At 34.1% G+C, this 72,089-nt stretch overlaps 1 protein-coding gene across 6 annotated transcripts; it reads left to right on the top strand.

The window, feature by feature from the left end:
• Window positions 1-215: 215 nt before the first annotated feature.
• On the top strand, window positions 216-36,530 carry LOC126748735 (uncharacterized). Of its 6 annotated transcripts, none has more exons than XM_050458139.1 (22): window positions 216-369; window positions 6,088-6,251; window positions 25,976-26,062; window positions 26,121-26,213; window positions 26,274-26,336; window positions 26,384-26,443; window positions 26,492-26,569; window positions 27,321-27,365; window positions 27,425-27,475; window positions 27,530-27,580; window positions 27,639-27,683; window positions 27,815-27,847; window positions 27,891-28,049; window positions 28,101-28,166; window positions 28,223-28,312; window positions 29,202-29,270; window positions 29,328-29,399; window positions 29,453-29,956; window positions 30,013-30,072; window positions 31,462-31,584; window positions 32,905-32,964; window positions 33,248-36,530. In XM_050458139.1, the coding sequence occupies exons 2-22, from the start codon at window positions 6,131-6,133 to the stop codon at window positions 33,295-33,297; spliced, it is 1,980 nt and encodes a 659-aa protein (XP_050314096.1). In that variant the 5' UTR covers window positions 216-369; window positions 6,088-6,130; the 3' UTR covers window positions 33,298-36,530. The 6 variants fall into 6 exon arrangements, with proteins under 6 accessions (XP_050314096.1, XP_050314098.1, XP_050314099.1 ...); XM_050458141.1 differs by having other exon boundaries at window positions 28,113-28,166; XM_050458142.1 differs by having other exon boundaries at window positions 25,991-26,062.
• Window positions 36,531-72,089: the final 35,559 nt, after the last annotated feature.

Genomic DNA, 72,089 nt, shown 5'->3' on the forward strand with positions numbered 1-72,089 from the left:
ACCGATAATGGGAGAATGCGGCCTTGAAATTGTATTATGGGAACGAATTTAATTCACCAACAACTTCGGTTGATAAGAGAATAATTTCCCAGGAATTATTTAGAAAAAAGAGTGTCAGCAAAAATGCATTGAGCAGAATGTTTAATCGGCAATATCAATATCGCTAATTTTATTGCTTCTTTGTTATCGACGAATCACGTAGACCAATCCTCGGTGGGGGTTTTTGGTTCAGGTTTAGTCTTGACTAAGCTCCAAAGTGGACCGGTTGGGCTTCAAGACTTAACTTTTTTTTTTTTTTTGAACATTTTTGGTTAGTGAGGGTGGACTAAAAGAGTGTTGTGGTGAAGATCAACAGAGATTTTTGTCAAGGTAGGGGTGTTTTTGATTTTTTTTTTGAGGTTCACTGTTGGTGTTTTTTTTTTAACTTATTAGTGCATGAATTTGAAAACAAAGCCAAAATTATTATTATTTTTAGATTTTTTTTATTGCAGAAGTAAAAAAATTAAAATATTTTTTTTAAATATTTTTGGTATAAAATGTGTAATGTAAATTAAGGGATGCCATGCAATAAAAAAATATTTAGTATGGTATGTGGCAATACAAAATTAAGCTTTTCTTTACAATAAGAACATGATATTCTATCAGTTTGAGAATACGTAATTGATTAAATTTATCAAATCTCGAGTAAAGTTGATTGAGTTTTTCCCTTTTTATACTTCACTTTATATGAATGAAGTAACACTAGTGCTAAGTTTTTTCGAAATAAGTTTTAGTTTTATATTATTCCAGTTTGAGCAACATTTATTTTAGATTTAGTTTCCCTACAGTAGTATTGTGTATAGGTTTATTAGCATTAAGCGACTACAAGATTTTCAGATGAAACAAGGTGTCATGAGATCCTGATTTTTCTGCTCGATTCCCTTTCAGTGTTTCTTATGTCATTTTGGAAATAAATTTGAAAGTACCGTACCGGGGCTACTTTGTGCAGGTTTTGAGGCATTTTTGATTCTAGGCGCTGCATTTATAATCGAATCAATTTGAAAAAAATCAAGAGTAACAATACGGGTCATACTTATAACCTGCCTTAAAATAGAGTTTTTACAATAAACCATTTTCGAAAAAAAAATTAAAAAGATGGGTGCCAAAGCAGCCCTATGTTTGGGGTTACATTGGCACCCAAACGGAAATCTGAATAAACATAATGTAGGCCCATCCTGAGGTTACTTTGGCACCAAATTAGGCTTTTTTTTAGTTTTTAAATAAAACATTCAATATTTTAAATGAAATTTCTATATTCTTAAACTAACAAATAATATTTTTCTAATATTTGGCACAGTAAAAGAAAGGAACTAAATCAAAATAACATAAATACTTCATATGCCTCACAGGTAAAATATTTTTCTTTGGATCCCTCGTTACAAATACCACAGTTCCATTTAAAGCAACCATTGCATAGAATCCAGTCTGGTCCAGTATAACCAGACCAATAAGCAGCACAAATTCCGCATTCGTCTTTATTGTGGGTACTTGAGGATGATGGTAAATTGACATCTTTTAATGTCGATTTTTAAAAAAAATTTGCCTTTCCCTTTTCCCGCAATCTTCTTTTTGTCATTATTTTCATTTTCGATTAGTTTTTCCTTGTCTTGCTCCTCTTTAGTTTCTTCACAATCGACTTCTTTGCCGGGAATAATTTTTCGTCCCCGCTTTCGTTTAGGGTTAGTGTTTGATTGTCCACGTATCTCCTGAAGAAACTCTAATAAACGATCATTCAAAATATCACTCGTAGATGCATCAATTGGAGTTTGAAGGCTGCTGCGTATCATATGGACAAATTCCGGTGGCACGAAATCCGGATTTTAAATTGTCTTCTACTCTTTCCTGTAGAGATCTCCACAAGCGATCCAGAAGATTCGGAAAGTGTTCTTTAGGCAGAGTGCCTTTTACGCGACTGGTCTTTCTTCAATCGTCTAAAATAGCCCTCCATTTCTTTTTCATGGGAGCAAAGAAAGCCACGTCCAAAGGCTGCATAAAGTGAGAGACAGCCAAATAAATATTATTTTCTTTAGCAGCTTTTACCACGGTTGGAGAAAAATGTGAGGCTAGGTTATCACCTAAAAGAACAGCTGATTCACCATTACAATTTTCTTTGACGTGGGGCAGCAACAGTTTAAAAAACCATACCTCAAAGAGATTCATATCGAACCATCCACTGCTGCTGTTATTATAAACTGCCCCTAGAGGGCCACCAACAGTCCAATTTTTGTAAATGTTGTTGGCTTTATAGACTACCATTGCTGGTAGTAGGATTCCAGACCATTACACTTATTGCTGAACGCGAAAGTTCTTGAACCATTTTAAATCTTTTAGTACCCCTAATCTGTAGTCTGTGAAATTAGTCTCATCATAGTTAAACACTTGTTTCGCAGAACTGGACTCCAGAAGAGGTTTAATGTTATCGAAAAACTCCATTATATCAGCGTGCCCAACCGAAGCACGTGCACGCTTAACATTAGATGCCAATCGAATGCTAATATTATTTCTGGTAATAAATTTTTTAATAAAGTCGGGTCCTGGTCTATTGTTGGGCCATCCAGGAATATTTCTGCCTTGTTTTGTAACATATTTTTGCACGATTTCTCTGATGGTGTCAGTAACAGTAACGGGAAAACCCCAATCTGCTACCTGGTTGATGGTCTCTGAAATTAGCCTCTCCTCCTGTTGGGTAAGGATGGTGGGGTGACCTACACGACCCTCATGTTTCGCAAACAGCTTATTCTGAAGAGTGCCTCTAGATATTTTCCATGTTTTAGAAGCTCGTACTTGTGACATCCTCTCTTCCCTAACAGCTTGCAATGCATTCGCTAAATTTTGTTCCGTGTAGTTTTTATAGGGCCTCGATCCAGGCAACCTACTATAATTTCGCGCCGCGGAACATACCGACCTGTCTGAAGAACTCTCGGACATTGAATATTAAAAAATTAAAACTAGACAAGGCTTTTGATCGGCTGGATCACGGTTTGCTGGTACGGAAGCTGGTTTTGGCTGGATTTCATCCTTGTCTGGTGGAGTTCTTCATCTCATATTTGACTGGCAGGGTTCAGTATGTTGAATTTAATGGTTTTGGGTCTGAGTATTACATGGCTTCGAGTGGTGCGCCCCAAGGCAGTAACCTCGCCCCAATGCTGTTTGATCTATTTATTAATGATTTAGTTGATTGTATGGAGAGTTTCTGTCTTTTATTCGCTGATGATCTGAAGTTATTTCGTATCATTCGTACTATGCTGGACTGCCTGAAGCTGCAAGAGGACATGAATAGGGTCTTTGAATGGTGTGAAAGAAATAAACTACCCCTAAACTGTGACAAATGTCAAAAATTCTTCATGAAGAGATTTTATACCCATATATATTGAGTGGTTCTCAGTTGCTAGACTGTTCTTCAGTGAAGTAGATAAGAGGCTCACATTCAACCAGCATGTAGCACAGGTCACTGGTTCAGCCTTAAAATCCCTCGGGTTTATAGTCCACTTCTCAATTTAAGAATATATTATCCAGCTTGACTGTATTGTACAATTCATTAGTAAAGTCTAAATTAATGTATGGCTCTATGTTGTGGTTCCCCATCTATGATGTTCATGTTAACAGACTGGAGTATGTACAGCGCAGATTCTTAAAGTTACTTTCTGTTAAGTTGGATGGAGTATATCCAGTAAGAGGTGTGGAACAGGAGCACCTGCTGAATAGATTCAACTATTTGTCACTAAAGCAAAATACTATTCTCTCTAGTCAGAAATTTTTATATAAACTTTGCAATAATAAAATTGATTGTTCTGAGCTCTTAGAGAGGCTACCTCTATTTGTTCCTCCTGCCAATACAAGGAGGCACCATATATTTTATTCCTCTCTTAACTTAACAAATCTGTCCAGCAAAGCTCCACTGTGCCGTGCTTGTACATGGTATAATCAGATGAATGCTATAGATATCGACATCTTTAGCAGCACTGAATATGTTTTTAAAAAAAGGATGTGTTCCTCTCCTAATTTGAATGATACCTGATTATTTTTCTGTGATTGTTATCATTTGGTTAGTGTGTCTTATATTCTTACAATTATGCTATTGTTTTAAATTTTAGATTTTGTTATCACTCTATATTGGATCTTATATTATTTTTTTTGTACTACTTATTTAAGGTGCTTATAACTTGTACTGTTTTAATTTTAATTATTTCGATTGTCTTGATCGTAATTGGGAATTTTCCTGTTGGACAATAAACTATTTGAATTTGAATTTGAATTAGACAAACAAGCCTAATATAACAGAGGCGCGCACGCTCTGCCAAAGTTACCCCGTGTGCCAAAGTAGCCCCGTTTTACGGTAATTTCAATTATCAAAGTAAGTTTGATATCCTCTTTGTTTGGCATAGTGTTTTCCATAATAAAATTATATATTCATCAATTCTCATCAACTCCATCAAACTTTCTTGACGTTCAATTTTTCAATAATAACTCGAAGTTTATAAAGTCGATATTTGATTGTTATTCAAATGTAATTTTCGAATTACTTGCTCCGATTTAGTCGATTACCTTCAGCAGAAAATGATATGGGTTCATGTTCTTATCCGATTTATCCTATCAGGTTTATGCTCTTCAAGCTCTGAAAGATTATGAAGAGACAATTTGAAATAATACCATAACTTTTTAAAAATTTGCAAATGGTTCTGAAGATAATCGAAAAAAAAACACTATTAATTTTTGTCTGAGCTTATTTCTGATCCGATTTTAAAATAATTTGCACTTTTGTATTGCCGCTTTTTTCGGGCTACATGATGGTGTTTTTGAATTTTTAATACGACCTTTTGCCTTTTGCCTACCATCATCAACTTTGTTTTTTCTTATGGGCGTCATATTGGATTTTTGCATTTTTAAAATCTCTGCAAAATTACCTTTTTTGCGATGTACCACAAGTAATTTTAATTATTTTTAGAGAACCCTAAATTTGTCGCAATAGGTTTATGTAGCGCTAGTACAGAAACCGTTAATCCATATCTCATTAAATAACTCAAGTTTTCACACCAATATTATTTTCGTATTAAATTTTAAACTCAGCATACTTTAGTGATTTATTTATAAATATCAAAAATATCAGAAAATAGCGTTTTTTTAACTTTTTCAGTCATTGTTATTAGAATTAAAAGTTCTATTAAAAAAAAATTAAAGAAAAATGAGGGTGCAATTTGAAAAAAAAAAGTTAGGGGTTCTCACATAAAAAACACATTTGGAAATTTTTTATCTTTAAAAATGGCGAAGTTCTATGCTGTGAAAAGCATTTTGGAACACCCGGTTTATAAATTGTAACAAATACTAAAATATTCACAAAACACCATAAAAATTCACCCGCCACACTTGTTGAATATATAAAATCGGATCCATGCTTTGTACCAGTTCAAACATTCTACAGTAGGTAAAAATTCTACGGCCCCCATATAGTCCCTATATGCACTAATGGGTTAATGTTAGATTGTGTAGTAGACCTATAGTTATTCATATCGTCTTTCGAAGTTTAGGATTCGTCAACTAATTGTTTTTTTTTTTCATCATAAAATTGATTTTTAAAAATGCCTAAAAAAAACAACTATCTAGTTGGATTGAGAAAGTCAAGAGTATACAATAACAAAAAATTTATCATAGTTTTTCCACAATCTGCCCTCCTAAATTTTACTTTTTGAGAAATGCTTGATCCTCTACCACTGAGTCCTTAAAACCCCATAGAACATATTCTGAACATGCAGGACTTAAGTAAACTAAATTCCATAATAAATCCAAATTACATTGAACAAAGGGGCTGGAAAAGAAGGGGTTGAGGGGGGCGACACATAGAATTAGCACAGAGACTACATGCGTTTAATCGGGAACTGAAATTCTCGTAATTGAATACCACTCTGGCCAACGAATTTGCATGAAAGGTTTAGGCTTTGAATTTAATCTCCTCTGCTATGAATAGGTGCGTCAGCGAAATACACGCGGTAATATCATCTTATACGTGGTCGAATAAATAAACACATTTTATAGGGAGACATATTTTTAAAGGTTTGTTGTCACTTTCGCTCGTTTTTGGTAAGAATTTCTCAAAATGCCCGGGAGAAGGAGGAAAAGTAAGGATTTTACGCAATGCTACTTCACTCCGCCCGATGATGAGGAAGGCGATGCCTCCTCGGGCGCAGAAGAGCAAGAAGAAACAGAAAAAAATGAACGTAAGTATTATTTATATAAAAATAATGATTTGCAACCCATTTACATTTAAACTGGTTTTATATACTTTTTTTTTATTTTACCGCACTTAAGGGTAGCGATTAATTCGAGGGATAAAAAACCTCAAGCTCAAGATTACACGGTTATTATGAAACGGCAGAAGTTTGCCGGAGAAAAAAAAAAGAGAGAATCCAGCGAGAGGGCGCTTTTGTGTTCCGCGAGTGCGATTTTTCAGTTCGATAGCCCTTGAACGGTAAATTAAATTCAAAATCTCCTGTGCGCCCTGAATTCGTCGTCGTCGTCGTCTTCTTCATCTTTCGAGTGTAATGAAACTCGAGGCGATCATTTTAAACAATCGCAGGGGTTGCCGCGGGCGTCCTTTTTCAACCACTCCCCCTAACCCCACACCCCCGTCAATCAAAACGCACATTTTCGTCGTCAATGTCATTTGCAGTGCCGTTTAATTTTTGCATCCCATATTGCCAAGGCACTTTTCCACAGTCCATAAAGTGGAATGGCTCCGGTTTCCCATATACACCCGCGCAACACCCTCACACTGATATTTTATTTATCCTGTTTTTACTGTGCGTGAACCAATGACCCGAAAATATGAGTTCAGGAAACTCTGCACAGGCTCTGTCTACGACTTTACTCAGATTATTATTGGGCACTTTATGCTGTGTACAGGGTCGTTTTTTTGCAGAGTGCATGTAAGGCATTAGAGGACAACTAAAGTTTTAATTGAAGTAGAAGTGAACTTCGTTAATTTAAATGGAGTCATGAACTTATACCTGCACTGCCAATCCATTGAAAAATAAATGACCCCCATTATGGCTGTCATTTTGAATGATTGGGTCCTCTGACATATTTCAGTTGTGCCAATTGTAGGGAAACAAAACAGTTAAAGTTTTTGGGAGGTTATATTTACAAAAACAAAATAGAAAGTCACATTTAGTTGAGAATTTAAGATAGCTGCGTTAGATCTGAGATTTCTCTGGTATTTATTTAAGAATTTCATTAAAATTTATGAAAGAAAGTAATCATCACTTAAAATGAAACAACGTTTTAATGAAGCACTCTTTAAAATATGTATTTTATTATTCATAAACTTGAATCTTATAAATCCTAAACTAAATTTTTGCTTGTGTTTATTTAGGAAATTTAGTTAAAAACAAAGGTTAATGAAACTCTATAATTTGGTTTTAATTATACCCATTTCAAAAATTCTAATCTCTGACACATATGTTTTAATTTAAAATAATGGCTTACAAACAATGTCAATGAAAAAAATTAATTTAGTTCGTGACAGATCATGCGTCAAACGTCAGCGCCATCAACTTCATCACCTTTATTTAATATATTGGTAACACTGAAAATGTTCGGAGTGACCAACATGAAAAGGACACAATCACGCAAAATGGCGGCCACCTAGTAGTGGTCATGTATTTTTCAACGTTTTCTCGTTTGTTAGGTATGAATTAAAACAATTAAAAATTTAGTAAACTAATTTATTTACACACTTCACTTCGATATTAATTTTTTTACTGTACTTATTTACGTGTCAATATTCCGAACTTAACTTCATTGAACTGACAACTGTCGACGATGCGGCTCCTTATATACTCGGTAGAACGCTGTTCCAGAAGTTTCCTATTAATTACACTATAAGAAAAAAACAGGAATAATAAGCGTTACGAATATTTATGAGTTAAACCTAATTTACACTAAAAGTACGAACTAATTTTAAACCTGGTGTAATCACTAATAAAAAACAAAACAACACATATAAGTTAAAGGTGGAAATTAAAAGTTTAAATTGATAAAATAGGATGGAGATTAGTTATTAATAATTTAAAATATAAACAAAATAAATTGAGGTTAGGTTTAACAGCAAAAAATAAAATAAGGATCATAATGGAATCTGTGTTATAAGTAGGTAGCGTTAAATTGACTTGATGTAGTGCATAACCATGTGATGTTCAAAATTTAAAATGTAATTTTGGCTTTTTACCTTTATGATGATCATGAAATACTTTCACATTCTCACGTATAGTAGTAAAATGTTCTACAAATAGACAGAACCCCATAAACAACCCGTGAATGTACACGTATCTCCTAACAGAATATTTTAGTTGTATGTCCTCCAATGCCAGTTTCCACTAGTAAATCACCCTGTATTCAATGGCATTTATTTCACAAAAACTGACTCAAAAAAAAACCTTACGATTTAATATGGTTGAGCTCAAAATGGATACCCTGTAAATAATTAAGCGAAAAAACTTCTCAGGACAATGTCCTATTCATTGATGCAAATAAGGTTTTTTCCTCTTTAAAAGGCTATAGGGATTTATGAAAATAGTTGGCCCTATAAGTTTTAATAAAGGAGGAATAGTAGTAAATGTCACCGTTTCGGCGTAAGAGAAACAAAGAGAAAAGCAGCTTATTAAAATATTTGAAAATAAAGCGGGAGCGAGGGTACAAAGGCGCTTATTTGCCTGTCGCGTTGGCACATAAAATTGCGTTTAGCGCGAAATTTAAAAGCTCGCGATAAAAATATTTTTATTGTATGCGGGGCACAAATTACCTTTAATAATAATAAAATTCGGATTTGTATTTGGCCACCCCTTGCCGTAATAATCCTGTAGGAATCGATATTTATCCCTATGCCCCACCTTCTCTTAAGGGTGGTTCAGTAGATCAAGTTTTTTTTTTGAGGGTTTATTTTAATTTTAAAGGGCAAAATGCTCATATTATTGAAATTAAAAAAAATTGAGAATATAGATTTATTCAATAAAATTTTACAATATTTTTTTTCAAAAAATATTAAAAGTAAAGAATTAGTTTTATAACTGTTATAGAACAATTATATAGCATATTATAAAAACGTGAAAATTTTAGGATGAGGCTATAAACCACTATACACCATTAGACTTACAACTAAGTCTATACAACAGTTAAGTCGTTTTAGGAGCTTTAGTAAACAACCGGTATATGACTACCAATGTCACAATTATAAAACAGTCCTATAAGTATATTTTTTTTGAATTCCTTATACAATATATTCGGGACTGCTATAAAGCTATTTTATAGTAGTGCTTATTATGCGGTTCAAGTATAACTATTTAGAAAATATTTTATAGGTCTCTTATAACACAATCAAAATCGCTAAAACAATAATTTTATTTTTGAAATTTAAAATAGAATTACCGCAAGAATATTTTATAAAATCACAAACATAAAATAATTGAAAAATAAAAAAAATACTTACGCAACGAGCTTGTCTGACAAAATATGTATATATAATTTGTATAAAGTTCTTTCAAAATAATTTTATATCTATATCCTTACAGTTGTACGAACATCTACAACAGTTTTACAGAAACCCCTTTATTTTATGAAAAAATTGTCGTAGGCTTTATAATTTAAAATTGTTCTTCAAGGTACCCTATACGATAATTATAAAATAATTAAGTTCTTTTAGGGATCTATTTTCCTAGTTGGATTAATACAACATACCTGAATTAATAGAGTAGCCGTGCACGTGGTTAATCAGCAAGAGCGAAACCCTCGGTAATTGAATATTACTTTGACTAACCGATTTGCATGAAGGCAAGAGGGTTTATGCTTCGCATTTAATCTCCAGTGAGGTCAGCAAAATGTGTGTAATCTGGCTTAATATAACACATCCATATACATCTAATTTATTAAAACCTAAGAGAGAATTAATAATAATATTATCATGAAAGGCATCAAAACTAGATAAGAATCAGTAGCTAAAAGATGATCTTATTCAATTATTATCTGACAAGTGGAAATAAAAAGGTAAGGGAACGATACCGATCAACAAGCTACTGTCTCTGCAGGTAACTTTATAATTGCAGCCTGAGGTACACGATAAATTATATGCCTATCGAAATGTTTGACGTAAGTCATTCTGTAACGTCAAATATTGATTGGCTACCTAACTTTATTAAGTGTTCTGCCTTTACTGGTTTTAGACTACTAGTTTTTTTTTTGTTTAAGGTTATAAAACCCGACAACCATAAAAAACTAAAACGCATTATACTATTTGTCCGATTATAATTTTATGTCCCTACAGGGAAGTCGGAAGTAGTTAACTCGCCCCACCGGACTACCTAAAAAAGCATTTGATCATATATGACAATCACATTTCCACCGCTTGCCATAAACCCGAACCGGGGCAAAAATGATTTTTGTTTCGGGTCGTTTTAATCATTTCCGCCCTGTTTTATCGACACACCAATGTCAACAAGTTTTTAGTTGACTTCGAGGGCCCTCTCTATCAACCCTATTGCTGACATTTACGAACTAGGAAAATGGGCTCTGCATATAAATTCACCTTGAAAGGTGTTATTAAGAATTTATTGACGTTTACGGTATTACGGTGGCTCCTCCGTATCTATTTATAATCCGGTTTATAGAGGAGTTATTTTAGTTTCCACACATTATTACCAAAAGAATGAACCAAAACGTCCCTGAAAGGATTTTGCAAATACCACTGAACATCAAACGCATTGCCTAATCCATCAACAATATGGGCTTATGTTGCGGTATGATTAGATATGTGCACGTATGTATTTACTATTTGAGAGCTAATAAACTGCCGTATAATCCTCAGATAATTGTTTAGTATATGCAGTTTCCGCTAATCTGCCTTCCGCCATAAGCAGCAGGATTTACTTTATCGATCTCATATAACATAATATCCATCAACAGTTTAAACTCTTAGAGGCAAAATGATTAAATATATTTTCAATAATTGGGATACAACTTTTTGTAATGAAATTATTAAATATTTTATTTATTTGCTAATTTATGGATCTAAGAAAGGCGTAAGAATACACAAAAAAATAAACATTTTCACAGGTCATAATTAATGTACCGTTTTTTTGCTCTTTAGGTGTGAATTAAAATAATCGAAAATAATCAACTAATTTATTTACAACTATTCAAATCTCGCGCCAATATTTCGTCACTGGCTCCGTTTGGCGACGCGGCTCCTTATATACTCGGCTGACCATAATTCCCGAAGGTTCTCGCTATAGGTAGAGAGATTAATTTTTACAGCTCATACAAATAAAGGTATTTGTTCTATTTTTTTTTTCTTGAGGGTTTTATATTTAGCTAACTGATAACTAGATAACTGTTATATATATATATATATATATATATATATATATATATATATATATATATAATAAAATTTATAGCTCCTAGATTTGAAGAAATTCCTGCTATATGAAGGCTAAAAATACGAGGCTTTTTCGTGAGCTAAATTTGAACAAAGTGGAGGATAAACTGTTCATCCTGTTCAAACTGTTCATCCTGATCGTGCGATGTGCCACTTGTGTCATTCCGTAATCAGCTGTTTTCTCTTTGTTTACACAAATTTTTCAAAGTTAACATAAAAAAGGTCAAAAGTTTCTTCATAGGAGTTTGCCATTGGTAACACCCTTGGAATAAATGAATTAAACCCTGCATTGGTCCTTTTAAAGGGTTGATGAAACTTACAGACCTTGTCTTTCTTGTGGAAATCAAGTTTCTAAGTGGTTTATACGAACTGAAAATACGTTTTGCAAATGAAGGAAATTATTTACTAGAGGAATATTGGATTATTAGGCTAAATATCTAAGAAATTATCTTTGCACCTGCTCCAGTTTATGTATATGACAGGCATATATGACTGGTGAATAATATTGAAGCAATGGTCTTACTAAACTGTAGGGTGCCTCAGGTTGATGCCATATATACCAACTTCTCCAAGGCATTTGACAGAGTAAATCACTTGTTATTGCTTAATAACTTAATAAAAATAAGTTTTTCTGATGGGGTTGTAGGGTGAGTGCTTAGTTTATAATAAACCATTAATAAAGTTTTTGAACGAGCGTGAAATGGAGAGAAAATTCAGAAGAAATGTCTTTTGTCTTATTCAATAGATGGTCAATTTCTACAAAATAAAGAACAAGTCAAGGATTTGAGCATACTCTTTGGTTTTCAATTAAATTTTAATGAACATGTCAATCAATTAACAGTTAAGTCACAGCGAATGCTAGGATTTACTTTGAGGAATCGCATAGTTAAGTCAATGTATGTCGGGTTGGTCAGATCACAATTTGCATACGGTTTAAACAGTATAATGTTTATAAGTCATTATTTGAGATAATACGATGGATGGGATGGCCATTACAGATTTGAAAATTGATGCATATTTTTGTCGATATTCTAGCATTTGTTTAGAATTGGGTCAAATTACTCAATTTTTTTATTAAATTTTAAAAATCCAGCCTTGAAACGTGAAAAAAAATTACCACAATTTTTGCATGCACCTAAAATTACTTTAAACTACCATTCCATTTCTATATGATCAAAAATGTAACACTAAGGACAAGAGGGTGCCATTATTACTGGTCAAGAGCTACCACCATAACCACCACCACCACTATAGCAGGGTTGAATTGAATAAGCGAAAGGGGATGATTTCGGATCGGCCCTTGTGCCCTCAACGCGTCCGTTTCGCATCAATCTAAATTCGACGCAACAATGTGCGGACGGACAGGACACTCTGGACACTACACCATCATGGTTACACGCGTTTCGCGATATTTAACACCATCCAGGGTAACCGCAGGACTCCCTCCGTCCATTTTCGCGGTAATGCATCAGGATATTCGACTTTGAGGTATTGCCGCTTTATCATCTTCGACGCCTTGAAATTTAATTACCCTCAATGGCTTTTAGAGTCCGAATTTAAGTAATAATTTAACAACTGAAAATATATTACTTGAATAAGGTGGATTATTGTTAAGGGTGAGGGGTGATTCGGATTGATACGTTGTGGCAATGGGTTTCCGTCCATTTTAGGTTTTTATATCGCACGTTATGGGCCCCGTCGTACTTACGATTGCAATTTCACTTCCGCATGTCGTAAATCAGTCGATTTTATTATTCCGCACGTCGTTGATGACTGACATCTCTCCCACGACCGAACTTTATTTTTGATAATGAAAAATTATTGTTACTGGTCGTCATATCCGCTCGTAAACTTACTTACCCTTATAATATCATAAATGTGATTTTTTTATTTACATAGAAATATGCCTGAAAGTGCGAGAATAGAAACATACATTCATTCCAGCAACCATGTCACCCTTTATAACCAATTAAACTTTTTCTTTTTCTTCTTTTTCATGGACGTCAAATGCCTGAAAGAAATTATTGATTTCTTATAGGCAGTTGATCCAAACGTTTTTTCTTTTCTTGTTCCTCTTCTTTTTCTTCTTTTTTTAAGACGTCAAATGCTTGGAAGGAATTTTTGATTTCTTACAGGAGTCAAACATTTCTTCTCTTCTTCTCATTTTTCTTCTTAATATTAAAGACGTCAAACTCCTAGAAGAAAATATTAGTTTCTGATAGACAGTTAAATCAAACGTTTGTTCTCTTCTTCTTCTTCTCCCTTTTCTTCCTTGTTTTAAATAATCCAAATGCCTGGAAGAAATTATTGATTTCTTACAACCTACACTTTCTAAAATTTAAGAAAGTTGCACCTGCTAATAGGTATAATTAAAAAAAAATATTATCTATTAGATTAAATGAAATCAAATTTTAATAATTTAATTAATAATAACTTGACTGAGACGGGGTAAAAAGTTAAGCAGCTGAAATCCTGTTAACATTATTTAACTGCCGTTATTCTTTAACACCTTGGCATCTTAATTTGACCTTTATATCTATATCTTTTTCCTCTTGCGAATTCAACTACCTACAAAACCAAATTTCTTTAATTTAAAATATACTTGTTTCCTTATTTGAAGTAGCTTTATAAACAGAAAAACACCTTGCAAAGTTGCAATGAGTTTTGACTGTTGACAGTGTTGACACTTGTCAGTGCTCCAACTGCAGCCAACTTAAATTTTGGGTGTGTAACTATACCAGCGTTTTCTTTAGACCACCTACATTACGAAAACACCGGGTTATAACGAGATTCGAGCATAAATAACTGAATGACAGCACTTTGAAAATTCGGAAAAAGTCATTTTTCGACCTCGTTTTTGAGGCCAAAAATGAGCTCCAAAAATGCGATATCTCAGCTTCTATCAGAGCTACGACCTTGCGGATGGTCTCGTTGGATTCAGAAAGACGAAACTAAGAGAAAACCGTTGGAATTTTTTAGATTGGACCAGTAGAAGCCGAGATATCGACCTCCAAAATTTGGGTTTTTTCGTTTTTCGGGTATACCCCCCCGTATCGATTTTTTTCACGAAAAATTTTTTTTTTCGAAATCGAACTAACTATACCAGCGTCTTCTTTAGACCACCTACATTACGAAAACACCGGGTTATAACGAGATTCGAGCAAAACTAACTGAATGACAGCACTTTGAAAATTCGGAAAAAGTCATTTTTCGACCTCGTTTTTGAGGCCAAAAATGGGCTCCAAAAATGCGATATCTCAGCTTCTATCAGAGCTACGACCTTGCGGATGGTCTCGTTGAATTCAGAAAGACGAAACTAAGACAAAACCGTTGGAATTTTCCAAATCGGACCAGTAGAAGCCGAGATATCGACCTCCAAAGTTTGGGTTTTTTCGTTTTTCGGGTATACCCCCCCGTATCGATTTTTTTCACCAAAAATTTTTTTTTTCGATATCGAACTAACTATACCAGCGTCTTCTTTAGACCACCTACATTACGAAAACACCGGGTTATAACGAGATTCGAGCAAAACTAACTGAATGACAGCACTTTGAAAATTCGGAAAAAGTCATTTTTCGACCTCGTTTTTGAGGCCAAATATGGGCTCCACAAATGCCATATCTCAGCTTCTATCAGAGCTACGACCTTGCGGATGGTCTCGTTGGATTCAGAAAGACGAAACTAAGAGAAAACCGTTGGAATTTTTCAGATCGGTTTAGTAGAAGCCGAGATATCGACCTCCAAAGTTTGGGTTTTTTCGTTTTTCGGGTATACCCCCCCGTATCGATTTTTTTCACCAAAAATTTTTTTTTTCGAAATCGAACTAACTATACCAGCGTCTTCTTTAGACCACCTACATTACGAAAGTACTGGTTTGTAACTAATTAAAAAGTAACTACAAATTATGTCCTTCTTGGTCAATAATATAAAATATATTTAGAATTTATAGCAAATAATTAAAAATCCGATTGCTTGTACTTTTTATTTTACGTTTATTTCTTTTATGAAATAAACGTTGTTGTTTTAAGTGGTGGCAATTTTGTATTTAATTTTTTTTATTAATTGTAAAATGTTGTGAAAATTGAAAATAATTCTGTTAAATGATAGGATAATTAGGTATTTTTGAATAATATATTGAATTATTATGAATATTTAAAAAAACACATACAAATATTTCTGAAACATGAAGAAATCATGATATTAGTAATAATTCTTAAAAAACATCGCTGCAATGTGCCATTACGACATAAGTGGTACCAAAATGGTATGTTTGGTGTTATCTGGAGGAGCTTTGCAGTTTAGTATGGGATTCTTGTATCTAAGATGCCGAAAATCGGTCAATTTTTTGAGTTCTATCGCACTCAGGTCTAGAGTCTGAGACCTTTTTAAATTAATTTCTGCTCTAAAACCTCACATCAAGAAACGCAAATAATCATCAAAACTACTCTATTCGACTAAACTGAAAACGTGTCAAATCCACCGTTCTTAAAGACCCATAAATCAAGCAAACCTCCATTGTATCCATACAATATTAAATCTCTGGATCTATCCATTGTGAATTCACGCATGTTGGGAACACATGCCCGTGGAAGGTCATAAGACAATAAAAGGTTATGATGCCGCCACATAGGTAAAACGAGCCCTGATTAAGCGCGACAAAGGTTACAAATAGAGGCGACATTTTCAAAGGTCACTCCAGACGATCCAGGGATACTCTTGGGGATCGGGGTGCGATATATCTCATTATCTCTTTAAAACCAATTAGCGTGTTCCCTTTTCGGAGGGGTTGTTGATTATTTTCGTTTTTAACATAATTGAGTTGATAATTAAGGTACAAAGTCGAACGCTCTAGATAAATCATAAGACACTCCCTCTCGTTAATAAATTTATGGCTATGAAAATGAGCCTAAGGATCCCTTAATAAAAACAAAACCTAAAACAACAAAATTTTATATTGCAAGGAAAAAGTTAACATGTTTGTATAATATATAAAAGCGAGAGGCATTAGCATTCGCTTGTGGCGAGCATAAATCTATGTTTTAAATAAATGCCTTTAGGACATAAGGAGTCCATACATTATGCATTAGGTAATCAGTGCGTATATCAAGATATTTAAGTCCCCCCGTCCGTATGTTTTTATCATTTCATGTTATAATAGATTGTCTATTGGATTAACTTTAAAAAAGTCGCGCAAACGAGCCATTACAACGTCATTAGAAGCTAAAAATAAATGAACAAGAAAAGAAAAAAAAAGAAGAATTTAATCTCTGCTATAATAAATGTTCGGCGAGCATTGCAGGATCGAAATAATTAATAATGGCGAACCCGTGTATACCAACCGACACTTTTTGTTTGCTAAAAAGTAATTAGAAGTTGAATTTTGATTACATGCCCCGCATATGAATGAATAATGCTTCGGTGCCGTTAACCTTTTACCCGATTTAATCTGCAAACACTCACGGAGGACACCCTATATTATGGTTTTGGTGTGGGATTTTTTTTAGAGGTATTATGGATTTGCATACTCTCCTGGCATGGAGAAGCAATATGTAGTAAGGTATTTTCTCCTCAAAACCTTACTAAGGGTAGCAAGGTTTTAAAGAAATTCATTTTTAAGGCAATTAAACTCGTTTTTTCTTTGAAGTATTCCTCAGTCTGTAAGCATGCTTCATTATTTTGTTGGATATGTGTAATAGTCGATGTTTCGATTTCTATGAGATCATCTTCAGGACACTAAAAGATACACAAATAAAATTATTAGTTACAAAAGTTACATTTTCGCAAACAGTAAAACTAAAGTGTGTATATTTTGCATTTTATAAATTTTTTTGATGATTTAATAATTTAATAATTAACTAAAATATTAAAAAAACTTGCATTTAATACAATTGCAACTTTTTAAATTTAAAAACCAATATAACAACCAAGGTTACAACAGATAATATGAAAAACATTTCATCAAAATGTATATACTCTTACATATCGTAGATCGTCTTCGTTAATAATAATAATAAGTACAATTTTGTGTAAGTATATTTTTGTGTACAGTAAGTGTAAAATTATAATAAGTATATTTTTTTTAAATTTTTTAGTTGGAATTTATATCCTAATAATCAACTCGTCAAAAGAATTAATTTTATGCAAAACATTTAAATTAGACCGAAAAAAACTTACCTTTCATTGAGCATTAAAGGTAAATTTGTACTGTTTGCAAAAATATAACCAAAACGTATGATTTTATTTGGGTTTTGTGTATCTTTTGTTGGGTCCTGAAGATGATCTCATAGACATCGAAACGTCGAACAAAATATATGAATCGATAGTCTGAAGTAGTTGTTTTTTGACCTAAATCAAACAAAATAATTAAGCAAGTTCGTTTTTCCTTTTTAACTAATTGATTTCGTTTAACGATTTTCTAGTTAGGGGAAGTAATTTTTTTAAATTTATTTCAGGCAGTTGAAGCAAATATAGAATTCTTAAGAGACTTTAATGTTATAGTAATTTCTTTTTTTCTCTCCTGGAAGAAATTTATGATTTTTTTCCAGGCTGTTGGATCCTTGGAATCCAGTTTCTTCTTAACTCAAAGTTCAAAAAAACGTCTTCAGGAATTATTCTAAATTAATAACTCTAATCAATACAATCCAATTACATGGAATTATGGCTTGCAGTAAAGGGTATGGATCTTTAGTTCTTATAACATGCCTCAGGTATTCTAGTTATCTCTTTTTAATGATGTACATGACTCTATATTCTTTTTTATTCTTCTTAGCACTTCTATGTTTGCAATGTACTGTTCATGCTATTCTGAGCACTCTTTTTTATAGCCACATCTCAAATACCACCAGATATTTTAGTGGCGCCATAAATTAAAACAGGAAAGATTTATACTCTTGAGTGTCTTGCTTTCGTTTCAAAAGATATGTTGTCATTTTTGAAGAAATATCTAAAATCCAATCCAATTCTTTACTTATAATGATTCCAAGGTGATCTCCATTTATATTTCTTTTGCTGATGATCATTTGTTATTAAGACCACATTGACTGTAGTATGGTCTATTAACCTTTGCAATGCTATCACCAGCGTATCGAAATTTATTCAGTCTGGGTTTCAGTTAAGGCCTTCATTGAAATTATTTTTGTAATACAAATTGAATGTCAAAAGCAATAGGACACCGTGTCCTTGTTGTATTTGCACCTGTTCCATTCAATCTTCATGCAGTCTTAAGGGTAGAGATTTGAGATTAATAAATAATAAAGTTGAATGAGATCAAATGCTTCGTCTCTGCATTTCTAGTTCCAACTGCATTCATAATATCTGATTGTTTGCATTTTTTTGTAAACTCTTCTGCAAATGATTTTAAACCAAAAATTCTAGCATAAGATTCATCATTCCTTATAGGGCGATTTAAATGCTATTTCACCTTGTATTTCCAATTAATTGCTTTGGACTTTATTCCCATACAGGCGATTCTCACTCCTTATCTGAAATATTCAAATCGATATATTTTTTTATCACGTTTGAATATTTCGTTTGCGTTGCAACAAGTAGTTTTCCACAATAGGACCATTTTACTAATCGCTTGCAGGAAACCCATAAAAGTTCATTGTTTTGGCGACATGAGTGAAATATATTAACGACATTAAACAATTTTAATCGACACCAGTGGATTCCAGAATGTTTGATAAGGAATCCTCACGTAATCCAAAGATTGAACGGAGAGGTGGAAGAGTACTTATAACCACGCCTTATTAATAATTATATGGTTCTTTTTGTCTAGCATATGTGTTTTTATCTCGCTCAATGCAGTTAATTGGTTGCACCTATACCCCCTCCCTTGCTTGGAGGTATCATCCGCTAAATTATTTTAAGAAGATTTTAATTGGAAGGACTTTATTGGTTGGTGCTTAAGTGCCTGATTAAGTTGTTTTTTTGAATACCTGTAAGTTTTTTTTTGGGAATCCCCCAGAAGAGGTGCATAATTTATGTTTGTTTTTTGTTAATTTAATTTGTGTTTTGATTTTTTTTGTTAATATATGTTTCATATATAAGATGTTTAATTATTTTATAAATTTATAACTGATGCCAGCTTGAAGAATCTTTTGGTTCATTTTTTTTTTAAATCTTCGAGGTAAACGAGGTCGTTTTTTTAATAGCTCATATCTTTGTAATTTTTTCCCAGCAGTTGAAATTTTTAGAAAAAAATGCCGAGAATTTTTTTTTTTAATTAAACTTACATTTGTTCCAGACACTTGGAAGTAATTTTTAAAGGTAAACGTAGTTAGTTTCTGTTATTTTTCATTGTTTTTCAAGCTACTGTAATATTATTTTTTGTTTCGCCCAGGCGGTTATTTAAGTACTTGAACTGCATTGGAAAAATTAAATGTAGTTAATTATTTTAATTATTTTTTTTGGGGGGGGGGGAAGAGAGAGAGACAGAAGGTGTCTATAATTTATGTGTGTCTTTTATTAATTTAATTTGTGGGTTTGATTCTTTTTTTTTGTTCATGTACGTTTCGTATATAGGGCCTTTAAATATTTTTAACTGATGCTAGTCTGAAGAATCGTTTGCTTCGTTTTTTTTTTATTATCGCCAAGGTAAACACAATCATTTTGTTTAATGGTCATATGTTTATAATTTTTTTCCAAGCAGTTAAAATTATTTTTTCATATATTCCAGGCAGTTGAAATATTTTTTTTTACATTTTATTTTAATTTTTTTAGCTACTTTTAAAAACATTTTCATTCATTTCAGAATATTTAATTAAAACATTAGTATCCCAATAATTAAAATTAATACGAAATAAAGGGTCATAATAGAAAATATCCCGAATCCTTTTGCGGTAATCCTGCGGTAAATCCCATCCATATTTCAGTAGTTTTTATGTAAACCATGCCGGTGACAGTAATGTGGCACACGGGGTTCGAAAAGGGTAACCGCCCTGATTGGGGGAATGGGAATTGTCGCTAAACTACACCATTCCCGGACACCCCCTTGTCCTTATACATAATCCCGGAATTACCGCTCCGACAGGATTCACTCACCCAAACCATACTGGCAATATTCCTGTTCGACACCAGTTACCATAAAATCATATTACTAAAGCACTGCATGCAATTTAAAATGATTACGCTTTCTCGGAATGGCCTTAAAGGGCAATCACTGTACATGTAACTTTCTATTTCAGGATAGAATTCAATATTATTTCATTGATAGAAAAAAAAAACGTTTTTTTTTTGTATGTATATGGAAATTCAAGCTCTAAAAGTGCATCGGGAAGCCGTAGCTAAAAGCGGTACATTTTTAATTAAAGCCAATATTTTGGGCAATAACGTTTAGGTAAATATTGGACATGTAAATTGGGCGAATGCTTCGCAAATTAAAATATCGATAGTGGCGCCGATTTTCGTTTTTTTTTTTGTTCGGTAAAGCAAAATGCCTCTTTTATCAATCGTGTTTTTTGTTTTGGCTTTAGTTGTATTTTAATAGATCTGGCAATAAATCAATTGTAAACGTAGTCAATTTTTGTTATTTTTTATTGTTTTCTAGGCAGTTGATTTTTTTTTTTATTTCGTCCAAGCAATTTTTTAGACCATTGCATTTTTTTAAAAATAAATTTTATTGTTTTATTTTATTTTTCATATACGAGCGATCAAATGTAAAGACTTGCTATGTAAATCCTTTGTCAATTTTTTAAATGCCGAAAATTTCAAGGTTATGTTAAAAAAGTATAGATACAAATACTATAGGTTTCTTTATCACCTATAATGTTCTTAAAAGCCATTTTTTTCTTAGGCAATTATTTTTTGCAAAAAAAACGTTTTTCATTAATCCTGTCCTTAGCCCCCCACCCACCCCACACAACTTACCAGTAAAAAATTATTTTCAAAAATCATTGTTTTTTAAAATAATATGCATGGATAATAGCTGGTTTCGTCACCAATATCTAAGCTTATAACACCGTTTGTTTATTTAAATTTGATATAATTATATATATGTATATTAACAAATATTTAATACAAAAACAGTGCTATTAGATTGGATAATATGGACGAAAAAAAGGTGATTTTTCAAAAGAATTTCTGACTGGGTAAATGTTTGGGGTGGGTGGGTGGGGTAAGGATTGTGTTGACGAAAAACAATGTTTTTGCAAGAAATATATATTTAATATTTAATTTAATAACACGGTTTATTTAAATTTAATATAATTCTAGATATAAATATTTAGTATAAAAACAGCGTTATTAGATCGGATAATATGGACGAAAATTAGTGATTTTTCAGAAGAATTTCATCAAATAGTTGTGATGTAGTAGTCGAGTTTAAAAACTAGATATATAAACCCCGTGTCAATTTTTTTAATTGCCAACATCATTTTTTTTTTTAATTAGTAGACGTCTTTCTAACTCTGCCTTAACTCCCTAAACTTGTCTATTCTTTATAGTAATTTGTTTTTTATTTTTTTAATTCTTCAACTGCCTGGAAGAAATTTTCCATTTTATCCATTTAAATGAACGCTTATTTTTCTTAAACCACGGTTTTCATATTTTTAAATAAAGCCTTCAACTGCCTCAACCACATTAGAACAAAAACAAGAAATACTGGACGTCCTTATTATTGTTTTTACAATTAGTTTTGAACTGCTTTAACACCCTTACTTGCAGACAGTAAAAGTAGTTTTTTGAGTAAAGAAATCTGCAATTTAATTTACTTTTACTTATTAAAAAAGGAATATTTGTTCCCCAATAAGTCCCTCCACTCCACCGTGACACGCCTATAAAGATCCTGCCGAATCCAGTATTTTTATCCCCAAAAAAAATCTCTTATTGAAACCCGACGAGGTCTTTGAAGTGACCAGCCACAACTAACTCCGGGGTTGTCAAAAACAATAATAACCGGATCCGCTGAGTTGGCAGTAATAAAGTCCGGAGGACCCGCATGTTTGATCTCAATTACGTGTTACGACGTGGACGGGGATGAACTTCACCCGCACCACGCCAAATCGCCTTTTCTTTATTCCTGTACACGCATAAATATCGGGCGTTACGCAATGACGTACGTGCGTACTTTTAAATAAAAGGGGTAAAAGCGTCGCGATGCGTGAATTCACCATCTATATGGGCTGATGTCGCGCGTGCATGATTGATGTCGCTTCTCACACCCTGTCATTTCATTTGATCGTTCTTCTTTACCGCATCGAATCGCACTGGCATTCGCAACTTGCTTTTCCGATCATAATATCGCCTTAATTAAATTTTTTTATTAACGTGTCAATCATAGCCATTTATGTTATGCATAAATTTATTTAAAAAAATTAGATTTATTTTCACAGAGTTGTCGCTATGGCCTAAAATCATCCTAATAAAATACAAATAGCACAGACTACTAGACTGAACCAAAAAATCGACAATTTTTTTAAATATATTGGAAATAATATTCAAGGTAACAAAAAATTTATCGTGAACGAAATGGCTAAATATTGCAACCAATTTTTTGTTAATGTACCACAACCCAACACTGTTTGTACATATAAATTCAACAAAAATAACCACTCATTTGATTATAAGGTGAAGCTATAAACAACATCATGCAATACTGTGATTAAATTGAATTTTGCCAAAATTTTTGAAAAATGCCCTAAATAACATCGCACCAGTTCTAGTACTTCGAACGCTATACTCCTGACCACAAGAGACATAATGAAACACCTTGATAAAGGTAAAAAGTCCCTGTTCTTTATGTCCTAAACATTTATGGTGTCAGAGGGCTTGTATTAGCAATTTTTTTTAAATTTAATTAACCGCTTTAAACTTCGGGACTACTACTGAGGACCAAAAGATGAAAAAAATAACTCGGTAGTGAAGTTGAAAAAAGAGAACCGCAAAATAAGTATGATTTTGTAAATTTGAAAATTGGCAATTTTTTACTGTATTAAAACAAGACACTTATTGTGATTTTTTAATTAATTAATAATCTTTTATACGAAGAATAATTTAAATAACTGTTCGCCGTTTACTACAATGCAGTAATAAAGGGTGTTTTTTTTTTAGAGGCAAAGAACTTTCATTTGGTAACACTGTTTTTTATGACAACCAACCTGACAGTTCTGGGTTATTCTTAGATTAGTTTGGTTTGGCAATTCATCATGAATAGACTCACGCCTGAGCAACGTTTCCAAATTGTTCAAATTTATTTTGAAAGACATGGTTCTATTCGAGAAACACATCGGGCATTACGTGAGTTTTATGGTGCCCATAATCGTCCTTCAGAGAGTTGATCGTTTTTGCAATACTTTTACTCTAGTCGACAATACGCATCCCGTAAGACGCCCGACAGTGGGCACGCAACAAGCGATAGCTGCTGTGCAGCATAGTGTTGATAATGATCCAAATGTGTCAGTGCGTCGTCGTTTTCAACAAATGACTTTATGGAAAATTTTGCGTAAAGATCTCGGATTGCGAGCATATAAAATTGAGCTTGTCCATCAGGAGTTGAAACCCCAGGATCATCTTTTGCGCCGTTCATTAGCTGAATTGGCGGAAGGAAAGATTGCTGTTGATCCACGCTTTCATATGAAAATTTTATTCAGTGATAAAGCACACTTTTGGTTAAATGACTATGTATAAACAAGCAGAATTGCCGAATTTGGAGGGATGAGAATCCACGAGCTATTGGCGAAAAACCGTTACATCCAAAAAAACTAACCGTTTGGTGCGCTTAATGGGCTGGTGGAATCATTGGTCCTTATGTCTTCAGAAATGCTGATGGTCAAAATGTTACAGTAAACCTTGAGCGATACAGAAATATGATAACCAACTTTTTTGTGCCTCAATTGGAAGCCGTAGCAGAAATGTGGTTTCAGCCAGATGGTGCCATGTGCCATACAGCGCGCCAAACAATTAATTTACTGCAAGAGACATTCGAGCAACGAATAATTTCAAGGAATGGATGGCCAGCTCGTCGCCATTAGATTATTTTCTTTGGGGCTATGTTACGCTAATAAACCCGAAACACTTGAGCACTTGGAAGCCAACATACGACGCATGATTGCCGAAATACAGCTTGCAGTACTGAAAATTGGACCTCTAGATTACGTCACGTACGCGCCAGCCGTGGGGGTCACATGCCCGAAATCATTTTTAAATATTAATGCCAAAAAAAATTCTTTAATATAAAAGCAAATTCGTTCATATCAATAAAATATTTTGTGTTTAATTTCAAAGTTCTCCGCCTCTAAAAAAAACACCCTTTACAATTGAGCTTGGAATTCCTCTCGAACCTTCTGAAAGGTGTTCGTTATCTTAAATCCTCAAGAGATTCTGGCTGTTCCATATAAACCACTGTCCTCAAAGAAAAAAGTCCAACGGGGTTAAATCAGGTAATCGTGCCGACCTCTCCTTCCAATCCATCGACCAAGAAAATTTTTTATTCACAATATTTAATTTAAATTGTGAATAATTTTTGAAAGAAGGGTTTTATGTAAAAACTTAAAGAAACCTTTTTTGTAGAGCTTTAAATTGCCTTAAGAATCTATATGGCTCTTTTCTATATATCTATTTGTTGCGCAGTTACAAAATCTTATCTTATGGTGAAATTTTTAATTTCTTCCAGGCAGTTGAATGCGTTTAAATGCAGTACCATATGATAAAGTGAGAAAAGGGATTTTAACGCAACTGCCTGGAAGAATAATTTGATTTTACCAGGTAGTTGAGTAAGATTGGTGCAGTAATAAATAAACTCGATTACTAGACGTTAAATATTTGAAGAAATTCGTCTGAAAAATCACTGTTTTTCGTCCATATTATCCAATCTAATTTAAGCTATTTTCATGCTAAATATTTTTGTATAAAATTATATCAAATTTAAGTAAACAGTGTTATTAAATTTAATATTAAATATATATTTCCTGCAAAAACATTGTTTTTCATTAAGACAACCCTTGACCCCCCACCCACCTCACATTACCTACCAGTAAGAATTTCTCTTGAAAAATTACCGTTTTTCGTCCATAAAACTCAATCGAACTATTTTTATATAAATATTTATTAATACATATATATTTAATTATCTCAATATTTAAATAAACAAATTGTGTAACTAGATTAGATATTAACGATGAAATTAGTTATTATTCATGCGAATTATTTTGGAAAACAATGATTTTTTAAAACAATTTCTTACTGGTAAACAGTGTGGGGTGGGTGGGGGGGTAAGGGTAGGGTCAATGAAAAACGCTTTTTTTGCAAAAAATTAATCCCTTATGGACGTCATCTAGTGTTTTTTCTTAAAAAAATTCAAGTTCTTTTGTTCTATTTTTTCTAAGGGCCAACTATTACGCATAGCAAGCAATCCCTAGCCTAAAACCTAAGTAGCGAGGAAATTAATATTTTTTAAACGTATTTACTTTAGTGCAGTAATGACGCATCTTGTAGTCAAAATAACGGTGGCACTCATGGTATCCAGTTAATTGGATTTTCTAATGAAAGTGCAAATCATTTATATATTTTTTTCTGAAGCATCAAGTATTGCAGAAACCCTTGAACAAAGTAAAGAACGTCTTCGTGTACTGCAAGCCCCTTGGCAAACAGAAATAGAGGCTATTGGTAAGCATTTTTATGCTAAAAACACTAAATTTCCTCACTGATTTTTTTTGTTATACAGCAAAGCGTAAAAGAGTGATTAAAGAACTTATTAGAAGACACGACAAAGCACGCAAAGACTTTTTAAGCAGATTCAACAGATTATATCCCGAATGTAAGCAACTGTACGAGGATATATGAAAAAGTTTTTTTTTAATTCTCTTTTCTACTTCAGATCGCGTGGATCCGAGGGCGAATCACTCAATAACTCACTTGAAGTATTATAAAAGACAAATTCGTAAGTCCGAGCATATCCGAACAAGTTTATATTACGTTTGAGTTTAGGTTCTCTTTTAGGTGATCAATATTATCGCAACATGCATGAGCCATCGAGTGTATGGATGGGTAAGAAATTCATTATGATTAACACCATTTTAATGGAATTTTCAATAGATCCGCTGGATATGGCCATGGATCTGGAACCAGAGAGAAGACCACGAGTGGATGAACCATTATATATGGATTTTTTTGGTAAAAACTTGCTCAACAACCATTTGAACGCTTTTATATAAAAATTTGAACCTAATATACTAAATATACCTATATACTAATATACAAAATGGCAACCCTTCAAAATCTTATTTTTTGCATTCCTGTTTTCTTCAGATATAATTTGTTTGTAAAGTTTGAACTGGAATTTGACAGGGGACCTTTACTTAAAAGTGTTGGAAAATTTAACTGATCCTTGAGATTATTGCAGACAATCTTCATGAATTTGGTTTGGAAACCAAATGTTTGCCTCACATTATTTGACTAATACTTATCGGTGGATTGGTCATCGAAGTCCTACCGAGTGGCCAGCCAAATCGCCCGATCTTACACCCCTGGACTTTTTTTATTTTATTTGAAACAAAAAATCTACGTCACCCAGCCAGAATCTATTTTCGATCTACGTCAAAGAATAATTGATGCATGTCGCAATATTGATGTTAGCACTTTTCAAAATGTTCGTAAAGAGTTTTCGAATAAATTATTTAACTGTCTTGAAGTTAATGGTGCACATTTTCAACATCTTTTATTAAGTTTAATTAATTTAAATGGAAATAAAAATGCGAAAAAATAAGATTTTGAAAGACGTCCCGCCGCCATTTTGAAATATGAGCTAGGGGCCAAAAAGTGTACCAAATTTTAAATATTTATATAAACCCATGCAAAATATAAGAGGGAGACGGGGGGGACAATTAAGAGCCGCACTCTATATATCATTACTGTTTTTTAATAGGTCGCGACCAGTATGGATTGTATCACCCACACTACAAGGGGGATGGTAAGCATGCATTTTAAAATATCAGTGAACAAGTTAATTAACATCTTCCCGTTTTCCAGTCGGCGTGGGTATCATATATCCTGTCAAACTGAGAGGCAGACCTAGAGCGAGTAAGAGGCATTTGTTTGATTTGCTTTAAGTGACTAAAATATGATATTTTTTAGGCTCTCCTTACGCCTATGACAGCAGTGGATCTCATCAGGGTCCTTTTAGGGGTAAGGGTAACTCATAGTGAAATTTTTATTTGGCTCTCTTGTATTTTATCCTTCTTAGTTCCTCAAGCACCTGCTAGAGGTAGAAAGAGAAAAAAAACGGAAAGTGAGTATGGTAAAAATCTTAAGAATTATTTTTCTAGTATGTATGCTAAAGCAGAATCCTCGTCTGGTAAATATTAATTAATAGAAATGTTTATATATATTTATATCTAACTTACCCTATGTTTATTGCAGAAGAAAAGAACCCCCTGAGAAACAAGCCATATAGTAAGTGTTTTTTATAATAGCAACAGTTTCTATTGCCTTTTAGAAGCATATATTCATTTCCCCATAGAGAGCACAGGTCCTGAGAAAGTTGACGACTTCTGGAACAGACCATCAACATCTGGAACCAGCAATCAGCATAATATCCAACACGTCCACGAAATGTTCTGTGGACATTGCCACACTGTGCCGTCACAATCAAAAGGTAACTTAAACTAAAACAGGAAAGAGAAAGATACTGACATATATTTTAAAGAATCTGTTTCAGCAACTGATAATCGTCAAGATAATGGACAGCCGTCAGCTACTGTTACTAGCCAAGGTATTTTTACAATCACAGGTTCACCCTATTGAGTTAAATCATTCTTTTATTTTCAGAAGCTCTTCAGCAACCTGATGTGAACCAAGTCATCCCTCTGGAACTTCAGGAACCGGTTATCAGTTGGCCTCCAATCCAGCCATTTGAAGGTAACTCAATAAGAACCTTTTAATTAAATTTGATTCTTACTTTGGTCATATATTATAATCATTAAATACATATTTGTTCAATGATTTTTTAGTAAATTTGAATAGTGAATTGAATATATATTTTCTGCAAAAACATTGTTTTTTATCAAAACAACCCTTACCCCCCCACCCACCTCAAACATTTGCTCAGTAAGAAATTCTTTTGAAAAATCATCGGTTTTCGTCCATAATATCCAATCTAATAACGTTGTTTTTATACTAAATATTTACATATAAAATTATAACAAATTTAAATAAACAGTGCTATTAAATTAAATATTTAATATATATTTTCTGCAAAAACATTGTTTTTTTATCAACACAACCCTTACCCCCCCACCCATCCCAAATATTTGCCCAGTAAGAAATTCTTTTGAAAAATCACCGGTTTTCGTCTATAATATTCAATCTAATAACGCTGTTTTTATGATAAATATTTATTATTATATATATTATATATAATAATATAATTATATAATTATATCAACGTTAAACAAACACACTGTGTTATTAGATTAATGACAAAACCAGCTATTATTTATGCGTCTTATTTTGGAAAACAATGATTTTTGAAACAAATTTCTTACTGGTAAGTAGTGTGGGGTGGGTGGGGGGCTAAGGGTATGATTAAAGAAAAACTTTTTTTTTTTACAGAAAATAATTGCCTGAGAAAAAAATGTTTTTTTTTAAGAAAACTATAGGTGATAAAAAATCTATAGTTTTTGTATTTATACTTTTCTCACATAAAAGAGTACACCTTAATAAACCCTTTTAAATTAATTAATTTAATTCTAACTTTGAGAGACAGACTTCCCTTGAGAATAATTTGCCTTTTTCTCGCTTTTTTTAGGGATAACACCTCTTGGCGTCCATAGATCTTCAGGGGTATGGGATTTCGAAAATGATCTAATTAACACTGGTAATTGTAGAGAGTATTATAAACTTCATATAATTTAAATTCGTTTCATATTTTCAGGGTGGCTCACCTCAAACAGTCGTGTTATAGAAAATCCTCAACCTGAAGCGTCTACATCCCAAGGGACTAATGGTAAAAATCAAAAAAACAGTCACGTATCACACCTAATTCTTTTTTAACTTCAGATAATGGGTTGCAAATACTTCGTTATTGTGAAGAGGAGGGAGCTTACATGAACGATGATTTTAAAGTTTTCTTAAAGAGAGAGCCGAATGAAGCTATTGAAGTTGACGATGAGTCAGAGAATAAAGCTGAGTTCGTCGGAGAAGTACATTACGAACCTGGAGAAGAACCGAATAGAGTTTTAGATAACATTAAATATGAGGCAGACGACACTGAGCATCAGTCAGGATATGAAATCAAAAAAGAGCCGGAAGATGACTTCCTAATGGAGTTGGTCAAAATTGAACAAGAGCTAGAGGATCCGGTCCCATTAGACCTTTTCAAAGTTAAAGTCGAGGTCAAGCAAGAGCCTGTTGATGAACCAAAAGTAATTATCAAAAACGAGCCGGAAAATGAAAACGAGCAACCAGAGACACCAGAATTCAAATTTGAGGATTTGGGAATTGATGTTGATAATGAGGAGGATCTTGACGAAGATCAGCAGAAAGAATATCAAGCTTATATAGGTAAGTATCTTGCAAATAATTGTTTTGCAATTGATTTATATATTTTTTTTCCATAGAAATGTATGACCCTTCCAACTTGGATACCCCACGTCAAGCTGAAGAAGAAGAAGAGCAAAGTGAGTATCAATTATTTAATAAATTTTATAAAAAACAATTATAAAACCTTTATTGCTTATAATTAATTTAATTTGTACAACTTTTAACATACCAAGCATTAGACTGGAACATCTATTGTACCTTACATTTCTAAAAGTGGACATAAATAACAATTTTGTCTAAAGCAGAGAATCATTAGATTTTTAATTACAATTTACTTAATTGTATTTAAAAATCATACGTCAAAATTAATGAAACAATAAATACTAGTATTATCTTATACGCGGATGATACTATTTTCTTTTTTTATGGAAAAACTTGGGAAGAAACTTATAAGAGAGGTGGGATAGATTTTACTAGGATGCACAGTTGACAGGAAATTACTTGCTTAGACTTAACGTTTTAAAAAAATTTTTTCTTCTACATTGTCTGATAAACCCCTCAAGGACCATTTGAAGAATGTCAGCAATGTGACTGCAAAAAATACTTTTTCCTAATACCATTAAATATCTCAGCAAGTCTTGCCAAAGCCTAATCTACTTCATACATACTTTATAGGAAATAAACATCTAAAATGGGACAAATACCTTAGTTACTCACACAAGAAAATAAGAAATCTGTTTTATAATTCTTAATTGCATGAAATACTTAAATTAAAAATGTTGCTAATTTTATATGGATCCTTGTTGAATTCAATAAATAAATATTGTATTGTAGCGTTTTAACTGTTTCTTAGGTATGAGTTAAAACAATCGAATATTATAGTCAAATAATTTATTTACACACTTATACTACTAAACACGATCACTTACTACTACTTCAGATATTTATTTTCGCTTTATTTATTTACAACTATTCAAATCTCGCGCCAATATTCCGAACTCAACTGTCAATTGGCCTCCTAGCGGCGACGCGGCTGATTACACATTCGGTTGACCATAATTCCAGAGAATTCGTGCCGCGTTTCTCGATGTTTACAATATCGTTACAGTAATATCTAGCAAATTGTAATCTAAGAAAATTTCTTAGTGTAAGAAATTTATATGTCATATATTTAATATCAAGGAATCATAAACATTTAACCAGGTTCGCTCTTTAAGAAAATCTCGTAGTTCCATTTATCTCGACTCCTTCTTGCCAACTTATCACTTATTTTGGATCGTTACATTTCAATAAACATCCAAATAAGTCCAAACAATAAAAAAATAATCAAAGTGTTTTCCTTTGAAAAACCTCACTGATATTATATTCATTTATACACGTATCTTTTTCATTTAACAAGAAAAATCTAAAAAAATTATATGAAAAATATAAAATAAAAATCAATTGTAGTAGTATCTCCATCTCCACCAAGACGAAAAGATTAGGTCCCTTTCTTTAAATTTTAAAATAAATTTGTTACTTTTTAGAAGTAGTGACTCCTCCTGTTGAAACTCCTGAGGAACCAAAAGTTCAGGAAGAAGTCGTGGGTCAGTCTGAAGAAACCAACTCTGGATTAGGATCACGCAAGCGTAAAAGAGGCAGAAAGCCAAGTAAGTTTATTCGTTAGAGAAGCTGTAGCAGCATCATAAACTGTTAATACAGGGTGTTTAAAAATTATGGGTTGTTCAGTGCAATAGAAGAATATATTTGAGTATAGAAAGCCATGTCCGGAAATGCGTCACTACGCCACTACGGCCCTAAGACGCGTTTAAATTTAGAAAAAATATTAATTACCTAAATAGGATCTGATGCATTTATTTTTACTTTTTGTATATGATACAATAACAACAATTTTTTGGTTGTATCATAAACGTTATCCCGAACGACAGCATCCTGGATACAAAAAGTTTATTGCGGTTCATCGGCGGCTCGCTGAGACAGGCATTTTTAATACCAAGATGCATGATACTGTAAGAACGGTCGAATTTGAAGGAGAGGTGCTTCAACGAGTTGCCGAGGAACCATCAAATAGCACACGTGACGTCGCTAAGAATATGAATACGAGTAACGCTTCTGTCTGGCGGGTACTACACGAGCAACAACTCCATCCTTATCACTTCCAGAAAGTTTAAGGTATGACTGCAGCCGATTATCATCCTAGAGTTCAATTTTGTCGATGGCTTCTGTATCACATCATTGCACAACCAAATTTTTTACGATATGTTTTGTGGACCGATGAAGCCTCTTTCACAAGAGACGCCATGTTTGAGACAAAGAAAATCCTTAGGCATTGTTGATGATTATTTAATTGGGCCATACCTTTTACCGGAACGGTTAACAGGACCTATTTATCTGCGTTTCTTAGAGGAAGTTCTCCCAGAACTCTTTAAAAATGTTCTACTAAACATTAGACAGCAAATGTGGTTTCAGCACGATAAAGCGCCGGCTCACTTTGCTGTACAATTACGCGAGTATTTGGCTCAGCGGTTTGGGCATCGTTGGATTACTTGAGCAGTTTCTTGGCCTCCTAGGTCACCCGATTTAACGTCGCTCGATTTTTTCTTGTGGGGACATGTAAAGTCTTTAGTGTACGAAACTCCTACAATAGAATCAGAGCTAGGCTTAACAGCAGCATTTGAAATCATTCAAAACGAGGTTGGAGGAAGACATTTTGAACAATTGTTGATATGGTATCATATACAAAAGGTAAAAATAAATGCATCAGATCCTATTTAGGTAATTAATATTTTTTCTAAATTTAAACGCGTCTTAGTGCCGTAGTGGCGTAGTGACGTATTTCCGGACATGGGTTCCTACACTCAAATATATTCTACTGTTGCACTGAACAACCCCTAGAAATTTGATCCCATAGTTCTAAAACACCCTGTATAAATGATGAATTAAAATATTTCTAATAATTATTATCTTAGAGAGGGAACCCACCCTGCTGGAGTTGGAATGTCGCCCAAACACTCGAAGCAGAGCAAGGGGTAATTGTAAGGAAAAATTACTCAAGGAAAAGCCTCGCGAAATCGCTGAATTTGCAGATGATTCAGAATTAATGCAGAAATGGAATCGCATCCCAAAGATGTTGGAGAATATGCAATAATGGGCAATGGATTTCAAGGAACTGCCTAATTAAATTCACGTTTATCATTTATATTATTAATTCCTTGCCAATCAGCGCATATTCTCGCAATCTTTTCCTAGTAATTTTTCCCCTAAAATCATTTTAATTTCATTTAAAACCGTTACATTCGAAATCTTTTGTAGAGATTCACGCGCAAGCTCTATCAAACTTATTTGCAAAGGTGCGGCGCTAATTGCGGAATTTACGTTTTAAATTAATTTTAAGGTTAAGTTTGTGGCTTTACGCACAGTATTATTTTAATCATTTTTTTTTATTTATATATTTTATACTTTTAATGGGGTTTTTATTTTTATTATTTTTATAGATTTACTTTTATTTTTTGTTATTATTTAGAGGATTTTATACACAATGCGTGTGTTTTTTGCGATTGTAGTTTAACTCTCCCTGGAATTAAATGAGATTTAATTCCAGGGAGTTTAACTGCCTAAAATTAAAATCCAGATATTTAAACATGCATGCTTGAATTGGTTGTGAGTCTAAATTTCAGACAGAATAATTCATGGCTTAACTTTCTTAATTTATTTTAAAGGACAACACTATCCGTGAAATAAAAATTAGTTTCAGGTTTAACTGCCTGGAAATTAAATTTATAGGCAAAGAATTTCAGTAGTAAGCTCTATGCTAGGTCGCGAAAAAAACATGGCTGTTTAAATTGTTACTAATTCCAGGCATTTATAATTTAACTCTCTGGAATTAAAAAAAAATAATTCTAGAGGGTTAAATTGTCTGAAATTAAAATTTAGATGCATCGAAAACTAAATCAACAACTTGCGTTGCCTGGGAGTTTAATTTCAGACGAAACTCGATTTCCTATTTGTCACCTCTTTTGATTCGTTTAAATCGGAAATAAAAACTAATTTTTCCTAGATAGTTTAACTGCCTGAAAAATGTCTGAAATTAAATTTAAAAAAAGGTCAATAATTACGTTGACAGCTGTCAAAAAAAGTTTTTTTTAATAGTATTATAGTTTTATTGGGGTTTTTAGTTTTAGAGTTTAATTACTTTTTTAGATTTAATTTTATTCATGGTTTTTTATTCAGGATGAGTGTATTTTTTAGTATTCCTATAACAGATACAAGAAGGTTTAATCCTTATGTGACTGGAAAGGTACCCGGGTACCTTTTCAGTTTTCAGATATGAATATCTTTTTAACTCACCTTCGATGAAGCTTGTACTTTTGTGACTTTTCTTAATTTGATTTTTTTAAGTTATTGTTAAAATTCGAAATAATTTTTTTTTTCAAAGTAAACAAGGCGTAAAAAATTTTCACCCATAGTTGACTGGATGGTTACCCGAGTACGTTTATAATACTAATAAAATTTTTAAGAGTTAAATTCATCAAGTCATAGAAAATTACAGTGAAGTACAAATTAACGCAACATAGCAAACAAACACTAAAAAACATTACTTATGAATTACAGTTTTGACAAATAGTTTGAGCCACTGAATGCTCATTACAAACTGGTTTGGAGCACGATTTACAGGCTTTACGAGTTTTTCTCTGTTTATGGGTTCGCTCTCGGCATATTTGGCAACTACCAACCACCTTTACACGTCCAGATGCATCTCGTTCACAAACTGTTTGTTCTCTAACTGGATTATCTAAAGGAACAGGCATTCGTCGGTGAAGTACCATTTCTATAGCCTGACGAGTAAAATGAATACCAACAAATTTTGGAATTTGGGATCTTATTTGGATACTTGACAAACACAGCTCATTACTCACAGCTTAACTCAGAACACAACTTATTCCTCCGTAACTCTATTCCCGTTTTAGAATCAGGGTACACATTTCTGGGGATATAATAGTTTTGAAAATGTCTTTGGGTGTATATAAACGACTTAAGGCTGGTGCACCACTTTTTTCACGCAAAATATTTCGACCTACCGTTTGTCGTTGTGGTGTAAGTGAGTCATTCCACTGACTGCCATCTTTACTAGTCCAATGGAATTGTAACGTCATCATCATCATCAGACTCCGAATCTAACCTCTTATATATATATACTATAACTCCTCTTCATCAGAAGCAATAAATGGCTCTTCTTCTTCATCACTTAGTTGTTCGAAGGCTTCTTCTAATTCCGAATAGGTCAACCTGTTATAATATTCCATCTTCAAATTGTCATCTTCCTCTTGCACTATCGCTTCGACTAGGACCGGCTTCACTATCCGACATTTTAACGTATAAAAAATACTTTAGATTTAACCTAATTCAAACTCTACTCAAGTAGGTACAACGCGTTACTGACGAATATGAACAACTCTTCTTCTTGTGCAAAAACATAAACAGTCCGAGGCGCCAGAGATAGGGAAAAACCCATAAAGATGTGCATGTTTATAGGGTAGAAATTCACAGAAAAAGCCACGGCTCTATATAAAATACATAGTAGGTACCCGGGTAGCCACGCCGTCCTTAGAAGGTGCTTTTTTCCCAGTCACATAAGGGTTAAATAGACAAAGATTTTTTTTAATTCCAGGCGATTATAGTTTAACTCTCTTGAATTAAAAAAAAATTAAATACAGAGAGTTGAACTGCTTGAAATTAAAATCCAGATATTTAAACATTAAATCAATAGCTTTTAAATTGCAAAAAAATTGTGACCTAAATTTCTTAATTTATTTAAAAGAAAAATACGTTACTTAAAATAAAAATTAGTTAACTGCCTGGAAAATGACTGAAATTTAATTTATAGGCAAATAATTGCAGTTCTAAGGCTGTCTGCATGTTTTTAATTCTAGGCAATTATAGTTTAACTCTCTAGAATTAAAAGAAATTATTTAAACGAATAATTAAATTTCATTTAATTCCAAGGAGTTAAACTACCTAAAATTAAAATCCAGATATTTCAACATGCCTGAAAAATTAAATTAATGGATTCAATGAATATGAGAGTCAATCAATTTCCTTAACAAAAATTAATTCATTCTTACCTGAAATGACAATTATAATATATTATAATTTTATATTATATTTTTTATTTTATTTATATTATAATTATAGTTCCTGGCTTAAATTTAAAAAAAAAATATTTATGACTCATTTGCCTGAAATAATTAAGAATTTTACAGCTATAAAAAAGGGGTTTTTTAGCTCTTACATCTGCAAGAATTTTTTTTTAAATATTTGTTTCATACCTGTCATTTTTGACATATGACATGAAAATTATCAATAATAATCTTCTAGAAAAAATGACGGTCGGTCATTTCAGTTGGATAAGCGTTTAGGTATTAAAAAAACACACTCGCCCCCTATAAAAAACGTAGCTATTATCAGTACAATACGTCCAACTATACGTTATTTAGCTAGTAAAGATTTTATTTTATATAAATATAATTTTAGATATTTTTTTTTAATTTTATATAATATAACCTTTTATACTGAATAAAAAATTTTGTAACCGCAATTGTGTGTTTTACTTCAAAAAATTAATACAACAAATTTTATCGCTCCATTAATCGATTCTTTAAAAAAACTCTCCCCATAATGGTCAGTTTTGTAATGTCACACAATATTTAGATTTATCGCTCATAAACATGTTATTTTAATAATTGTTTTATTCCACAAAATTGGATGAGGGACAATGTTGTTTCCCTTCTTTCTTTTTTTTATTTTATTATCAGGATCGAATAATTTATTGCGTGCTGCCAGTGACTTGCTTTATATTTATCACCGTCCTAATAAACACCCATTTGAGGGGTGTCTTTTATATATTTTTTTTGTTTTATGTAAATCTAGATAAGAGTCCGAAATGCTGTGAAAGAAATATTTCCGTGCGGATGGTGCAGTAGCCCAGATAAGCTTTTCACTTTACGACATAATTTTTCACTGAATAAAATTTACGAGTGAGCCTCTTTTATCATTAGGAAAATGCCTCTTGGTTGCGCGAATCGAACGACATTCTTAAAGGAAAATATGAAAAGGCGACGTAATTAGATTAAGAAAAAAGGCAGAAGGGAAAATGGGGTGCCTTTATGGCCGTGCCCTTTGTATTTTAACATTTTTTAACGCCAATTAGGATGTATAACCCTTTCTGAGATTCACATCCTTTGACAATCCTATGCTTATTAAAAAAAATATTCTTTTAATAGGCCTAATTAGGTACATAAGGTTTTTCTATAAGCTATCCCAATTTACTCAGCATTTCCTTGTTCAAACAACTTTGTATTTATAGAAAATGCCTATAATCATTATTTATACCTATCATACAGAGGTAATTACAGATAATTAGTGGTAGAACGGTACCGCTATCTAGGTCAAAAAGAAGCGAATATTAAACGTGACTCTTTTTAGTTTTGGTACTGCAACGTAACATTTTACGCGTAAATTAATCGCTTAGGGATGCACCAAAGTGGTTCAGCGGAATAAAAAAAAAGCGAGAGGAACCAGGTGCTTTTCGAGACGTCCAGTCACGGTCCAGAGGGCGGAAAATTGACTCTCCCACGAAAGTCAGATAATGGAACCATTCCGGTGAACACTTGGCTGAATATTACAATCTAAATTAAACACGAAATCGCTTGCCCGGATAAACAAATATTAGCTTGACCGCAACGTTTATTGTATGTTATTTTCGTGATTAATTTTTCAGTTTACCCTTTTGTCCCTCAGAGATTTCGATTAACTATTTTGCCGGACCCTTTGATTATTGAGGTGTCTTTTTTTTTGGGATGCACGTTGAACTCCTTAGTTAATCTGGTATATCGAAATTCTCATGTTTTTCATAGAGTGACCGCCTAAAGTTCCGCATAAATTCGATAAAAATTAGAGACATGATTTTTTGAGAAAACGCTCGGACCCGTCGATTTTTATTTTAAGTTATATAATATAATATTTACATTTAAATAACAAGAAAACAAATAAGTACATCTATTTACAAATTAAGGTAAAATCGAGGATAAAAATAATGTTATAAACACTGCTGATTGTTTCTATTTCCATGGTTGCACTTGTAAAGAATCTCCATTTTTGAATGTCACTGTCAGTTTGAAAATTAATAGTTTTTATCAGAATAAATTATGGCTAATTTAACGGCAACCCAACGAATTGAAATTTTGATGATGCTAGGGTACGGGGCTTGAGTGTGCACGCAAAAAGAAGCAAGTGAACTGTAATGCTAAATACCCAAACCATCATATTTCTTAGTCAACAGTTAGTTAGTAGAATAGAGCACAAATTCATAACTTCAGGTCATGTTAGGGATTTGCCAAGATCAGGTCGTGCAAAAATTTCTGAAGAAACAAAATTAAACGTTCTGCTCTCCGTTGAAGAAAATCTAAATTGATAATAATATAGCCGGAACGTTAGTGAGACGCATCTTAAAAGCAAATAAATACCACTCTCATAAAATTAGACTAATACACGAATTAAATGAGGACGATCCTGATCGAAGAAACCAATTTTGCGAGCAAATGATGAACATTTGCAATAATAACCGTCAGGTTGTGTTACGAGTTTTGTTTTCGGATGAAGCAACTTTTTGTTTAAACGGTGTTATAAATCGGCAAAATTGTCGGTACTGGTCAGTGTAAAATCAACATTGGGCAATTGAGGCTCATACACAGTACCGTAATAGCTAATTATGTATCAAGGGCATTGTAAGGACGATAATGCCCGGAAGGTGGAAATAGTAGCCCAAATCTAACAATGCCCGTGGTGCATACAATGCTTTATGTTTTACCTAAAAATTGATTTTTATATGAACAAAAATAATTTTAATATTAATTAAAAAATAGGGTCCACCTGTACAGGTAGGTATACGTACATACCTACCTACAGAAATTTATCAAGTGACTTGCAGTGATTATTTAAGTTTGACTTTGATGTTTCTGTCAATTGGCATTTTTTGTTTAAATATTTGCTTAAAATGGAAGAAATTCCACAAAATATCATAAAAGCGAAAAGGCCATAAAAGCGACCGAAAATCTTTTGACAGTTAAATCAAGGCAACAGTATGATCGGGAGTATGGCATATTTGGTATTTGGAAAGATGCCAACGCAATTGTTCAAAAAACCGAAACTGTTCTAATGGCATGTTTTCAGGAACTGGTAAGTTATTGATTTTATTTTAACAAATTTTAATATTTTTAGTCGGAAAAATACAGTCCGAACTCTCTCTGGACCAAGTATTCTACCCTAAGGTCTACGTTAATGGTCTATAAAAATATAGACATCTTGCAATACCATTGTCTCATATCTTTTTTAAAAGTTAAGTCCCGAAGAAGTCTAAAATTTTGGAATGAGAAGAAATAATAAAATTTATTAAGAAGGCTCCTAATGATATCTACTTGGTACACAAAGTCCTATTGGTAATGGGTGTTTTTGGAGGTTTAAAACGAGATGAGTTGGTCAAAATGACCATTGATGATATTGAAGATAGAGGAACGGTGTTGGTTATAAAGGTACCAGAAACTAAAACTTCAACTTCAAAAAGTTTTACTATCATTGAAGAAGATTTAGGCGCCTTAAATATAATTAAAAAGTACGCAACATTAACACCAGTTGAAATAAAGGAGCGAAGATTCTTTCTTACCTATAGAAAAAGTCGCTGTACAGTACAACCTGTTGGAAAAAATATTATAGGAAGCGTCCCAATATTGATCGCAAAATTTTTAAAACTGGATAATGCAGAAGCTTATACCGGCCACTGTTTGCGTGTTGTTGAGGCAGGTGCTTCGTTTAAAATGCTAAAACAACATGGGAAATGGAAAAGCTCTTCAGTAGCTGAAGGATATATAGAAGAAAGTATTTCATCCAAAAATAAAGTAGCCAAAATGATTGTGCCACTACACACTGTGCGTTATTGCTGCCACCACAAAAAAACACGGACCATTCTATAGTGGGATCAGCTACATTTTCCGGGACATTTCAAAATTGTAATTTTTATTTTGGAAATAAAGTTTAATTTTTAGTATTTAAAGAAACATTATTTTTTGTATAAAATAGATGTTTATTCTTTATTATGAGAGAAATAAAATTGGATAAGCAATAAAATTATAATGCCCTAGGTGTAATGGCAAGTATTATTGCTACCATAACATATTCCGTTTCCAAGGTATTATAAATCAATAATAGATAGGTAAAACATAAATCTATTAATGTTTGGGCCATACTTTTTCGAAGAAAACTTCGCTATTTGAATTTTCTTCAAAAAGATCTTATTCCTGCTTTGCAGACGAACAAGACCCTGCTGTCCCGACAAATAATTTGTTGTTTCAACAAGAAGGCGCACCGCCACATTTCTTTCAAGATGTCCGTAATTACTTGGATACAGTGTTCCCAGAAAGATGGCTAGGACGAAGAGGGCCAATAGAGTGGCCGGCCAGGTCACCAGACCTAAATCCCTGCGACGATTTTCTATGGGGGTACCTGAAAAGTAAAGTTTATATTGAGAAGCCAAACAACGTAGAAGATTTGAAAAATAGAATTAGATATGAAATTAAACGTATATTACCCGAAATAATTGATAGTGTTTGTAAACCGTTTTGCTTTCTGTTAAGAAGTAAATGGGGATCAGTTTGAACACTTGATACTTCATTTCTAAATAGACGTACTTACTTGTTTTCTTGTTGGTTAAATGTAAATATTTCTGAAACAGTTGGGTTTTAAGATAAGGTGTATTATACGAAACTTGCTTGAAATTTCGCCTATATTTCATAAATGCAATAAAAAATATTCATTTAAAAAAATGACCGATGAGATTTTTTTTTTGTTCCACCCTGTATACAAAAATTTATGTGAAATAATGCGCAACTAAAATAAAAATCGACGGGTCCGAGCGTTTTATCAAAAAAATTATGTCTCTAATTTCTATCGAATTTATGCGGAACTTTAGGCGGTCACTGTATATTGGAAGTATAAGTATGTAAAAAAAATGTACAGGCTTGGGTCACTTTTTTTTTTTTTTTGGTTTGTACCTAGTGCATTCTATTGCAAAAAGGCCTACAATAAGGCAGCAGACAATTGAAAAAGGTGTAAAAGGATTTAAGGCAACACGGATTTCTCCATTTAATAGATAGGTAATAAATGAGAAAAAATGTATCGACAAGAGACAGATATTACCCGAATAAGTAGGGTAATGCCGATTATTTTAATTTTCTAACGTTCCAGCTGGTTTGAGGTATATATTAATTATTTTCCTTAAGTGGTTGGCATGTGTGGTTTTGTAACTTTTAGTTTCTCAAATGTCCTGAAATTTCAATTCTTTGTTGTTCCACATAATTGCATTAGGATAATTTCATGCTGAGCTGCTGGAGTCTCTGATGCATTGGCTTAACTCCTGTTATTTCTTGGATTAAAAAGCGAGTTTTGAGTGGCCGGCCCCGGCAGCGTGGTGGGTATATACCTGTCTAGCAGTCGTGTGGCCCTGGGTTCGAGTCCCAGACTTGGCATGGTCGTTTGTGATGTCCGATTTAGTTTAAATAATAAAAAATTATAGAGGCTTTTCGTGACTAATTTAGTGTGCAGTTTTTATGTTCCTTAAAGCAGGTGGTCTAGAATTAATAAAAATTGTGTGGCCGAAGGGTATTAAACAGGAGGTATTGAGATTTTAATCGATTTGGAGTTAGCCGTCTTTTTGGAACCAGAGCTCACTTTGTTCAGTGCACTGTTGAAGCTTAGTAGCAGCTTCTAAGATTTTGCATGTGTAATTAATGCGGTGTCATCGGCAAACTGCAAGATATATTTATTCGTATCCTTATCAGCAATGTTTTCAGTTACGTCATAGCAATATACTGTAGAATTTTTCGTTAGGTGTGAATTAAAAGAATCGAAAATAGTTAACTAATTTATTTATACTACGAAAATATGACTACTAGAAATTTTTCATTGTATTTATTTATAACTATTTAAATTTCGCGCCAATAGTTCGAACTGAATTAAAGTGAACTGTCAATTGGCCTCCTAGCCTAGCCCTTACAGTACTGAAATAAAAAAATTGAGCTTGAGGTTTATATTTATTTTACGCCGATAAAGTTGGGTCAAAAGGTACGGAAAGTTATTTTAAAAAATATTCGACAGGGTTAAGGGAGGGATTTAGGGAGTACACAATTGTGTGTCTAGGGAGCCAACATTAGAAAAGCACAATTGTGAAACAAAATTCATTACTTTGTAGGGAATGAAATAAAACAGTTTTTATCTTTGGTTGAACAAAGGAAAACATTACATTTTAGGCAACGCATTCTGAACCGACTTTTGTACCCTTCTAACCTGCATTAACTGGGTTCTTCATTCTTTGGCCAGTGTTCAAAACCATCAAAGCGTTTGTCTGAACAGGGCAAACTGGAAGGCATTCTTCTCTTTTTATTTCATTTCCTTTAACGCTAGTCTCTTCCTCTATATTTTCTTGGCATTCTTTCCTTCTTAGTACCGGCAATCAGATATTCCTCAAGATTAAGTCTAAATTCCAAAAGATCCATAATATCTTTGCTTCGAAGGTTTTGACTACAACAATCCCTTCGATACTCCATACAGCTGTTTACTATTGCTAAGTCGAACAAATGTAGGATGGCTTTAAGAGTCCATTTCCGGGTTCGAAAGAAAGATCGATAGTATTCCATCATACACCACCCATGTTTTCGTTGTATGATTTAACAACAGCTGCGCATGCTATGCCTGAACGTTTTTTTTATGTTTTATTCCATCTTTGCACCTCAGTTTCCGGCTGTCTTCCAAAAGCTGTGGATATCATTAAAACAGATTTATTATCTTTCCACTTTGTAATGCAAATCGGTATTAACAACTTCTTCTGACTCTCCCCTATTCATTATACTGTCTTTTTTAAAATCAAACCCTTTAACTCTGTTGGACATAATTGTAGCAGTTGCATCTATATTCAAACTCGTCAACTTGTTCATCAAAGCAATAGTTGAAAAGTATCTGTCAAAATACAGATAACTATTTTGAGGTAATGTTTCTGCTAGATGCAATATTATTGAGGATTCCAAGTCTAAATGCCTATCTTTTAGTGGGGTAGTATTGCCTTGGTAGATTTCAAAATCCAATATCAGTCCGTCGAAATTCTTCAGTCCCACTGGTCTTGGTTTATTTCTAACAAATTGTCGAACTGGGCATCTTCCCAAAAAAGGAATCATTTATTCGTCAATAATGTTCGTCATTTCAATGGCTTTACATCTATTGCGAACCAAATCAATTACCGGCTGTATTCTCCACAATCTATTCTTTTTTTGTTCCTCTTCTGATACGCTAAGATTGTTAACGACATGTAAATTTACACGTATCATGTAAAACCTTTGTCAGGTCATGACCCCATCAATTAATGGGAACTTATATTTTCCATTCCAATACATATGTATCCTTGGAAGATGGATACATCCCATAAAAGCATTCATTCCGAAAAATTTCTTTATTTCTTGAGAGGTAAAGTTGTTTTCTTTTACATTTTGTTGCAAGAAATACTGGAAAGGGAAATTTGCGGCTGACTCAAAAAAATCATCATCCAAATATTCGTTTGGAGTTTTTACGATGGATGGAGTATAGTCCTCTTTTACAAGAAAATCCTTGCTTCCACTGGAGAGTTTGGAAATGTATGAGGGGTTAATCATCTTCTGAATCTGAAGAGCTATCAGCTTCATTTGGTGCTAAAATTGGGATCTTATCGTAAATTTCAAACTCATCTTCTTCATTCTCGGACTCTAAATCCGACCCAACTTGGTCTAGAAGTTGGAACAATGCCTCCTCGTCATCCCTTAGATGGTCCAAATCAATAATTTCCTTACTTCTTCCTGTAACAAAGAATTAATTGTATCCAACTTAATTAAAACCAAACCACGTTAACTCCCGTGGCTCACAATTGTGACATACATAACAAAACCATTTTTGGGATCAACAATTTTAAAGATATTTTCAATCTTTAAAAACAATACACTTAATTGAAGTGCACTTCTTTTTTCCCCTAAATTCTATAAATAAATATGAATTTACCTGCACGAGCCATTGTTGAAAAAAATCTGAAACTTTTCAGGTTATGACAAGACGATTTGCGCGTGCACACCTATAAAATGCACTATTCACAATCATGTCGCACGGTTCTCCACCCAGATTAAACATTTTTTGATCCTTATAACACTAGTAAATAAGGAAGTCACAATTGTGACATCGGGTAGCGTAAGGGTTAGCCTTAGCTCCATTACTATTGATACTAATTTTTTTAGCTGTATTGTTATTAAACATTGGTTGTCAATTATGGTTGATAAGAAAAAAATATTTAAATAAAAACCAGTTTAAGAAAAAAATAATTAAGTCAATCTGTCGCGTGATACGAAGAATGTTTTTTTCTGAATTCATTAATATCAATTGTCTGCTTAAGTAAAACAGGTAGCCAGCCTCTTCTTTGCCTTGTCAAATCAGTTCAGCCTACCGGATTTATTTTTGTGATTAATATGCCGGTATAATCACTCCTTGTGTTTGACGAGTTTAATAAGCACAATTTGGAAAATAGAAAGTTAATATTGAAGAGGTGATTAATCCAAAAAAAAATAAAATAAAAGAGAATCGGATAATAATAATTTTTCCGGAAGGTATAATTTCATTAGTTTTGACAGAATCCATTTGGGGGCGAATACTTTCGTTTTAATAGGTTTTTCGATTGTGCTTCATCATTCCTCCTTAAGACGGATGGCTCCATTAATAAAGTTACTTTGCCGCAGAAAAAATATCGTTCATTTTTTCTCGACAATAAATATTTCCCGTTGCCTCGCGTATCCTCGAGAGGTTGGTTTTAAAATTCAAATCAAAAAGGCAAATAACAAGAAAACCAGGTTTCGAACACGCATCCATCATGTCATACGGGAACATCCACTTTAAATTCTAAATAAAAACAATTTCGAGCAAACATATTTAAAAGCATTTGCCTTTAGGCATTTCTCGAATGATTGACAGGGGTTGAATTTGCCTGTATGGAAATTTTACCACCGTTGTATGGTGCTATATTGTCATATAATAGGGGAGGGAAAGAAAGGAAATCTACTTATTTTGCATAGAAAAATCCTTTTAGAAACTAAAACAAATCATTTAATCCTGGTGACATGAACACAATCAACGCTGAGTTGCATTACGTGTATCCATGGTAACCGAATTATAGCTACAGGGTAAATAAATCAGCTTAGCTAGCCTCAGGTGGCCGCCTGTTTGCGCCAATACAACCCCGTTTCCTCCGTGTCACTGTCACTTCCAATTTAACCGAATTTATTAAATAGACTTCTCAAATGCCAATTAACTACTAACACACCCCAATACCGAGGGTTAATTATTCTTTATGCTCTTATATTTCGATAATATTCCCTCTTATTTCCCTCGTTTCGGTTATTTTCGAATCTAATTGGGGGGAAATCTGATACGGTATGTTTTTAGCAATCGTATTATATGACATCCGACCTGTCATAATTATATCCATTTTCCTCATTTAGTTTCAAGGAAAATGGTCATTTGACCAACATATAATCCATCTATTTCATCCCTTATCAACATACTTCAGTTGAGGGTAAGTATATAAAAGGCTGACCCATTTTACGTTATTTCGAAATTTCTCGAGGGCAGCTTCATTAAACCCCTATTAGGCCGATAAACGTATTGGTCATCTTAACGGAAACAAACCGATCTTTCGCGAAATACGGGCATTTCGGTACCATCATGTCATTTAAATGCGGAAATGAATTTTTACATGTGTACGAAAAATACCATAAACAAGCCGTTTTTTTCGTAATTACACTTGCACGTGTCCACGTAACAGTAAATGGACACGTGCATGCAGGCGTACCATACCAGAAGTTACAAGTCATAAAGACATTTTTTAACATCTTAGTTAATGGCATATAATTGCTTAGGGTTGCGCAATGTCTTGTCTAGACAAGTTTTTGGTACTAGATGAGCTTACATGAATCACTGTAATTTTTCTACAAAGGCCAGTGAGTAAGTTACCTTGAAGCTATCGATTGAAAATTTCAACCTCAGCAAGAGTAATTATAATACGTTTCATAGGCTTATCTGTAGTCAAAGATCTGCAAGATACCTTATACACAAGATGAAGGCAGTTGAAATTTATTGTATAATAATTAGGATGAAAATCAACCCTTTTTTGAACCAAGAACAAAACAGCATTGGGGAGCAGATCTCAAAGTATACGTGAGAGCTTTTATAGATTTTGGATTTACGACACCTATACAGGCACTTTTAGTTGAAACTGGACAAAAACCCTTATACTTAAGGGCCTAAATCGAACATTTAACAAATAAATATTGGGGCCATAAAAACTCCCCATCACTGGCTGAAGCATTCATGAAAACTTCGCATTTTTGTTCTGACATCTAAACTTGATGAAAATATTCTTTTGGATACAAAAATTTTAATACCTACTTACTCAGAAAATCCAGAATATAATAATAATGTAGTTAAAGAGATTTTGTGCCAGCAACCAGGAGTCAGTGTTTACACAGATTCGTCCAACACATTAAAGATTGTAAGTGGCGCGTGTTACGTAGATGACCATGAAGTCAAAAGGTTGTTTGAAATAAATCAAGGCAGCTCTATTTTTACTGCCAAGGTTTATGCCCTAGAATATACAGTGTTTTTTTAACGGCGTTATATCAGGAGATTTAGCAGGCCATTCTATAGGCCTCCCTCGCCCTATCCATTCATCTGGAAACTCGTCGTCTGAAATATATTTCCACCGCGCTCCTCCTCACTATAATGGCTAGAGGACGATAGGGCGAAGGGGACCTATAGAATGGCCTGCTAGATCTCTTGATATAACGTCGTTAAACTTTTTTGAAATTTATTATGTTTACTCCCCAACCTAAAAGTTTGGATGAACTTCGTCAACGCATCATCGACAGCTGCCATGATATCCCACAACATGTTATTGAAAATGTCCGTCAGGAATTTGCACATCGCCCATACCATTGTTTGGCCAAAAACGGGTAACATTTTGAACTCTTATTGAAATAAAAAATGATATTTTCATGTTTTTGTTTTCTATCTGACCAAATTAAGATAAACAAAGATTTTTCTAAATTTCTTGAAAATGAATCGACTGATTTGAAAAAACCAAACGTCAAAATAAAGACCTTTTAAACAAGGTATTACTCGATACCCCTTACCATTTAAAATTTTTAAGGGGATGACCCTGGGGGGCAGAGGGTGAAAGGGGGTGAAGTAATTTTAGGTTAGAAAGTTGTCCCCCTTGACAAATCTTTTGACGTATTTCAGCGTTTTTTTTTTATCAGTGATTTTCGATAAAACCGTGAAACGGAAAAGGGTTCAAATGAACATTCTATATATCAATGAGTCGCCTGATATAAAATTTCCGTCTGCATCTATTAGTCTCGGGTGAGGATTATTGGTTTGTTCTGAACGCTTTTTGTATCTTACGTGGTGAATTTCACTGCCTTTCTCCTTTGGTCAGAGTTCCTCTGCTTCTCTTATCCTATAGGATTGTTTCTTGGTAAAGTCCAGTTCAGAGATCTATTAGAATCTTTGATGTGTCGCAGTTGCCGCACTAACTAATCCGTGCGCCTATGTCGTATTTATTGTCGCATGATATACATGTCTAAATGGCAAAATTTTATATAGTTTATCTATGAAAATATTTGAAATATACGTAAAACCCCATGTTTTACACTATTTTTTATTTTTCTTTCGAAAATGTCAATTTTTAGAAAGAAAATAATATGAAAAAATTGAGCGCTGACTAAAATCCAAGCATCTCACAGCACTTACAGACTTGTCACCTCTTTTTAGCCAATTTATTAAACAAAGATAAAACAGCTGCGTTCTGGCGACTCCTACTTTAGGCTGTGAAAGTGATTCTGTATCTCTCTCTATCCCACTGATTTTGAGGATTACGGGGCCGTACCCAGATAAATTTTTGGGCTGTTTTTGTATTACTTTCGTTGCGTTTTTAAATGGATCTTTAAGAATGGGTCTATTGTTAAAATGACTATTGTTAAAGAATGGGTCTAAGTTATTATAATAATATATCATAATTTGTATAAATAAAAAAAAACCAATAATAAACGACATGTGTCAGCCAAAATCCCCTAATAATATAGCTACCAAATAAAAATAAATCTTAATACACAAAAAAGGAAATTTATAAAATTGTAAGACATTTAACCCTTTTGTGTCAAAAATTAAACCTTAATCCACGAATAAATGGGCCTAAGTAATTTGTTTCACCCATTCTCTTATCAGTTATTATAAACACCCCACTGATTGCGCTAAAAACTAAACTTATTAAATTAAAATTTTTGGTAAACTGATTTTACATACTTAAATCTTATCTTGCTATCAACTATCCTGAATTTCTAGCTTTATAAAACCAAACCCAAATAAATAATAAATTTTAAGGCCGGACCTGTGCAACTGGCTGGAACTGAGGTCTAACAAAATAGTACGTGGGCGCATGTAGTCAAATTTTATTAATCAAATGTAGGATACATTCTTAAAAAAATGCTTAAAACATCTATTTATTTTATGAAATAATTAAATATCGCTTAAAATATTACTTTATGACTCTTTCCATATAAAATTTTTTGATTTAAACATGCATGCCATGTGACAATAATACAAGCAACACCGACACACGGACTATTCGCGGCACATCAAAGATGCTAATAGAACTCTGACATTACTTCATGTTGTCTTCTTTCCTCCATCATATCAAGAATTTCATCCGTCATCCATTGCTTCTTCTTTAAACGATTCTGTATCAGAACTGTCTTGTTTATCAATTCAGCTTGCATTAGCTACTGCCTCTATTGCGGGCTCACTCAAGTTTCCGATGTTTCCTCTTAAGAAATCCTGTACTTCTTGTTTAATGCTAGGATCCTCTAATTTCCTAATGTTAACTAAGGGTATAAATTAATAAGAAAACCTCCAAAAAGAACAAATAGAATAAATTAAAAGAAAAATAGCAATGGAGGGGGATTAAAAAAAAGAGGATTTAGCTGTAAAAGATTAGAAGATTTTCGCAAAAAAAAATCCTCCTTATAATTAGAATGTCTAAGGGGGTGTAAATTTTGTAGGCGAATAATTAATAAAAGAAACGCGCGGAACTCCATCGCATCAGGAGGGAGGCCTTCTCGCGAATTATAATGATTAAGAAATAGGGATGCGATGTAGCAAAGCAGGCTGGCAACCATCAAAGCGAGTTAAATATAATTTCTGGAGACCAAATAATGACTCTGCAAGAAACAGAAATAATGATTTGTGAGAGGTCTTAGAAACGCCCTTATCATGGCTTTGTAATTAGTTGGTGTGTAGCGGCCGATATAAAAAAAAAAACGAGGCGAAAACGTCCACAAAGTGTCTGCGGATTAAGGGTGACTTTTTTGATTTATGAGGTGGAATAGAAGGAAATGACAGCGAATTCACGACCGAAAAGTCGAATTAAATATGCGAATCTAATTCAAGGGACTAAAACGCGCTTAATCAATCACTAGATAGCACTCGGTGGCGTGAACGCTCTCTCTAAGCTTCCCTTCCACCCACCCCTTCCATCTCTCTCGCGCTGATAACCTTTCCAAACAACCTCGTTTAATTGCTTTGTCTTTTAATTGCTCAAATACAAAAACCATTAATTTTATTTTCGGTTTTAATAAATCACCATATATTCCGATTTTTTTTTGTTTAATGATCTGTTGTCACTACAACAAAATCTTGTTAACTTAATCTCTATATCACAGCCCCCAAACGCTTCTTAACATATTTTATAGTGCAGAACATCCTTTAATTTCCTTTTAAGTTAGCATCTCAAAGTTTTACGATCATGTAGGTAAATTTAAATAGTAGTTAGTGCGGTAGTAAAACAAGCGGTAACGTCAAAGTCATTTGCTCTATCTGATGGTGTTGGCTCTTAAATTTTGGAAAATCCAATATAACAGATTTAACGCGGCCCCAGTTGTTAAGCCACGTTAAAATCACCTTAGGACGATCAATTGTAATTGCTTGGACTATAAAGAGCGTGCTATACGAAAGGCCTCCCGTCGATATGTCGCTATTTAGGGCCTACTAAAACGGCGAAATGTTGCTTTCGCAATTAACTTCACCTATAAAACTGGGACCTTATTATTACACACCACGTCTTGATAACGACTTTGGCCGTTAGGCGCATTCACAGGGTCACTTATCCTTTTTAAATTATTTAATTTAACTATAATAAAGAAGTCCTCACAGTCAGAGCTATCAAACAACCAAAAAGTAATAATTGCAAGTCAATGAGAGAAGTGTTATTAATTTGAACAGGTCAAGAAGACATTTATCGGCATAAACAACTTATTTATCATGATTGACGATAACAATGGAAACACACAGTCATGGTTTCACAACATATAATAATAAATATACGTGTTTCGCTCTAGTTAGAGCATCATCAGGCTTAAAATAAAAAAATCTTCATTTTCTCCAGAAGGTCAAGCTTATATTTTTCAAAAAACGCCACTAATGTTACCGAAAGAAAAAAAATGCTACACGTCTTTTGTTGCATGTAGAAATTTTTCTACTAGATTGGCCAATGTATACTACCTTACACTTTAAGGAGTAAAATTGCTTGTTACACTACTCTAAATTATTGACCGTTAAAGAATCTTAAGTAAATTGAACTAAAAAAAGACAGGGTTCTACTTACCTTTTTGTATTTTTATTATTGTAGCTTTTTATTTTAGGTGTGAATTAAAACACTCAAATATGGTCAACTAATTTATTTACACACTTCACAACGAAAACACGATCATTCACGACTACTAAAGACATTTATTTACAATTATTTAAATCTCGCGCCAATATTTCGAACTGAACTGTCAACTGGCCCCCTAGCGACGACGCGGCTGACCATGATCCTGGAAGATTCGCTGCCACGAGATGTCGTGCAGTGTGCCACTTCTGTTATTTCACAATATCGTTACATTATTTACTAGATTTATATTTATTTAAAAATCTATTTATTAAGTCAAGGAGAAATCTATTCTTAAAAGCAATAAGTTTTATAATATACATTTCTTTTGACAATGCTGCTTTAGACAGGGGAATATTAGACATTATATAAAAGAGGCAAATTAGTATGAATAGGGAGAATTGGAAGAGTACTGAATGACATTAATGGTAGAGGTGGACGATATATTTCAAAAATAAGTTTGCTATTGCATTTGTTAATTAGAAACGGTAGAGCACCATCTTGTTCTTCTTCAATGGTGAAAGAAATGAGCCAAAAGAAGAAGAAGAAGAAGAAGAAGAGTCATCAGTTTGCGCAGATTTTGCCTTGCACTGGTAAATATTTACGTAGCACCTTTACTGTTTTTAAAAGTAGTTATTTTACCACGTTTCTGTGACACATGCCATCCACATCTGAAGAAGACACAATATGTCATCGACAAAAGTGTCCTTTAGGTGTAGCCGAAGAAGTGATGATGTAACGCTGAAGAAGGAGTTATGACTAATTGATAAAGAAGTAATAATCTAAAGAAGTCATCAGCGTGTCTTATCAATTTCTTCAGATGTGGATGGCGTTCCGTAGCCGAAGAAGTTATGACGCAACGCCGAAGAAGTAATTAACATAGGGTGTGGTCGGTGAGGGTGCCTGAGGCAATATATCACCTAACTTAATATGAAAACTCTTTGTGGCAAAGCCTCTTTTTTTACTATTTGCGCATATTTCTTAGCGTTTCATCATCACTTCTTCGGCTACACCTAAAGGACACTTCTGTCGACGACATATTGTGTCTTCTTCAGATCTGCATGACCTCTACGGCACAGCTCAAGAACAAATACCATCAACTTCTTCAGATGTGGATGGCATGTGTCACAGAAACGTGGTAAGATAACTACTTTTAAAATGTTTGTTTACAATCATTATTTAAACAAGAATTTATCCTTAAGTTAAAAGAGTGCAATTTCATTAGTTCTCGTCTAATAAATTATCAGTTCTCGACCATTTGTATTAAAAGTGGTCGAGAACTGGTAAAAGTTCAATATACTGATGAACTATTTTTATTACAAATAACACTGCATTTGATTACGCTATAATATACGTTAATATACGTTATAATTACAGTGCAATTTTACTATTTCGCGACCATTAAATTATTTGTAGCAAAAGTGGCGCAGTGTACTCGTGGACCCTTATCACATTGAACTACATTGCATTACAGTGCAATTTTACTAATTCCTCACCAGTAAATTGTCAATTTCACGATTTTTTGTATTAAAAGTGGTCGAGAACTGGTACAATGCAGTATGCTGATGGACCCTTATAACAATAAATTGCATTTGATTACAATATCTTACAGTGTAATTTTACTAATTCTACGACTATTAAATTGTCAGTTCTCGACCATTTGCATTAAAAGTGGTCGAGAACTGGTGCAATACAGTTCTGATAAACGTGTATTTAATTACAGTGTAATTTTACAAATTTTCGAACACTAAATTATCAGTTCTCGACCATTTGAATTAATAGTGGTCGAAAACTAGTACAATACAAAAAAAGTAGTCCATTTTTCTCAAACAGACCTCTTAATAACAAAAGTTCAGAGATTGGAGGGACACAAATTCAATGGTCTCAAATTTCATTATCACACATTACACATTAAATCCAGTGTCAAATTATCAGTTTTGACACTGGATTTAATGTGAACGTCAGCATTATTTTTTATGTATTTTTTTTTGTTTTAACTTAAATGTTTGTGGTGTTAATCCAATAGCTTTATCGATCTGACGATGCCTTAGGGCGAAACACGTGTAATCGTTTTTTAAAAAATAAACATAATTTGAAACCATTGACTTTGTGTCCCTCCAATGTCTGAATTTTTGGTACAATACAGTTCTGATAAATCTGCACTTGATTACATTACATTACAGTGAAATTTTACTAATTCTCGACCATTAAATTATCAGTTCTCGATCATTTGCAATAAAAGTGGTCGAGAAATGGTACAATTTGGTATGCTGATAGACACATGAATTACACTGACTATTCCTATAAAACTAATATGTTTTGACCTTATTTAACTGTAATAGATGGGAAAATTTCGTGGTAAAGTCGAATTAAAGATTGTTGGGAAGACCCTGAAGATCAGAGTAGCTTTCGTACTTGGTCGTTCTTGTGTTTTTTCTAAAGCAAACATTAGAAAAGCGTTTGGAATATAATATAAAGACATATTTTGTATTTATTGACCTGCAAAAAGCGTATAATAGTGTCCCATTATACGCATTACAAATGCGTTCGGCTGCGTTTCTACCGCATCCATTGAAACCGGATCGTGTATACCCGCACTTATGCGTGGCCAAATGCCTCGCATCACCAAGCAATTTTTAAATTGTCTCAATGTAATGCAAATATTGTCTTAATTGGAAAAATCACTTGGTGGTGTGAGGCCTCTGGCCACGCACAAGGCGGTTTTTAGTACATATGATTAAATAGTCTAAAATTCTGCTAATATTTGATACTACTTCATCGAAACTCGAAATAGAAAAACACCTCCAGGAAAATGAATATTAAATATGTTTTTCATAAAATAAGGATCCATACATCTTATCTTAGTCTTGTTAGCATCTGAAAAGCGTAAATAATTAACGAAAGAATCCGTTAAGCTAGACAAGGCAAAAGGAGAGACACTTTCCCGGTTAATTCCCCGTAAAAGCATAAACCAAAGAAGAAAAGGGATTAAATATTTCATAGGGAACCGCGGGGGTATTAGGATCGAGACCCGGCTGTCATTAACGGAACAAATCGTCACCTAAATTCAAATGTGTCTCTTTGTTTGGCGAAGAATTTTTAATTTTTAGTCGGCACTCGCTCAACGACCACATTACCATCTCGGCTGGCAGGAATTAAAAGAAATTAGAGCAAAAGTTATGGCCACGGGGTGCCGCAGTATTGCTTTTACCCGATCTTTAATGATTTTAGTTTCGGTTATTTATCGGCGAGACGGTTTTTGTTTTTCAACTTTGTTTTATTTGTGGGAAATTAAGGGCCCCTTTTTCGATTTTATTGAGCCCTCGCTAATGCCTATTCTGGGCATTTTTTCTTGTACTATTGTAATTTATATGCAGCTATTATAGCAGTGCTTAAATCACTGAAATTGTGAAAACTCTAACTGTATTTTAAATTTATGAAATGATGCTTGAGCTGGGAATTCGGCAACAAAACTAATTTATTTGAAAATGCAACTCCTTTATTGTATCTGGAGCAGTGCCGAATTTCAAGTTAATGTGCAAAACATGCATTATTTGGTCAATTTATCTACGTGATGCTACATTTTCCATTGTGTTAGCCTCATCTTTATGAAATAAATCAAAACTTGATGTAGATCGCCAGGGCCACTATAAAAATCCCTTTTGTGTAAATTGTGATTGATGGTGTTTTGCCAGAGTATCTAGATAGCGCGACACAATAGAGACTACGTAGATTTGTTACGTTTCATTTAACTTTAACGAAAAACCCTCCCCGTAAACCGGGGACATTTAATTTAAATTGTTTACGATTTAGAAAAACGCATCTATATTATGCACTCGTACGTGATATAAAAGCGAGTGACCATGTAATTATTATAAATTTAGCTGCGGGGGGTGCTGATAAAGGGTCAAAGGGCCCACCTACGAATATAGTGCCGGATACGGTTGTTTGTCGTGTATTACGCCAAAGGCGGCCAAATCTGCGAAAGGGGGTGAGAGGGATGTGGTTCTGTCACTTTGGTAAACTGCCTCGGGTTTAGTTGACTTATCGAACCATGAAACGTACGTCACTGTTTATATAGATCTACAGTTTGTATTTTTAAGTGTATTTAATAGTCAATCTTTCCAAATATATTGACTATATTTCGTAATTTATTGTTTACCTACTATATATGCCAAAAAGTGGGTTAAATATTCGATTTCTGAAATTCTATCATTTCATCTCAGTTTTCACTCACATCATGAATTAATTTAAAACCTTTACAAAATCATGACACAAAGTTTATAACTCAAAAAAATGACCAGATGTCATTCTATGGACAATTTCGTTGGACACCTATTTCAGCGTTTTTTTAAATTCGTACAAGAATTTGAAGAAAAATTTTTTTTTAGAAATCGTTCATTTTGTTTCTATTTATTCGACAAAAAGTTCATAACTCAAAAAATTGACCAGATATCATTTTGAAAATTTGTACACATATTCCAAGGACAATTTCATTGGACACCTTTTTCAGCGTTTTTTTACAATTCTTACAAGAATTTGAAAAAAAAATTTTTTTTTAGAAATTGTTGATTTTGTTTTCTATTTATTCGACAAAAAGTTCATAACTCAAAAAATTGACTAGATATCGTTTTGAAAATTTGTACACATATTCCAAGGACAATTTCATTGGACACCTATTTCAGCGTTTTTTCAAATTCGTACAAGAATTTGAGAAAAAATTTTTTTTTTTTAGAAAATGTTAATTTTTTTTTAATTTATTTGACACAAAGTTCATAGTTCAAAAAATTGACCAGAGATAATTTTGAAAATTTGTACACACGATCTATGAACAATTTCGTTAGACACCTATTTCAGTGTTTTTCCAAATTCATTATTGTTATACCAAATTGTACAAGAATTTGAGAAAACAAATTTTTTTTAGAAAATGTTGATTTTTTTTCTATTTATTCGACACAATGTTCATAACTCTAAAAATTGACCAGATATCATTTTGAAAATTTGTACACACAATCTATGGACAATTTCGTTGGACACCTATTTCAGCGTTTTTCCAAATTCATACGAGAATTTGAGAAAAATTTTTTTCTTAGAAAATGTTGATTTTTTTTAAAATTTATTTGACACAAATTTCATAACTCAAAAAATTGACCAGATGTCATTTTGAAGACAAAACATTTTTTAAACAATTGTAATTTAGCGTTTAGATCTATTTCTATCTAAACAGGTAAAAATATAATTACATGGCTAACGTAGAAAAATTAAATAAAATGACATGTATTCTGATGGAAAATTACATTACTTTGTTAGATGATTTTTTTTGAATAAATCGGCCCTACAATGGTTTCAAGTAGATCGCCTCTAAATGTTACAAATCAAATTTTCTTAATGCAAACACAATAAAATTAATCAATCTTGTGCCGTAACTAAGATCGAACGTCGCAGAAAAAAAAAACTCAATTTATAAACTAATAGATAACTCAGCGAGGACGAAAATTGACTAAGACGAAATACGGACGTTTAGAAAACAGATCGTCGCCGCTTATCGGGCGAAAGTACAACGGATATTTGTCCTGCCATTTACGAAATTGGTCTTTTTTATTCGACCCCCAAATTGGACGTGGTTAGGCATAATTGGAGGTCCTTTTTCTTTTTGTTCGACGTTCGGTCGCATTTTTTTATTTTACTAATTTTACCGCCCGCCGTCGTTGTTTCACCCGCGCCCTAAAATAGTGTTGCGAAATATCCAATTTAAAAGCAGGAAACAAAGGGGTGTTTAAGTTTAAGTATTATTAGGGTAAAATAAATATAAAAAGGCATTCGATGGGCCTGTGTAAACAGTATTAGGAGCAGTCTTGGAAGAAGAGTGGCTGTTTATAATGACAGTTTATGGGATGTATACGACTGCCTCAGGTGTCGGGAACCGGGAACAGGCGATAACAAGGATAAACTCGGCAGTATGAACGTCCTTTCTGCCTAATCTGCCCTGTGGTTCATTGCCTTGCCGCGATATATCGTGAAATATCATATCCCCGTGTCAAATCCAATGGTAATGATTGACATAAATTTTGCATAATGAAAGCACTTTAATACGGAACAGGCGAGTGGGGAGGGGGGAGGGAGGTGATTGCTGACAATTTCTCCCTCAACCCCAGCCCAGCGTATATACATTCCAATAATAAAACACAGCGACCAACCCCGTTTTGTTTTTTAGCTGCCGCCGTTTATTCTTTCACATCGCTGGTGACAATATTGGAGCTTAAATGGATACACGAATGTACGTTTGTTTTAGCACAAAAATGCTTTTTCGCGTTATTAAAAATGAAAAGCAGAAAAAAAGCACTGAAACCAACGGGCTTTCTATTATTATTACGTATGCGTATGCACGATGCTTCCCATACCTCTCTCATAATACAATGCTCTGTTTACATAACAGTTTTGTTTAATTATATTAGCCAGGAGTGGATAATTTAAATAATTTCAAAAAAAAAAAATCGATCTGAATTAACCCCTGAAAAATTTACATCTCATTTTATCAAAAAAATTCAATAATATACAAATCGAATAATATAGAACCAAGCAATGGATATCTTTGCTCCTAGACTCAAAATAAATATTTACACGTTCATAATTGTGAGTCATAGCAGGAGGATAAGCGGAAACCCTTCCGCGACAACTGCCGGATCCTAATCGATCTTTCGTCACTGCATTTGCAATTGAATAGATGATTAGGAGCGAGAGAAGAGAAGAGAAGCTACGGTACAACAGCGATCAGCAGCCAATGAATCCTTGTCACAAGTGATGGATTAGCCGACATCAAATTCCCATCATGTTATGCGCGACAATCTCGGCCCGCTTTTATTTGAACACTTATCGCGTTCTCCATCTTACTTGATTAACTCGATTCATACGACATATTATTTTCGCCGAAGAAAATATCATAATAAGGAGTTCGCATATTTAATCTTCTGTCGCGGCCACAAAGCACCACCGGTAGTTCGAGGGGGTATTCTTGAGGGTGAAATATTTACTTGTTGACACAAGATTAATTATCGTCAGATGGTTCGTATGAGCTGAATAAAGGGGCGTGATAAAAACTCGATTTTTGCCTTTATGAGTTGTTTGAGTGACTTTTCAAGGGTAACTTCTTTAATGTATACTCTTCATTCTTGATTAAAAAAAAATCGTCGTGTATTATTTTTTTTTTAATTCAATTAATCAATTAAATACTCTCGATTACAAAGTTCTTTAAGAAGCATTAGTCTTTTTTTTTTCCAGTAAATTGAAGTAATTTCTTATTTCTTATTCCAGGCAGTTGACAATTTTAAATTGAAGTAATTTCTTATTTCTTATTCCAGGCAGTTGACAATTTTAAATAAGACTTCAATTGCCTGGAAGAATTTTTCTTCGGTTAACTCTTGCAATATTTTCATTTTGAATGGATGAATAGATGAAGTTTGATAACTGTGTGAACAGAGCCTAATGAAATACCAGTGGCAGCAACAATTTTGCGTAATGAAGTATTAGGATTTGTACCAAAATGACCCAAATCTTCAACTTGAGCGGCTTCATCCAAAATTCGCCGATGATCATTCAGTAAACTTAGTAACAAGGTCCAAAATATACCTATGCGAAGTTATCTTCTCCGGATCGCGTTAAACGTGCCGAGCACATTGATTTTGGGCACTATAAATTAGAGTAATTTCCACTCTTTCGGCTAGCGTGTAAACCATTTTGGAAGTAAAATCTTCAATTCAACAAATAAATTATTTTCACTATTCCAAGACTGTTACAAATGTAACTGACGGCAAAATTAATTCTTTAAGCAGGTATAACAATAAATACAGTTTGCCCTGGCAGAGGGTGAAGTAATTTTAGGTTAGAAAGTTGTCCCCCTTGACAAACCTTTTGACGTATTTCGGCGTTTTTTTTTTAAACAGTGGTTTTCGATAAATCCGTTGTGAGAAGTTTTCAAACGAACACCCTGTATATGGTATAGTATACACGCTGATAGCTGATGGTATCAAATATAAGCCCCAGGGTTTGATTCCATGTCAAAAAAAACCCTCTATTTTTTTTGGAGGGAGACTGCAGGGTTTTTATTTTACCTTAAAAAATTTTCGTTTGTAAGCAATTATTTGTTACTGGATTTTAAACACTTTTTAAATTAAAATATTTTAATTTTAAGAAAAACTATCCCCTTACGCAGAAATTAATGCGAGCATCAAAAAAGAAAATTTGTTAAACGTCAATGTATAATTTGGTAAATAACGAGGCAATTTTTAATCTCTTCTATAGCAGTGAATAGAGAAAGAGACCCTTGTTGGGGGATGAAGCATCCGAGTATCGGCTCATTTATGTTTGGATATTAATTGAATACAACGGGGTATATTAATATGATGCCATCTAAGCGGTCCGTATACCCGCTTAGCAGCATATTGGCGTCGCCTAAATAAAAGCCAGAGATGGCATAATAAATCATGTTGCGAGGCCAAACGTAGGATCATTAGTAGGGCGGAATCAATCTACATTACGTCTCTTCTCCAGAGCAATTTCACGTTTGGACAATTATTCACCTGCCATACTGAACGCGCATCTTAAGTGCTTTTCTTCTGCTAATATAAGATTAATTATCTTAATTGAATGAAATTCCATTTTTTCTAAAATAAACTAGGGTAGAGCGAGATAAAAGAGTAGCCCTTTATCACGAATACATTAATCAAGAAAAAGACGAACAACGATAGAGGAGAAAAAAAGAGGGTCAAGCGTTTGAAATAAGGCAAGTAAAGTTTATTTCCCCAGTTACGTGAGGGCTATTTGTAGGCAGTTATCTAAAACGACATCGTGAGTGCCCTCTAGGGATGCGTTTTAAACCAGCAGTTAACGTCTTAAACATTATGCATTACATAGTCCATCAGACAGGGGCCTATGTCCGGTGATTGATCACCGTTTGGGGGATGACCTCGCTCCCCAAATAAAATATAAAAAGAGAGAAAAATAAAACAACAAATAGACCCAGAGACTTTTATCATTCCGGTTTCGTGTTTTATAAAGCCCACCGGAATTTAGTCGAAAACCCCTTAAGATGATCGGGATTCCGGATAATACATAAATGACATGGAAGATGTATTCACATTTGCGATCCTGGCTTTTCTTCATTCGTTCCTTCGTGGCTCATTTACCGAAATTCCCCGGGTCCAAAACGGTCAGTTGGCCACTAGATGATGCGGGTTTTGAAAAATGCCCCGTGCCAACAGCAGTTTCCTGTCATAATTCATAATATGCTAATTTGTTTTCCCTTTATGTTTGTTTGCTTGCTTCAGTCAGTTTCGATATTTCATATGCAAATTTTATTTATGTGATTTATTTTATTCGATTAAGATGTCAGTGGGCGGGGTGTGGATCGATAACAACATAAACCACAACCGAATTATTATCTCTGCAAATATTGCATCTGAAGACTTGTTTAAATAATAAATTACTCGTCTAATTAATATAATATCTGTTATAGTGAATGGACTTCATTTTTTTTATATTGCTTGACATTACATTTTTAATATAATACCCAGAGGCGGTCTCTTATTTATTTTTGTAATGTTATGTTGAAATAAAATAAATTAAATTTAATTTCTCAAAACGAATAAGAGTCTGTCACTTGCCAGATATTATTTTTCACGTTTAATTGCAGTATATTAGCTTTACATTAAAATATAAATAACACTCAGTTTAAGATAAATTATGACTTTTATTTACCAATTAAAACGTGCGCTCTTATTGGGACACCCTTTACATTCAAAATATAAAAAGTGTGATATTTTATCATTCAGTGTAAGTTTATGAGAATTTGAAGTCATGTATTATATTTCAGCCTATTTGCCTAAAACATCAAACAGGATAAACAATAAAAGACCAGAGAAAAGAAAATTAAATTATTTATTTATTCCCTACTAAGCTATTTAATTTTTAACTTTACATTGATGGGTTGGGTAAAATTTTAGTGTTGGGCGCCAAAAAGTTGCCTATGAAACCTGTTAAAAATTATTTGTTTCTCGACAACGTTTCGAATTATATTTAATTCATCTTCAGGGCTCTAAAATAAATAGGAAGAAATAATGTTGAATTTTTTTTTCCTTTTATTAGATAATATTGCAATGACAGTATGCATATTATAGAGTTTTAAGAAAAGGGGGGAGAGAAAGGAAAACTTACCAAAGTCGTAGTTCTCTTTGGCCAAATTGGCAAACCAACACAAGAACACCTTAGTTTAAAGGTTTGTTTAAATTTAACTGATAGAAGTATTATATCATGGCAGTGATTTTATAAAGTTAGACGTTTCGAGATGGGTTTGAACCCTTATATTAATAATTAAAAGTCCAAAAGGTTCCCACCTTAATAAATCCTTATAAGTAAACAAAGACGAGCTTATAGTAAAAGGGTTCTTAACCAAGACACCCGACCTTAACAAGAGAGTAAAAGAGGTCATTGTTATAATATCAATAAGTAGCAGTAAATTGAGACAAATATAGTAGGATGCCTGTGGCGATCGTCAGTGGTCAAGCGGGGTGAAAGTGACCGAAAGGGGTGACCACACCACAGCACTTTCATCTCGATCTCCGTCACCGGATGACCGTAACAAGGCGACTTTTCAAGGGATGCTCCGATCACTCGTTCGCAAGTAATTGTTTGTTTTCTCACGGTTCGCCTCATACACTAATTGATGTCGGTATTAATGCTCACTCGTGTGCGCCCTTCAATTCGCTTTGTCTGTACAAACCAAAAATAGGGAATCTCTTCAAATGCCAATTTGTTCCTCCTATGATTTTTCCGTAGCAAGCACGTTTGCTGATCCCCCTATATGATATATTTACGAAAATGTCCCGTTTTTAAAGTGAAGTCATCTAAGATTCCACGAGGGGTCGGAATATTTAATCAAGCCGATTTAAACATTATCGGGGTTAAATGATCAGCTCTAATTGGTGGTGAAATGGTGATGATGTGTCCGCTTAGGAGGCTCAGAAATAAATGAAATATTTTAATAATGGCGAAATGTGTGAACGGGCCACGTAATTAAAACCTTAACGAACTCGGCGCCGCGATTATTGCTGATGAAGTTTCACTAATTTTCAACCCTCGCAGCATACTTCCCTTGAGTACTTTAGCTGCTAATGAGTTTGATTTAAATTAAAAAAAAAGGAAACTGATTAAAATGTATTCAATCAATTACCTTCGTAATGGTAACGCCTTAATTATAAGGGATGATAAAAGGCAACGAGGTTGGAATCATTCTATCGATATGGAAGTATTAATTTGTATAAACGCAAATATGAATAGAAACGCTCATTGATTGTTAGTTATTAGGGGTAGCAACCGGAGCACACTGTTTACATTCAAAGAAACAATAAGGGTAATTACATGTGGCGTAACGTGTAATGGAGGGAAATTATAGTCGCAACTTTTATTCAACAATTTGTTTTCATTTACATAAACGCAATGGAAAAAATTAATTTACTTTTTCGGAATTGCCCTTCGTGACGCCATTTGATTACTCAGTATTTACCCGACAAAGGATTTAATATAAGCCAATTGTTGGGGATGAATAACGTTGAAAATTCTTGGAATTTATGGGAAATTTTTAAGTGTGTGAAGCTCCACATCCACATACCCGCAAACAATGGAAATTTTCATAAAGGTCGTAAAATTAAAAATGTACATACACGTTATCTCGTATATATATGTAGTGAAAATTTTGAGAATCGTAAAACCGTATTAGCGGGGTTAAAGGCAATGAAATGATTTCATTCGAAAAATAAAAGTATGAGAACGTTAACGACCGTAGTAATAAACATCATGTTCGTAAGGGGTTTAATTTATTTGTTCGGCCATTAAATACCGGCCCTCTTCTCAATTCAGCAGATTAAATTTTTCTCTGTCAGCATCGGTTAATATGTGTATATTAACTTTTATTGTTTGTCATTTGCCGTATACATACACTCCCTACTTTTTTCATTTTCATTGAAAAATCTTCAGTGCACTGAGATAAAAAAATTAACGTTTAGATTAGCATTAAAAATTAATTAAATATAGTTTTTTTTTCAAAAGTAATAAATTGAACTCCAAGGTACAGTTCTCAAATATATTGAAATATAGAGTCAAAGCATTACACGTGTTTCACTTGTACTATAGATATCATTAGATCTATTATTGTATTAGTTAAACTTAATTTACACTAAAATTACAAACTAATTACTTTATACTGTGTGTAATAATTAATTAATTATTATAATTAATTAAAAGTTAAAAGGGAGGCTAGTTATCCCTTATTAAAAATAAAAATAAGACAAATTGAGGTTAGATTTAAAGGGCAAAAATAAATTAATGAATTTATGAGAAATGATAAAAATGTAGGAATCGAACCGCTGTATATATAGAGAGTGGGGAGGAAATATACACAACAAACACAGAACCTATAGAGTGAAAGATCATATGACAACTTTTGTTTGGAATTCAATTTGCTATCGATTGAGATTTTTGCATGCTAGGTGTCCCATTAAAAAACATTAAGCGTTTTTACAGCGGAAAAAATTGCTGACTCTGTAACTTCAATATTAACGAAATTACCAATAGTACCGAATCAACTTTCAAAACCCTGTATACGCTAAGACGTGGCTCAAAGGGTTGTATTTATAATTTGTTGAGATTGATTAAAAAAAAGAGCTTCAATATGATCTGAATGTCCCTTTAGCGATAATCCATTTAAATATTTTATTAAAGGGCCGCAGCAGATTAAACAGGAGATATTAATAAAGCGGGACAAACAGAGGCAAAAATCCCAAGCCCCAATTCAATCAGATATGCTTTCATATTCCATCTGTGGCCACTGTAGGAGCACACACACATATTTATTTCCCCAGATTTGCCTTTATGGGGAGTTACCTTCAGTTGAACATCAAAGAAGCTTTCAATCGGACGACTCAGCTTTTGGAAAATAACAAAGATATATAACGGATAGAGAGTTTACATTTCGCTGCTGTAAGAATCCACGATTTTAGGAAAACAAACATATATTCCTACAGTAAATAAATCTTTCCAAATGGATCCGTAATCGAAAGTGTTTTTTTTTCTCGTTGAATTGTAGCTTATAAAAGGCTGTTTTTTTTTGGAAATAAAATACGTCGCATAGGGCATTAGCTGGTAAGAATGTAAACACTACTGTATGCTTTTTCCTCAATAGCTCGTAATTCTTCCACATGAATTAAAAGAGGGTATTAGTAAAAGGAAGACGCAATTTGTCTCTACTATATGTCAGATATTCACAAAGAAATTGAATCTGGAAAATAATGTTAAAACGGATTAATCTGGATGTTCACTTAGTATGCCGGTTAAATATGTATGAAGCGATGAGTGTATAGTGTCCAGTTAACAGAGCAGTTATCGTCACGCGTCAAGTAATTAAGAATGCATGAGACCATTGTGATCGTCGTAGGTGGGCGAGGACCGAGGACTTCCCAATCTCCCAGTTTGGCCTAAACTGCACTTAATTAAATGCAAAAAACCGGAGAAGAGAGGAGGATAGAGGCCGTCAAGGGAGCCGGACTTTTGTTTCGCTCACATCCCGGATTCAAAGGGTCCTCAAAAACAAAAGAGCAAAATGGCGCCGCTCATCCTGGAATTGATTGTTATTTTGGTTATTTATGCGCTCTACTTAAATCGCCCCGGTCAGACGGAGGGTATTGTTCAACAAACAGTTGACATACGTCACTTTTAAAGCTCGGAAAATTGACCATTCCACTCGCCCCCCCTTTATTCACCGGCTCTGTGTTGAATTACTCAAGATTTTTCATTTATATCGAATGCGGGGTGATGTTTGGATATTCGAATGGATAAACCCCTACTGTTGGCCTTTATCATTATTTAAATCACTAGAGATTATACAATCTGAAGGAAAACGTTTGAAACTTGAAATTTGATTCAAATACATAAATTAATAACTAATAACTAATTAAAATTCCAGATTATTTATTTGCAACAATACAAGGTTTCAAAAATATAGATATTTTAAAACGTCAAAAGGACAACACAGAAAAACCGCAAACCGCGATCTAGAATTTTAAGCTGATGATAGTAAATTGTTTCTTCCAAATACAATTACGACTAACCTGCCTTTGTGTAGCGCAACATAAATTCCTTTTCGATATTAAATTAATGGGAAAAGTCCTGGTATATCGATGACCTAAACTCATCGGACATAATTTACGCACCCCCCGATACAAAAAAAAAACTGGGAATTTCCATGCAAACGAAATAAGTGGACGCATCATTAAATTCAATAAAAATGATGATGACCGTTTTATGGTCGACATTTTTGTGTATGCTGATTGTGGAATAAAGCAAACAAATGTTCATCAGTCGTGGCACGACATGAAAAGTAAAAAATATAAATGACATAATATCCTGGTCGCATAGAAAACCCGAGGATAACATATTAATACTGTCCAAGGGAAATATTGAAATCAAGGGGTGCATATATGTATTTTTGGATCGCGCTACCCAACGTAATGAGCACAATTCTTCCTGTCTGACTGTGGGGGTGTCGTTTGACAGGATATTGGGAACACTAATCAGTGTCTTCGTGCACATTGTTACCACTCTATTCAGCCTAAATTGCGACATTTTGAGTAATTGTTTGTAAATACTTCGACGGTATTATTCCAGTAATTGAAAACAAACCCTATAGTCACCGTTTGTGTGTTGTAAATGTGGATTAATTTGCTCTAAATTGTTCCGATGCCAATACACTGGAAATACTGGGCAAATATGCATAATATACGTCCAATACGATAACTGGCTTTGTGCTTATTCTCAATAACTCTGCCATAGTTATAATATAATTTAATTTACGTATATTGATTAATGATGAAACAAATATCGGCAATCGACACTTAAAATATCGGATATTTAATTGCTGCTAATAGCTCCCATAGAAGCCGACATATCGGCCTTCAAAGTGTGGAAATGTTCATTTTTCGGGTATACACCCCGTATCGAATTTTTTCACCAAAAATTGATTTTTTTCGAAATCAAACTAAGTATACCAGCGTATTATTTGGGTCACCTAGATTACGAAAACACCGGGTTATAACAGGATCCGAGCAAAACTAAGGGAATGAGAGCACTTTGAAAATCCTGAAAAAGTCGTTTTCGACGTCCGTTTTTGAGGCCAAAAATGGGCATCAAAAATGCCATATCTCAGCTATTAGAAGAGCTACGACCTTGCGGATGGTCTCGTTGGATTTAGAACGACGAAACTAAGACAAAACCGTTGGAATTTTCCCGATAGCTCCCATATAAGCCGAGATATCGATCTTCAAAGTTTGGCTTTTTTCATTTTTCGGGTATACCCCCCCGTATCGAATTTTTTCACCAAAAATTGATTTTTTTCGAAATCAAACTAAGTATACCAGCGTATTATTTGGGTCACCTAGATTACGAAAACACCGGATTATAACAGGATCCGAGCAAAACTAAGGGAATGAGAGCACTTTGAAAATCCTGAAAAAGTCGTTTTCGACGTCCGTTTTTGAGGCCAAAAATGGGCATCAAAAATGCCATATCTCAGCTATTAGAAGAGCTACGACCTTGCGGATGGTCTCGTTGGATTTAGAACGACGAAACTAAGACAAAACCGTTGGAATTTTCCCGATAGCTCCTATAGAAGCCGAGATATCGATCTTCAAAGTTTGGCTTTTTTCATTTTTCGGGTATACCCCCCCGTATCGAATTTTTTTACCAAAAATTGATTTTTTTCGAAATCAAACTAAGTATACCAGCGTATTATTTGGGTCACCTAGATTACGAAAACACCGGGTTATAACAGGATCCGAGCAAAACTAAGGGAATGAGAGCACTTTGAAAATCCTGAAAAAGTCGTTTTCGACGTCCGTTTTTGAGGCCAAAAATGGGCATCAAAAATGCCATATCTCAGCTATTAGAAGAGCTACGACCTTGCGGATGGTCTCGTTGGATTTAGAACGACGAAACTAAGACAAAACCGTTGGAATTTTCCCGATAGCTCCCATATAAGCCGAGATATCGATCTTCAAAGTTTGGCTTTTTTCATTTTTCGGGTATACCCCCCCGTATCGAATTTTTTCACCAAAAATTGATTTTTTTCGAAATCAAACTAAGTATACCAGCGTATTATTTGGGTCACCTAGATTACGAAAACACCGGGTTATAACAGGATCCGAGCAAAACTAAGGGAATGAGAGCACTTTGAAAATCCTGAAAAAGTCGTTTTCGACGTCCGTTTTTGAGGCCAAAAATGGGCATCAAAAATGCCATATCTCAGCTATTAGAAGAGCTACGACCTTGCGGATGGTCTCGTTGGATTTAGAACGACGAAACCAAGACAAAACCGTTGGAATTTTCCCGATAGCTCCTATAGAAGCCGAGATATCGATCTTCAAAGTTTGGCTTTTTTCATTTTTCGGGTATACCCCCCCGTATCGAATTTTTTCACCAAAAATTGATTTTTTTCGAAATCAAACTAAGTATACCAGCGTATTATTTGGGTCACCTAGATTACGAAAACACCGGGTTATAACAGGATCCGAGCAAAACTAAGGGAATGAGAGCACTTTGAAAATCCTGAAAAAGTCGTTTTCGACGTCCGTTTTTGAGGCCAAAAATGGGCATCAAAAATGCCATATCTCAGCTATTAGAAGAGCTACGACCTTGCGGATGGTCTCGTTGGATTTAGAACGACGAAACTAAGACAAAACCGTTGGAATTTTCCCGATAGCTCCCATATAAGCCGAGATATCGATCTTCAAAGTTTGGCTTTTTTCATTTTTCGGGTATACCCCCCCGTATCGAATTTTTTCACCAAAAATTGATTTTTTTCGAAATCAAACTAAGTATACCAGCGTATTATTTGGGTCACCTAGATTACGAAAACACCGGGTTATAACAGGATCCGAGCAAAACTAAGGGAATGAGAGCACTTTGAAAATCCTGAAAAAGTCGTTTTCGACGTCCGTTTTTGAGGCCAAAAATGGGCATCAAAAATGCCATATCTCAGCTATTAGAAGAGCTACGACCTTGCGGATGGTCTCGTTGGATTTAGAACGACGAAACTAAGACAAAACCGTTGGAATTTTCCCGATAGCTCCTATAGAAGCCGAGATATCGATCTTCAAAGTTTGGCTTTTTTTATTTTTCGGGTATACCCCCCCGTATCGAATTTTTTCACCAAAAATTGATTTTTTTCGAAATCAAACTAAGTATACCAGCGTATTATTTGGGTCACCTAGATTACGAAAACACCGGGTTATAACAGGATCCGAGCAAAACTAAGGGAATGAGAGCACTTTGAAAATCCTGAAAAAGTCGTTTTCGACGTCCGTTTTTGAGGCCAAAAATGGGCATCAAAAATGCCATATCTCAGCTATTAGAAGAGCTACGACCTTGCGGATGGTCTCGTTGGATTTAGAACGACGAAACTAAGACAAAACCGTTGGAATTTTCCCGATAGCTCCTATAGAAGCCGAGATATCGATCTTCAAAGTTTGGCTTTTTTCATTTTTCGGGTATACCCCCCCGTATCGAATTTTTTCACCAAAAATTGATTTTGTTCGAAATCATACTAAGTATACCAGCGTATTATTTGGGTCACCTAGATTACGAAAACACCGGGTTATAACAGGATCCGAGCAAAACTAAGGGAATGAGAGCACTTTGAAAATCCTGAAAAAGTCGTTTTCGACGTCCGTTTTTGAGGCCAAAAATGGGCATCAAAAATGCCATATCTCAGCTATTAGAAGAGCTACGACCTTGCGGATGGTCTCGTTGGATTTAGAACGACGAAACTAAGACAAAACCGTTGGAATTTTCCCGATAGCTCCCATATAAGCCGAGATATCGATCTTCAAAGTTTGGCTTTTTTCATTTTTCGGGTATACCCCCCCGTATCGAATTTTTTCACCAAAAATTGATTTTTTTCGAAATCAAACTAAGTATACCAGCGTATTATTTGGGTCACCTAGATTACGAAAACACCGGGTTATAACAGGATCCGAGCAGAACTAAGGGAATGAGAGCACTTTGAAAATCCTGAAAAAGTCGTTTTCGACGTCCGTTTTTGAGGCCAAAAATGGGCATCAAAAATGCCATATCTCAGCTATTAGAAGAGCTACGACCTTGCGGATGGTCTCGTTGGATTTAGAACGACGAAACTAAGACAAAACCGTTGGAATTTTCCCGATAGCTCCCATATAAGCCGAGATATCGATCTTCAAAGTTTGGCTTTTTTCATTTTTCGGGTATACCCCCCCGTATCGAATTTTTTCACCAAAAATTGATTTTGTTCGAAATCATACTAAGTATACCAGCGTATTATTTGGGTCACCTAGATTACGAAAACACCGGGTTATAACAGGATCCGAGCAGAACTAAGGGAATGAGAGCACTTTGAAAATCCTGAAAAAGTCGTTTTCGACGTCCGTTTTTGAGGCCAAAAATGGGGATCAAAAATGCCATATCTCAGCTATTAGAAGAGCTACGACCTTGCGGATGGTCTCGTTGGATTTAGAACGACGAAACTAAGACAAAACCGTTGGAATTTTCCCGATAGCTCCCATATAAGCCGAGATATCGATCTTCAAAGTTTGGCTTTTTTCATTTTTCGGGTATACCCCCCCGTATCGAATTTTTTCACCAAAAATTGATTTTTTTCGAAATCAAACTAAGTATACCAGCGTATTATTTGGGTCACCTAGATTACGAAAACACCGGGTTATAACAGGATCCGAGCAAAACTAAGGGAATGAGAGCACTTTGAAAATCCTGAAAAAGTCGTTTTCGACGTCCGTTTTTGAGGCCAAAAATGGGCATCAAAAATGCCATATCTCAGCTATTAGAAGAGCTACGACCTTGCGGATGGTCTCGTTGGATTTAGAACGACGAAACTAAGACAAAACCGTTGGAATTTTCCCGATAGCTCCCATATAAGCCGAGATATCGATCTTCAAAGTTTGGCTTTTTTCATTTTTCGGGTATACCCCCCCGTATCGAATTTTTTCACCAAAAATTGATTTTTTTCGAAATCAAACTAAGTATACCAGCGTATTATTTGGGTCACCTAGATTACGAAAACACCGGGTTATAACAGGATCCGAGCAAAACTAAGGGAATGAGAGCACTTTGAAAATCCTGAAAAAGTCGTTTTCGACGTCCGTTTTTGAGGCCAAAAATGGGCATCAAAAATGCCATATCTCAGCTATTAGAAGAGCTACGACCTTGCGGATGGTCTCGTTGGATTTAGAACGACGAAACTAAGACAAAACCGTTGGAATTTTCCCGATAGCTCCCATATAAGCCGAGATATCGATCTTCAAAGTTTGGCTTTTTTCATTTTTCGGGTATACCCCCCCGTATCGAATTTTTTCACCAAAAATTGATTTTTTTCGAAATCAAACTAAGTATACCAGCGTATTATTTGGGTCACCTAGATTACGAAAACACCGGGTTATAACAGGATCCGAGCAGAACTAAGGGAATGAGAGCACTTTGAAAATCCTGAAAAAGTCGTTTTCGACGTCCGTTTTTGAGGCCAAAAATGGGCATCAAAAATGCCATATCTCAGCTATTAGAAGAGCTACGACCTTGCGGATGGTCTCGTTGGATTTAGAACGACGAAACTAAGACAAAACCGTTGGAATTTTCCCGATAGCTCCCATATAAGCCGAGATATCGATCTTCAAAGTTTGGCTTTTTTCATTTTTCGGGTATACCCCCCCGTATCGAATTTTTTCACCAAAAATTGATTTTGTTCGAAATCATACTAAGTATACCAGCGTATTATTTGGGTCACCTAGATTACGAAAACACCGGGTTATAACAGGATCCGAGCAGAACTAAGGGAATGAGAGCACTTTGAAAATCCTGAAAAAGTCGTTTTCGACGTCCGTTTTTGAGGCCAAAAATGGGCATCAAAAATGCCATATCTCAGCTATTAGAAGAGCTACGACCTTGCGGATGGTCTCGTTGGATTTAGAACGACGAAACTAAGACAAAACCGTTGGAATTTTCCCGATAGCTCCTATAGAAGCCGAGATATCGATCTTCAAAGTTTGGCTTTTTTCATTTTTCGGGTATACCCCCCCGTATCGAATTTTTTTACCAAAAATTGATTTTTTTCGAAATCAAACTAAGTATACCAGCGTATTATTTGGGTCACCTAGATTACGAAAACACCGGGTTATAACAGGATCCGAGCAAAACTAAGGGAATGAGAGCACTTTGAAAATCCTGAAAAAGTCGTTTTCGACGTCCGTTTTTGAGGCCAAAAATGGGCATCAAAAATGCCATATCTCAGCTATTAGAAGAGCTACGACCTTGCGGATGGTCTCGTTGGATTTAGAACGACGAAACTAAGACAAAACCGTTGGAATTTTCCCGATAGCTCCTATAGAAGCCGAGATATCGATCTTCAAAGTTTGGCTTTTTTTATTTTTCGGGTATACCCCCCCGTATCGAATTTTTTCACCAAAAATTGATTTTTTTCGAAATCAAACTAAGTATACCAGCGTATTATTTGGGTCACCTAGATTACGAAAACACCGGGTTATAACAGGATCCGAGCAAAACTAAGGGAATGAGAGCACTTTGAAAATCCTGAAAAAGTCGTTTTCGACGTCCGTTTTTGAGGCCAAAAATGGGCATCAAAAATGCCATATCTCAGCTATTAAAAGAGCTACGACCTTGCGGATGGTCTCGTTGGATTTAGAACGACGAAACTAAGACAAAACCGTTGGAATTTTCCCGATAGCTCCTATAGAAGCCGAGATATCGATCTTCAAAGTTTGGCTTTTTTCATTTTTCGGGTATACCCCCCCGTATCGAATTTTTTCACCAAAAATTGATTTTTTTCGAAATCAAACTAAGTATACCAGCGTATTATTTGGGTCACCTAGATTACGAAAACACCGGGTTATAACAGGATCCGAGCAAAACTAAGGGAATGAGAGCACTTTGAAAATCCTGAAAAAGTCGTTTTCGACGTCCGTTTTTGAGGCCAAAAATGGGCATCAAAAATGCCATATCTCAGCTATTAGAAGAGCTACGACCTTGCGGATGGTCTCGTTGGATTTAGAACGACGAAACTAAGACAAAACCGTTGGAATTTTCCCGATAGCTCCTATAGAAGCCGAGATATCGATCTTCAAAGTTTGGCTTTTTTCATTTTTCGGGTATACCCCCCCGTATCGAATTTTTTCACCAAAA

This window comes from Anthonomus grandis, chromosome 22 (assembly GCF_022605725.1).
Source record: "Anthonomus grandis grandis chromosome 22, icAntGran1.3, whole genome shotgun sequence".
In the NCBI taxonomy this organism is placed as follows: domain Eukaryota; kingdom Metazoa; phylum Arthropoda; class Insecta; order Coleoptera; family Curculionidae; genus Anthonomus; species Anthonomus grandis.

Coding starts and splice junctions, on each gene's coding strand:
- LOC126748735 (XM_050458139.1), top strand. CDS start 6,131: ATGCCCGGGAGAAGGAGGAAAAGTAAGGATTTTACGCAATGCTACTTC. Junction 26,214..26,273: donor CAACAGATTATATCCCGAAT/GTAAGCAACTGT, acceptor TTTCTACTTCAG/ATCGCGTGGATCCGAGGGCG. Junction 26,570..27,320: donor ATTATATATGGATTTTTTTG/GTAAAAACTTGC, acceptor GTTTTTTAATAG/GTCGCGACCAGTATGGATTG.